The sequence below is a fragment of the Peromyscus californicus genome, unplaced genomic scaffold (genome assembly GCF_007827085.1).
Source record: "Peromyscus californicus insignis strain IS unplaced genomic scaffold, ASM782708v3 Scaffold_8__1_contigs__length_139910024, whole genome shotgun sequence".
NCBI lineage: Eukaryota > Metazoa > Chordata > Mammalia > Rodentia > Cricetidae > Peromyscus > Peromyscus californicus.
Window position 1 is genome coordinate 57,449,740 of NW_026294606.1, and position 70,866 is coordinate 57,520,605.

The following is a 70,866-nucleotide window of genomic DNA, read 5'->3' on the forward strand; positions in this document are numbered from 1 at the left end:
TTCTGCACCAAGCTCCTGCCTTGAGCTCTGGCTTTAGTTTCCCTCAAAGAGGGAAAGATGTGGGGCTGGAGAGATGGCTCAGTGGTTAAAGAGCACTGACTGCTCTTCCAGAGGACCTGGGTTCAAGTCCCAGCACCCACATGGCAGCTCACAACTGTCTGTAACTCAAGATCTGACAACCTTACACAGTCATACATGCAGCAAAACACCAATGCAAATAAAAATAAATAAATTAGAAAAAAAAAAGAGGGAGAGATGTAAAGTGTAAAGTGAAATAAATCCTTTCCTTTCCATGTTGTTCTGGTCATGGTATTTCTCACAGCAACAGGAAAGCAAAGTCCACACCCTGCAAGCCTGATGAACTGAGTCAGATCCCTGCATCCTGCTACTGAAGGAGAAAGCGAGGTTCCTCAAAGTTGTTCTCTGACTTCCATTCGTGTGTGCCTGGAGGCACACTTCCTACACACAATAATAATAAACAAAATAAGTATTTAAGAAAAGAGTGGTTATAACTGAGCAGTGGAATTACTGATGATTCTGGCTTCCTCCTTTAGCATTTTCTGTGTTTTAAAGTCTTGAGTCTTAAGGTCTGTGGGAGTAAGACATTTTTCTGGCCTGCCACCTGCTGGTGAACGGCAACAGTCCAGGGTAAATTAAATGCAGCATCTGCTCCCTTCCTTCTGCTCCTGGCCTCTCTCTGTGCAAGTTTCCCTCATTTCTTAAGCCAGAGTTCTATACCTTTCCCATGTCAAGGTCCATTCTCATTTTGTTTTGTAACAATTATCTCATGGAATTCTGTAGCTGGAGTTTTCCTGCCTGGCCCACAGTCAGGATAAATCTCTCTCACCTGCCAGTCCCACAGCCGCTCAAACCTGACCAAGTAAACACAGAGACTTATATTGCTTACAAACTGTATGGCCTTGGCAGGCTTCTTGCTAACTGTTCTTACAGCTTAAATTAATCCATTTCCGTAAATCTATACCTTGCTACATGGCTCGTGGTTTACCAGCATCTTCACATGCTCTTTGTCATCATGGCGGCTGGCAGTGTCTCTCTGACTCAGCCTTCCACTTCCCAGCTTTGTTCTCCTCCTTGTCCCGCCTACACTTCCTGCCTAGCCAATGGCCAATCAGTGTTTTATTTATTGACTAATTAGCAACACATTTGCCATACAGAACATCCCACAGCAGAATTCCTTTTGTACGGGATCATATATTAGATCACATATTAGATCTAGCTGTTTTGAAGTGATTGCAGTTTTTATCCATTTCTCTCCCTGATAACTCTGTCCTGGTTGAGCTTAATTAAGATTTACCTAACATGAAGAGTTTGCTCTCCGGACCAACAGACAGACCTTGTGGAAGCAGGTCTTATGGGAAGGGTCAGAAGCCCTAGTCAGCGAGGCAAAGTGGCTCTGACCTGTAATCCCAGCATTCAAGAGGGTGAAGCAGGAGGATCACAAATTTGAGGCCAGCCTGGGCTACACAGCATAGCCTCAGCTCTGTAATAAAACCTTGTGTCATCAGTGTATTAGTTACTTTTCTTGTTGCAACAAAATGCCTGGTGGAGTCAACTTAAGGAGGGAAAGGTTATTTAGGCTTTCAGTCCGAGGGTATTGACCGTGACAGGAAAAGCATGGCAGTAGGAACTGGAGGCAATTAGTCACACTTCATCCTCCGTCAGGAAGAGAGAGATGGATGGATGCTGCTGCTCAGTCCATTTCTCCCTTTCTCCTTTTCATTCAGTCCAAGACTTCCACCTAAGGAATGATGCCACCCACCGTTACTGTGGGTCTGTGAGTTCGAGGCTAACCTGGTCTACATAGTGAGTTCCAGGACAGTGAGGGATACATAGTGAGCCCTGTCTTTAACAAAAAAAGAATTACTTAACCTGGCAATCCCTGATAACTTCACAGAGGGTAGACTGCACAGAGGAGCAGCAATAAAGCTGGAGTTTGGGGCAGCAAGATGGTGCCCGTGACTTGAGGCTCCAAATGTTGACTCTTCAAGTGAGTGTGTGTGAGAAAGGCTGCTTGAGACAGAGTAATAACTATCCATAAGTTTGAAAGTCAGAGAACAAAATAAGCCAACAGAGGCGAGGTGTTTAGCACAGCAGCGAGCATACATTAGGCACCCAATAAGCACAAATTACTACTATCATGTATTCACTAACGAACTATAGTAAACTTACTCTGCACCAGAACTGCTCTGGGCCCCAGTCCTGACCCAAGCTGGTCAAGTATCAATGGAGGACAGAGACAATTTAAAAAGTTACTCAGCCGGGCGGTGGTGGTGCACACCTTTAATCCCAGCACTCGGGAGGCAGAGGCAGGCGGATCTCTGTGAGTTTGAGGCCAGCCTGGTCTACAAAGTAAGTTCCAGGAAAGGCGCAAAACTACACAGAGAAACCCTATCTTGAAAAACAAAAACAAAAACAAACAAACAAAAAAGTTACTCAAACTATATGATGTATTTGCTAGCAGTAAATACTAAGAAGAAACCACAAGGCAGGGGTTTTTTTCTAGTTCTATTTTGTTGCTATGATTAAATACCCTGACAAAAAGCAACTCTGAGGAGAAAGATTTATATCAGCTTACAAATTCCAGTTACAGTCAGTCCATAACTGTACAGTAGTCAAGGTAGGAACTTCAGCTATTCCCTCACATCCAGAATTAAAAGGAGAGAGACATGAACACATCATGCCCACTTGCCTGCTTGTTTATGCTCAGCTCAATTCTCCCCTCTCACACAGTTCAGGACGCCCTCCCCCACCCCAAGGGAATGGTGCTGCCCACAGTGGGCTGGGTTTTCCATATCAATTAATTTTAAGACAATCCCTCATAGACATATCCACTGCAAACCCAATGAAAGCAATCAATCACTAAGACTTCCTTTAAAGGTGACTCTAGGTTGTGTTAACACCTAAGTTGACAATTAAGCTAACCATCACAAAGAAGGAAGTATCAAATGCTGAAGAAAGAAATAAAATTTTAGGTAGGGAAGCCTGAGAAAGTAACTCTCAGGGAGAGACCCAAAGGAAATAAAGAAAGTAACTATAATTAGGAGGGAATAATTATTATCATTTGCATTGCTATTAGCCATTTAGTATAGTATAATATACTATAATATATATTATATATAATATACTATAATATAGTATTATAGTGAAAGTGCATTGTTGTTGCATATTATTACTACTTTCTTTGCTACAATTAATGTTGTGATAATCACTGTCATCTCTGGCTCTTGAGTAATTTTAGCAGTGGCCTACAGTAGTCAGGGTTTATGGAATATAGGACTAGGAAGGGCAGAAGCAACGTGACACACGGGAGTTAATTATGTGTTCAGAGTAGCAAACAAAAGAGAGATACCAGGCATTACAGCTCATGTTCAAATCTCTGCACTCAGAGCTTAAAAAAATTACAAATCTGAGGAGGCTAGCTTCAGGTACAGAGAGGCTTTTGTTGGGGAGGAAGGAGAGGGGAGAGAGCAAATGAATGAGAATGAATAGAATGCTTTGTGGGTGTGCTAAGGTTGACCTTTTGCCCCCAACATACATACATACATAGAATATTACACACCAGGATCATCTTCAGACCCAAAAGGTATTGAAACAAAGAGATCTTTGACACAAGACAGCATGGTAATCCCACCTCAGATAAGCATAGGTGTACAGTGTATGATGGAGAGATTACAAGAGAAGATTGTGTTTCTACAGGAACATTTATTTGGTGGTTTGAACAGGGATTTGTGAACTTTGTAGGAGAATAATTAAGAGGAACTTGAAGTCTTTGCTATTTGTTAAGGCAAGCACAATACTGGAGTGAGGCAGGTGTGTAATAGTACCTGCTGGATTACACTAAACTAATGAGGATTAAATCTTGCTCATAACTGAACTTGTCTATTAAAACAAACAAAAACCCTTGAAGGTTAAAATCTTTTAGCTGGGGCCAGAGAGATGGCTCAGCTCAGTGGTTAAGAGTGTTTGGGTGGGAGCTCTACCTCAACCCCTGGCACCCTGGCATCCATACACCCAAAGAGTCTGGAATGTTCTGGTGGAAGATCTACCTCAACTCCCCTCCCCTATCTCTTTCCCCAAACCCGCCCCTTCAAAGCCCACCAAACACAACTCCTCCCCCAGAGAGGTTCAAGACCACTCCCACAGGGTATATAAGCTGCATACCAGAAAACAGACAAGTGGTTCTCTGGTCTCTCATTCCTGTCTCCTCGCTGGGGGGCTGAGAATCACCCAGAACGCTTTACCCATTAAACCAGGGCTTTTTCTAATTCAGTCTGATTTGGTTTGATTTGGATTGCTGTGTCTGTGGAGAGGCTTATTGGGGTTCAAAAACCTTATCAAAGAGAGTACTGGCTGTTCTTCCAGAGGACCTGAGGTTTGATTCCCAGCACCCACACAGAGGCTCACAACTATCTGTAACTCCAGCCCCAGCGATCTGACAGCCTCTTTGGCTGCGAAAGGCATCTGGCATGCATGTGGCAAAAAGACATACATGCAGGCCAAATATCCACAAGCATTAAAACAAAACAAAACAAAAACAACCTTAGCTCAACTAGCAGTAATGAGAATACCAAAAGGTGTCCATCAATTCCCTGTAAATGTTGTTATAAGTGGATAAAGCATGCATACCATCACAAATGGCCAAACAATGAAACCAAATGGCCACATAAAAGCTAGGAAGGAAAAGAATAAAATGGCCAATTATGTTTTACAGCTTGAGTAAACAGCAATTTACATTTTTAGTTTTATTACATTTTCATATATTTAAAGAAGGCTATGTTACATTCATTCACATTACATATTTCAAACCTAGGGGTACCCAGGACATGATGTTTAATCTCACTCCACCTGAAGGGCAGAAGAAACAAAATGGTGATGTAGCTCAGTGGCACAGTACTTGCTTGGCATGTGCAAGGCTCTGATTTCAATCCCCAGTACAGTCTAAAAAAGAAAAAAGAAAAAAAAAAAAAAAGAAAAGGCTGTGTTCAAGATCGTACAACATGCCAGGAATCCAGAGTCCTGGTCATCTAGCAAGTCTTCCAGCAGAGGAACATGAAGAAGGGACAGCAGAAGGAGACGAAAACACTGGCTGAGAAGCAACTCACTCATTTGTCAGTAACTGAAAAAGCAGGATGTGAATTATCATGGACTTTATTGCCTCCTTCTTCAAACATCCTTATGATTTCACGGTGTGGTCAAAGTCCTGAAGGATATCTATACTCTTTGTGAGTTGCTGGGCCAGTGTGCCTGTTAGGTCTTCAGAATCCTTCAGTCCTGACTGCAGGAGGAACTTGGTGCAAGCCACATGCTGACCTGCACAGGCCAGATGCAGGGCTAAAGGGAGACAAAAACGGTCTATGCTGAGAACATGCACTGCATTCAGAAAAAAACAATGAATTATGCAGAGCTTACTTTTATTTAGTTAGAGTGTGAATATGTGTGCATGTGCATCTGTCACAGTGCACGTGGAGAGGGAGGTCAGGGGACAATGTGCAGGAGTTGGCTCTCTTTTACTACGTGGGCCCTGGGGGATAAAACACAGATTACCAGGCTTACCTTCAAGTGCTCTCACCCACTGAGCCACCTTGCCAGGTACCCACTTACACAGATTTTACCCTTCCATAACCTACCCATGACGGCCTACACTGGATCACAATTCAAACCTGACTGGGTTGAAAACATTTCTAAAGAAAACAAACCTGCTAGGTGTGGTGGCACCCACATTTTTTTTTTTCAGAGCTGAGGACCGAACCCAGGGCCTTGTGCTTGCTAGGCAAGCGCTCTACCACTGAGCTAAATCCCCAACCCTGGCACACACATTTAATCCTAGCAAATGGGAGGCAGATCTTTGTGAGTTCCTAGACAACCAGAGCTCATAGAGAGACCCTGTCTCAAAAAAAAAAAAAAAAAAAAAACCAAAAAAACAAAAAAAAACCCAAATCAGAAAGGATATAAGAAGCTTTTCTACTTAACAGGGAACAGGAGGAGACTGATTCTCCCTAAACTCACTCTCATGTGCTATTTAAATATGGTTTTAATGGCATGCAAAAATTCCTCAGTGTTTTGCTGAATTACCATGAATTAGGATGTAGTGATAAAAATCTGCTGACCAATCTTTCTACTCGACATGTAGAAATTAGCACTAAAAGGTCGGGTGTGCTGTGAATCCAAGTGTGTCCTGCTGCCTGGTCTTGAGGACCAAGTTCAGAGCCCTGACTAGACTAGCAGCAGCTATCCCCTATGACCTGCAAGTGACAATGGGTCATTTGTGAGTCTTTCAAGCCTCAAGATGCCACTGAACCCTATGAGATGACCTTTGGCTCCAAGAATACTAACTGGTTTATTCTAAAGTCAAGTTCAGCTCTGGACAGCACTGGGGATGCAGCTCAATGGTAGATCTACCCGGGCCTTGGGCTTGGTCTCCAGTACACGAAGAAAAAGACAAGCACTCTGAGACTATAGCTCTGGACCCTAAATTTATATAGTAGTCCTTATGGATAGATAGAAATGCTTTCGCCTCACAGATATTGTTATAATAGGGGCTGGAGAGATGCCCCAGCAGTCAAGAACACTTGCTGCTCTTCCAGAGGACCAGAGTTCAGTTCCTAGCACCTACATCAAACAGCTTATAACCACCTGTAACTTCAGTTCTAGTAGATCGGATGCCTTCTTTTGGCCTCTAGGTACTTGCACATAAGTGGCACACATTCATAGAAATACACACACATACACATAAAAATAAATAAGTAAAGCTGGGGGGAAACCCCACACAAACCAACCAACCAGAGTAACAGGGTAGTGCTTAGTATCCATCATCATAATCATGATGTCGACCAGTTGTGGTGGTGTACACCTTTAATTCCAACATTCAGCAGGCAGAGGCAAGTGGATCTCTCTGAGTTTGAGGCCAGCCAGGTCTACATATAAGGGGCTGAAGAGAGGGCTCAGCAGTTAAGAGCACTGGCTACTCTTCCAGAGGACCCAGGTCCGATTCCCAGCATCCACATCATGGCACACAACCTTCTGTAAATCCAGTTCAAGGGGATCCAACACCCTCTTCTGGCTAGGCACCAGGCAAAAGCTATTTTAGGAAGAGACTGTTTGGTTGTCATGGCTAGGGATTGAATGTAGGGCATGTACACAATAGGTAAGACCTCACCACTGAGGTGCTAAACCTACATCAATGCTTTCAACTAAAAAGTACTCGAGTCATTTGCATTCTGTACCTGAGCGATTTCTTTCATCTTTAGAGTTGATGTCGGCACCCAGGGATAACAGAGTTTGAACTGTGCTCGTCTGTCCTTCCTGAGTGTTGAAATAGAAGCATTACCGCTGTGATGAGGACAAAAGCAAACCTTTAAAAACCATCTCTAGTGCTCATCAGAAACTCTTCCTGAGGCAGCCAACTGCAAATATGGAATCTTCCTGGCTTAAGGAAGAGTTATATCATCCATGATTCTCACACGAATCGTTAAATATTTGTAACATTCAGTTATCAGGATGGATAATGTGATTAGGTTTCCATCAAGGTCAGCGGTACAAAGCCTTGTGGTTTATATAGAACTCACAATTCCAAAATTTCACAAGCATATGAACTCTTGGTTAAAATCTTTAAGGCAGAGGGGAATTGAGGCTCTCAGAAGAGACCACTACTATAGCTAGCATCATTCACGCAGTAATTTATACACACATGTCTAGCCAGTCAGCTCATTACAAACTAGTGAGGCTAAAAAAAAAAAAAAAAAAATCAAGATTTCAGATTCAGCCTTTCTACGGAGGAAATGTTCATGGACTGAGCCCTCAGTCCATTCATGTACCTATCCCTTGTATTCAGGGGAAGTGCAGTGGGGATTTTTGGTCAGAAAACATGTACTCATGCTTCTAGGAAACCAAATAAAGGCACTTGGCTTCTAAACAATGTATAATAAGCAAGGCTCCTAAAATAGCCTTTTCTTTAGTGAAATATTTATGCACATCTTTAATGTTTTGTACATTGGAGAGACCAATAGATGCAATTTCTTTGTGCTAGTTAAAGAGATTTTAAATTCTCAATTCAATATAAAAAAGAGCTACAAATTTCATAGAATGAATCTTTGCTCATTTGTTAATTTTTAGCTAGTTACTTTATTTGTGGTGTGTGTGTGTGTGTGTGTGTGTGTGTGTGTGTGTGTGTGTGTGTATGAACACACGTACGAAGGTGCCTGTTAAGGCCAGAAGAGGATGTCAGATCCCCTGGAGCTGGAGTTACAGGCAGTTGTGAGCTGCCTGATGTAGGTTCTGGAACTCTGCAAGAGCAGCAAGCACACGTAACACTGAGCTCTCTCTCTCCAGCCCGCTATTTTTTTATTTTTAATAGAAAATATTTAACTTTGCTATACCAAAGTGGAGTTCCACAGTTTGCTTTCAAACACTTAAGAGACAACTGACAAGGCCTTCATTACCCTCCAACATCGTCACGGTTTTCAATAACATTCCTGAAAATAAGAGTACAGAAAGCCCCACGGTTTTCAATAACATTCCTGAAAATAAGAGTACAGAAAGCCCAAGTAGTACATAGAAGTAAGAGTTCTCCTCTCTCCATTTTTGCCTTGACACCAAAAATGTCATGTTTCCATTTAAAGAGACTGAAAGATTTAGAATCATAAACATCTCAGGAATAGAAGGTACAGAGAGAGCCAAAGATGCCAAGACTACAAGAGCTGTCCATCCCCAGAGCAGCAAGCCTCAGGAAGAAATGCTGTCATAAGAAGCAACTGACCTTGGCTGCATAATGAAGTGCTGTTAGCTGGGTTGACTTTGCTCTCACATCTACATCAATGCCAAGACTGGACACCAGGAATCGTATGGCTTCATCCTGCCCAGTGACTGCTGCCCGGTGTAGAGCCTGGGCCCCCAGGCTATCTTCAGCTGAAGAGCAAGCCTAGTAGGCAGGAAAGAGGAGCAGTGTAAAAAGCAGAGGAATCTGGTCCATAGTCCTGCAGATGTTCTGGTGTAGCTTAACTGTCTGTGCAGTTCTTCTGGGCAGAGTACATGATTTCTTCCCGATTTTCAAAGCATTTGAACTAAAACGTGGTCAAGTCAATGCTCTGGCTATGGTGCCTTAAGCTCTGTCAGGACAATTTGTTGCTACTACTTTCAAAGTGACAATGTTTAGTGAATCCCTAATTTTCTAACTGCTCTATGTATGTTGGATTATTGGATCCTCCCTGGATCAAGTCCAAGGTTCTGAGCATGCTACTTTACTTTGAGCTCCAACCCTAGCATCATTAAATCCTTGTAAGGAACCTTCCGAAGAAATTACATTTTGTCACAATTTTAGAGATAAGAATGCTAATGCATGTATGTTTACAGAGGTCAAAGGTGGAGAAACTCAGGATCCAGGATTTGAAACCAGCAAATGAATAATGATGTATCATTATCCCCATATCTAAAATTTCTAAGAAAGAAGTAAGGGAAAAAGCAAAATCACTTTATTTATACCTTGTGTTTTTCAAGGAGCAGCTTGGCTATGTTAACATGGCCACACTGAATTGCATCCATGAAGGGCGTGACACCACAGTTATCTCTACAGTCTGGTTCATAGTGACACCTAGAGTCAAATCCAAACATGACAGAACTGTGAATATTCACCATTTCAAACCCAAGACAGGTAGATGACTCAATGATCTGCAGGGAGGCTGTATGCCTTACAGATGACCTGTGACAGTCTGGAGCTGTCTTTCTTTTATCGTTTTAGCATCTGAACCGAGTTCCATGTCTTCAGGACCTTCCTCTTTTAACTTTCTCATCACATCAGCTGGAGCTTTCATTTCTTCAGTTTCTCAGCTTGGAAGCTTTGTAGTCACCCTTACTATCTTTTTCCTCTCTTTCCCAAACAATTACCTAAATATAATTCTGCAGCCAGGCTACTTAAAACATCCATATCCTCCTCTCCATCTCCACTTTCACCCCTATGCACATGTAGGGTGACTGACAAGAGCCTCCGAATGCTCTTCTTATCATGACCCTTCCCTCCCCTTCCCCTGCCCCGATTCTCCAGAGCAACCACAGCCATCTTGCTTCTCCTGCCTCAGTCTCTGGAGGGCTGGAATTACAGATGTGTGCCACAGCATATAAGTTTTTAATTCTAGGGTTCCATGGAATTATTTATACACACTGTCTTCTTCATTACCCTATGAAGGCCACTATCGAAGAGCTTTGTTTATTTCATTACCCAGACCTAACACACAGAGGCTACTGAAAAGTATTTCTTCAGTGAAGAGTATTTACAAATTTGCAGAAAAGCAAATATGTCCCATCTGTGGTTCTAAGTGCTTGACAAATGTTTTTAGGATCCAGGGTTCAATGCTCTTTGCTTTGACCCATTATCTTTTCCACTTCTCACTTCTCATCACCATTCGTATGTTGCAAAGCCTTACATTGGTTTCTGGTCCACCTTGTCTCTGCCTTCTTGAACTCTGCTTTGATCTCTCACACATATACCCCACTTGTTCCAAGGTGAAATTCTTTTTTTTTTTTTTAATTTAAAGATTTATTTCTTTTTAAAGACCAAAGACCAATCAACAACAGTCTTTAATTAATTAATTAATGTATTTATTTATTTAATGTGCATTGGTGTCTTGCTTGCATATATGTCTGTGTGAGGGCGTCAGATCTTGGAGTTACAGACAGTTTTAACTGCCATGTGGGTGCTGGGAATTGAACCCAGGTCCTCTGGAAGAGCAGTCAGTGCTCTTAACCACTGAGCCATCTCTCCAGCCCCAAGATTTATTTCTTATGTATAGTGTTCTGTCTGCATGTATGCCTGCAGGCCAGAAGAGGGCACCAGATCTCATTACAGATGGTTATGAGCCACCATGTGGTTGCTGGGAATCAGGACCCCTGGAAGAGTAGTCAGTGATCTTAACCTCTGAGCCATCTCTCCAGCCCCAATAATTTTGATTGTTAACTTTTTTTTTTTTTTTTTTTTTGGTTTTTCGAGACAGGGTTTCTCTGTGTAGCTTTGCGCCTTTCCTGAATCTCGCTCTGTAGACCAGGCTGGCCTCGAACTCACAAAGATCTGCCTGCCTCTGCCTCCTGAATGCTGGGATTAAAGGCGTGCGCCACCACTGCCCAGCTCCAAGGTGAAATTCTTATGCCTCCCCTAACCCTGCTCCTCTTTCAGGGTTCAATGTCTTAGCGAGTGGCACAGATACCACACTGTGAAAGGCATCCTTGATGTTCCCTTGCTCCTCCTTTATTTTAAGGCCTTGAATATGCTAGGCAAGCATTCTACCTCTGAGCTACATTCCCAGGCCCTCTCAGACCCTTTTCATCAAATTATGCGCCTATTCCTATTGATTCGACTTTTTTTTTTTTTTTTTTTTGGTTTTTCGAGACAGGGTTTCTCTGTGTAGCTTTGCGCCTTTCCTGGAACTCACTTGGTAGTCCAGGCTGGCCTCGAACTCACAGAGATTCGCCTGGCTCTGCCTCCCGAGTGCTGGGATTAAAGGCGTGCGCCACCACCGCCCGGCTGATTCGACTTTTTAAAGATACCCTTCAATCCGCCTCTTCCTTCTTGCCTTAGTCACTGTTCTATTGCCGTAAAGACAACTCTTTTTTTTTTTTTTTTCCGTTTTTCGAGACAGGGTTTCTCTGTGTAGCTTTGCGCCTTTCCTGGGACTTGCTTGGTAGCCCAGGCTGGCCTCGAACTCACAGAGATCCACCTGGCTCTGCCTCCCGAGTGCTGGGATTAAAGGCGTGCGCCACCACCGCCCGGCAAGACAACTCTTTATGAAAGAAATCATTCAATTGAGGGCCTGCTTACAGTTTCAGATGTTTAGTTTACCATCATCATGGTAGGAGCATGGTGGCATGCTCAGGCAGGGACTGGAACGGTAGCTGAGAGTTACATCCTGATCCCTAGGTAGAGAGAGCCTAGGCCTGGCATCGGCTTTTGACTCCTCAAAGCCCACCCCCAGGGACACACTCCCTCCAACAAGGCCACACCCCCTAATACTTCTACTCTGCACTCCCTGGTGACTAATATTTAAATATAAGGGGCATTCTTATTTAAACCACCACACTTTCTAGACTCATCTCTTCAGCCCAACTACCATCATTTCTCTCCTGTTTCACTTCCTCAACCTAAGGGACAATTTCACAGAAACCTCTTCCCATCCCAGGTTCATTTATATTTTGCAACTAGGTGGTGTTTGAAAACTGCTGATTTCTTATGACCCCTGGCTTCAAAACCCTTCACCAAGGGGCCCATAGGGAAAGTTCAACAGTGAAGAGTATTTGTTGCTCTTCCGGAGGACCTGGGTTTGATTCCCTCTGACACCATCTTCTGGCTGCCACAGGCACCAGGCATGCATATGGTGTAGAGACATGCATGCAAGCAAAACATTCAGATACATAAAGTGAACACAATGGTCTATAGCATCCATATTCTATACTGTTTAGACTTCAACATATCCCTAACTATTACCAGTCTCTCAAATGTGCTATCCTTTCTCTTGGTGCAAAAAATCCCCTTGGCCTTCACGCACAACTGTTATTTTCCCTTCAGGTGAACAGCTTTGGCTGTGCTGGTGCCGAAACATTATTTCTTCAGTCTTTACTAATTTACACTGGGTCTTCCTATCACACACTCCTATGGGGACTCTGAATTCCTTGCAATGCTCATTGGTACACGGCCCTGTTCTGTTGTGGACACTGAGCTCTCTACATAAAAGGAAAACTAACTTCTTGTTATAACTAAGAAATATTTTCACCAATTTACCATGCTACTCTTACCTATCAAGAAGCTCTTGTACTGCTTCGAAACAGCCATGCATCGCTGCGGGGAGAAAAGAATGGAGACAATTAGAACTTTTTAGTGTATACTTGAAACTTTCTTGGCTGGTGTGGTGGTTTGAATGGCCCCCAAAGGGAGTGGCACTATTAGGAGGTGTGACCTTGTTGAAGAAAGTGCATCAGTCACTGTGGGGGTGGGTTTTGAGTTCCTCTATACTCAAGAAGCAACTCCCAGTGTCATAGACCATTTCCTGTTGCCTTCTGATCAAGATGTAGCCAGCACCACGTCTGCCTGCAAACCGCCTTGTCTTGCCATGATGATAATGGACTAAACCTCTGAAACTGTAAGCCGCCACTTCAATTAAATGTTTTTCCTTTATAAGAATTGCCGTGATAATGGTGTGTCTTCAGAGCAATAGAAACTCTAACTAAGACAGCTGGGGAGGTAACTCATTGGCCAAACCCTGGCCTAGGATGCGCAAAATCCTTGGTTTTATCCCAGTACAATGAATAAATAATTAAAAACAAGCCGTTGGTGGTGGCGCACGCCTCTGATCCCAGCACTTGGGAGTCAGGGGCAGGCAGATCTCTTCGAGTTCGAGGCCAGCCTGGTCTACAGAATGAGTTCCAAGACAAGACAGCCAGAGCTGTTACACAGAGAAACCCTGTCTCAAAAACCCAAAATAAATAAATTAAATTAAAAACAAAAACAAAAAAACAAGCAAAATTCTTTCTCCTGGCTTTAAAAAAATTTTGCTCTATATTTATTTATTCAATTTTCCGTGTATAACTGTTTTGCTTGCATGTTTGCATGTGTACCGCACGTATGAATTATGCCAATGTTTGTATGTGTACCGCACGTATGAATTATGCCCACAGATGTCAAAAGAGGGTGACGGATCCCTTGAAAATTGGGATCAAGAGTTAGAGACTGTTGTGAGCCACCATGTGGGTGCTGGGAACTGAACCCAGGTCCTTTGGAAGAACAGTAAGTGTTCTTAACTGTTGAGCCATCTCTTCAGTCACATCTGCCCTGGTCTTCTCACAGAAGGAAAACCTACAATAGGTAATGTTACTGTCCTATCCAAACAAACAAGGAAAAAAAATCCGACCAAATAACTGATAAAGAATGATGTTTTGAGCACTTTCATGGCAAACTTGCAATTTTAAACTTATCTCCCCACTTTAGTGCTGGAAGTTTCAAAGGCTGGTGTAGTCTCTTGCCAGAAAACTGCAAAAACATTTTGAAGGTAACCTATTTAATAGTAATCTATAAAAATTATCCAGAAATTTACTCCTTCTACTTAAGATACCTATTCTCAACAGAAAAGGTTCTGACTATCTGGCCTCCATTTATTTTGGGTGAGTGACAGATTAGTGACTGTTTCTCCAAGGGAATATTTTGGGGGAGTGCATATGATGGGAGCTAGCCAAGCATTTTATGAACTAGGTGGACTTTTCCTACTTACTCAAAAAGTTTCAGAAAGGATCCCTTGGTCCACAAGTGCCAGCTATGGCTGGAGAACAAGCAGGTGCTTGTTCCCAGACAGTAGGGACTGCATCATATCTCAGATATTGATCTTTAGAGATAGTACCAGCTCAGTATCCTAATTCAATGAACTGCCTCTTAGACTAAGAATTATCTTCCAAATTTCTCTCTCTGGATCCTGTTGCCTCAACCTCCTGAGGGCTAGAACCAGAGGCATGTGCCACGCTGCCTGGCTTATTTTCCAACTTTATTTTAGACTTTTGAGCCCATTATCTACACATTCCACACTAATTTTGCTTTTTGCCAAGACTACAGCATGGTATCATCACCATTGTGAAAAGCTAAGAAGGACATTTGCTCAAACACAAATCAAGTTCTTTAACCAGGGTCACAGACTTTGGCAGGGACAGAGCTAGCTTACCATCTAACTGACCAGGAAGGGAAATTACGACAGATACACTCGAAAGGTGGACTAACACAGTGACACAGAGCCGAGGGCTCCATCACTTCACAAACTTATAGTCTGCCAAGAAATCCCAAGATGCTCTGATGCTTGCCCTCTGGTTTCCCAAATCCTCCATTCCCCTGGCAGATGACTTGAACTACAAAGTGTAGGCAGCACTGGGGTGAAACCAACTACAGACAGGAGGCGACTGCAGGGTATACCTGCAGTGTGTAAAGGAGTTCTTCTAATTTTGCTCTCTGTTTTCCAAGCATCCGGGCAGACAGTGAGCAAGTACCGGAGGACCACAGGGTCGCCTTCTCGACTGGCAATGTGGAAACTGTTCCAGCCATCCTTGTTCTTCAGGAGCGGATTGGCACCGTGTTCCACAAGGACCCGGATCACTTCAAGGTTCTTCCTTGTACAAGCCATCATCAGAGGAGTCCTAAGGTCAACCAGGATGGAAAGGAGCTGAGGCATTTGGAAGAATCCAGGCCTTCAGGGAATGTATGTCTTTGGTATAGTCGGAAAACCTAGAGGAGTCTGGGGGGTGGGGTGGGGAGGCAGGAAAACAGCTTAGACTGTCAGCCTCTGACTTCTCTGAGGTCTGTGGAGAAATAACAAGGAGACACTGATTCTGAATGCGCATCCACAGGACTAGGTTATCTGAGAGGCAAAAACTGTTTATGAGCCAAGCAGAGGACTGATATAAACCACAGATAACCCTCAAGATATAGTGGAACTACTTTACAATAGCGAAGGAGATGCACTTTTAATTATATGGTGCTTTCCTGTCCTTGAGGAGCTGAGATCAAACTCAGGGGCTCATGCACGCCAGGAGGCTGCACCACCTCTGATGTATTTCCCAGCCCTTATGTTTTGACAGATTTGAAATAACTTGGAAGGCAGGAACTTCATTAAGTTAGAAGCCCAAAAAAGTTAACAGGCTCTCAGACATAGTACAAAAAAGATGCCAATCTAGCAGCAAATGAAAGTGGTTTGTGTGGTGGAAGAGTATCACCAACATTCTTGCTGGTGGCCGTGCAACGCTTGATGTGACAAAACTGCATAGAGCTCAACATGCAATGCATGTGCCACTGAAACATATCCACTGCAGCCTTGTCAATTAAAATAATACAACCGTGAACAAGTACTTTAGCAAGATGTCTCCGGAAGAACACATCCTGGGCACATGAGTAATACAATTCATCCGTTAACCATTTGATTATATTTCTATACTCTCTCAACGCGAAGTAATTGTTCTAACTAAAGAGCCAAACCCAGGAAGAAAGGAAGGTTGGGGTGAGAATTAGAAACCCAGGAAAGTTATACGTTTAACGGACACACTGAAAAATACACGGAAATTTGCGATTCCTCGGAGAGTGGCGATGTAGCTTTTCTGGACTCCGGGCACCTACCAGTCGGCCTTCTTCAAGGAGTCCACGGCTGCACCTCGGTCCAAGAGGTAGCACACGCAGTCCCGGTGGCCCATAGAGGCAGCTTCGTGCAGAGGCCGTTTGTAGTCTCGGTTGGCAGCCTCGATGTCCATACTCCAAGCCTCCACTAGATAAGCTAGGATGTCCAGGCGCCCGTGGCGGGCCGCACAGTGGAGAAGGGTGTCCCCGGCTGGCCCCTGGCAACCTCCGGCCACCTCCAGCTCCTCTTTCAGAGCGCGCAGCCGGCCCTCCTGCACCAGCCTGCAGAGGCGCCGGGGATCCCCAGGCGGAGCCATCATCCGGGACCAGGCGTGACAAAAGTAGGAGGAAGACGGAGCTCCAGTCCTCCTAAACAGACTAGTGCAAAGATAGGTTGGGCGAAGGTGAGAGATGGTGAGGGCTTCCGCTTCCTCCACGTGACCGTTCTCCTGGACGCCCCGCCCCTCAGCGGGATTCTGTTTGCTAGCGACTTTTTTCTGCCTCCAGCCCTGGTTTCAAAGTCACAATTCCCAATGTGAAATGGTGTCTCCTCAGGCGACCGGACCGACAACAAAGCACGCTCATAGGTCATTCCTGGTAACCGCGCTCCAAACATGCGAAGTCGTCAGGGTGGGGCCTTGGGTTCTCGGAGCCCGTGCAGTTTAGGGTAAAGGTATGCACCTGACATCCTGGAGCTGTCCTCTGCACCCGAGTCATCTGCCGACGAAAGACCTAACAGAATGCATTGCGCCGCTGTACCGCAAAGCCCTGAAGTGGAATAGAGGGGCTTAGCAGCCTGACCTCGCCCCGTACGGCTCTCCACCGTACAGCCTATGGAGGTGTCTGCCGGGCTGCAGAGCCGGGGTCTTGGGCTGCTCCGGTGGTAGCTGCAAGAGGCAGCGAGGCCGGCTCTGCACAGCCGAGCGCACGCTGCCTACCACCCTGGAGCCTACCGGGCTCACGTGTGCTGTGGGGATGTCTGCCGGGCTGCACAGCAGCATCCTTGGGCTGCCCAGGCTCCCAACAGCAGGGTTTCTGGGACCTCTCGGAGGTGGGACAGTGTCCCCGTGCTCCGCCCGCTCCTCACCCAATCCGCAGCCGACCCCAGCCCCCTCCCCGCCCGCTGCTGCCGCCTCAGCCCCCACGGGAACCCAGAGAGCTCGAAGGAACTCTGGGAAAGTTTCCTTCGCCTCCCCCGCGCCAGCGGAAGCACCGATGGGGCGTGGCCCAGTTCCTTGAGCCACGCCCTCTCCCGCCTCGCGTACGGATTGGCTCTAGGAGCCGTCTGTCCGCGTGCCCCTCCAGTTCCGAGTTTTGACTGGTTCAGGGGTCCGTCCGTCGTCTCCGGCGGAGGGTGCATCTTGGCAGCCAAGGGGCGGAGCTCGCGGAGGAAGTCTGCAGTCGTCTCTGCTCGCAGTCTGGGCCGAAGGAGGGGCTTGCTGGTCGGGGAAAGGCTGGACGTCCAGGGGCACCGGCCGGATGGTGTCGGCGGCGGGGTCCTGGGCCGGGCCACCATAGTGCGTGAGACCGTGGACTTGGCGTGGGGTGCGAGCAAACTTCACCTTGTGGGGCCCCGCGCAGGGGTCTCGGCCTCGGGGGTGGGGCCCGAGCTGAGGGTGGATGGAGGAGCTGGCCGCGCCCGCAATGGTCAGGTGTGGGCCTGCTGCTGGAGGCCGGGAGCTCTTTGCAGACCGGTGCCCCCACGTCGCTCCCGGAGGCTCCAGAAGGGGCAGCACTCGAGAAGTAGCCTCTGCTGCTGGCAAGCCTGACTTGTCTACACTGTAATGTTTTTGACCTTGGGCGAGTCATTGTATTCTGCTCCCGACGTTTGTGTTTGCCTTGGTAGCCTTCCAACCCCTCACCTGAACAGGTGATGATTCAGGGAACATAAGGCCTGGGGGCTTTTGGAGGGGCTCATTGAGATCCGAGCAAGCTTTGTTGGACTCTTTTCGAGGAACTGGACATTTAACCTAATGATGTTTTTGTTTGTTTGGGGAGTAAAATGGAAGTCGCTACTGTCATGCTTAAAAATAATTTCTCTGCGTTTGGCACTGGACTCTTGGTTCACAAAGTGCCTGCCATTGTTTATTCCATAAGCGGCCCATAGGCAGCATTCTGGTTTTAGAAGCGAGGACATTGAAGCCTAATGAAGTTAGTGATTTATACCACGTATTGGAAAGTTGAGGCATCTGGTAGTTTCAAACTTTTTGCCACTTTGCATGATATATGGTTTTAGTTCTCAACATTTGGGAGACTTAAGTAGGAGGACCTTGAGTTTGAGGCTAGTCTGGGCTACCTACTCCTTCCTTACAAATGATGGGGTTTTGCCTTATATCTCTAGTTTCCCATCCTTTAAACAAAACTGAGACCCGTGGTTCACAAAAGGATGAAATATTTGAAATCCAGGCTAATTGGCTAGTGTTCCAAATAAGATTCTGCCTCTCCTTTGCTTTATGAATTTAGTTTGTGGTGTGTTTTCCTTTGGGGAACTAGTTATTGCTTTGTGAATCTGCCCCACCGCCCTTGTGACCTTCTGGAGAGGAGTGGGTATTTGTACTCTAATTTATGAATAGGGCTGTTGCTGCTCTCTCAGTCTGGTCGAGTTGTCCATTTCTTTAGTTTGTGGCCTGGCCTTTACTGTTTCAATTCCCTTGTACCTGTCATTGGAATTGGAATTTTCTACCTGACTTTTGCTGTATTTCATGGATCTGTGGCACTTGGGTGTCGTAATCGAAGAACCCATCCTTTAACATATCTCCTGACTTGTGAATACATAAAACTATTTGAATTCTAATTTCAAATGTGTTACTGTCTTTTTTCTTCTTCTATTTTTCTATCCCTTCCAGGCTGACTTTAGTTTAGAGACAAACGGAGATTCTGTCTTTGCTGTTCTGGCTGTGAAATAACTTCTGGAAATTTATCACCAAAGCCAGCTCTTATATTGTCAATGGTCAGTCATATGCTTTTTGAAGACTGCTCTTAACAATTCGTAGACCTTTTCTGGAGCTTAACTGGGTATTCCCTTTAAAAACAAAATAATCGCTGGGCAGTGGTGGTGTATGCCTTTAATCCCAGCACTAGGGAGGCAGAGCCAGGCGGATCTCTGTGAGTTCAAGGGCAGCCTGGTCTACACAGTGAGTTCCAGGACAGGCTCCAAAGCTACACAGAGAAACCCTGTCTCTAAAAACAAAACAAAACAAAAACAAAAACAAAATAATCTGGGCATAGTGGCACACACTTGTCATCCCAGCACTTAGCTGGACTCTGTTCTAAGACCCTACCTCAGCAAAGCAAAGCAAACCAACCAACAGCCAAAACAAAACAAAACACAAGAAGAAACCCTGAAAAATTATTTTTTATTTTTATTTATTATTTTTTTTTGTTGTTTGAGATAGGGTTTCTCTGTGTAACAGCTCTGGCTGTCCTGGAACTTGCTCTGTAACAGATGAGGCTGGCCTCGAACCCACAGAGATCCTCCTGCCTCTGCCTCCGCCTCCAGAGTGCTGGGATTAAAGGCGTGTGCCACCATGCCCGGTGAACAATTATTTTTAGAACTGAAACTTTAGGCCTTTCTCTCCTTCTGGGAAAAGCGATTTCAACAGCCCTTTCTCCTTTGCTTTTTAACATAGCCGACCATTGCCATTTCTCTTACCGTTCGTACCACAAGAAACGTCAGTTATCCTTGATTCATCTCTTAGTCTTAGCACTGTGTTGCTACTCAACTGTCCTCTACCCAGCTCCTGCTCTCAGGCCCTCTCCAGTTCCTGCCTAGCTTGGTACCATGCCTCTCTGATCTGTTTTGCTGACAATCTCCATGTCTATCTAAACTTGATTGTGTAATGACCTTGCTTTTAAAAACTGCATGATACTCTGAATTGCCTATGCAGTAAAGGCCACTTTCTTTAGCAGTATATAAGAGGACTTTTGTAGTCTCTGCCTCCAAGTCCCTTTTCCAGCCTTGTTGTCTCTCATTCCCTATCAGCTGGCTGTTCTGAAGAAATGAGACTTTTCTGTCACAATGTGCTTTGCTGTGCCTTTGGTTTTTTTGCCTCATGTTGTCTTCTTATGCCTGACTGAATCCCATTCATCATTTATGACTGAATTCTTCCTGACGCTTCTTCCACTGATCCTAATTCTATTTACTACCATAGGCCCTTATGCATGTATTTATGTAGTACTTGGATTGCTGTATGTTTAGCAATTTGTGTTTGTTTTGTTAGCTGCCTTATGGTCAGGCTTACTTATTTTTGTATGCTCTCCAATGTCAAAAATAGCATTAGCAACAAGGATACCATAAGGAACGCTATCATGAAGTTCATAGCAAATCTGGGATGTGGTAGCTATAGGAAGAGGTTGAGGAATGAATGAATAATAGAAAAAGGTTTTCAAATATATCAAGATATATTGTGGACAGTGAATAGTGATCTTTCTGTTTGTTTTCTGTCATTCCTTCTGAGGGACATAGAATGAACAGTCCAGCCCATCCTTTCTTGCTGTAACAAATGGATGCTATTCTTAAAGAAGCAGTAGGTACTTCAGGGTATGAGGTGACTACAAAAGATTGAGGCTGCTGAGCTGGGAAGATGGCTCAATTGGTAAAGTGCTTGCCAGTCAAGCACGAGGACCTGTTTTGGATCCTTAACACCACATACAAAGCTGTGCAGGACACTGCATGCCCTGTAATCTGAGCCCTGGGGAGACAAGACAGGTACCGTGGGCTTGCTAGCCAGCCAGTCTAGCTGAATCAGGTGAGCTCTGGTTCCCAGTTAGAGACCTGTCTCTTAAAAACAGGACAGATTCTGAGGAATGACACCTGAGGTTGACTTGGCCTCCTGATACAGTATACCAGCATCATTTCCCCTCACACTCCCCACAATAAAAGATTGGGCCAGCTGACGTGGACCTTTGGGTTTAGAGAAGCAGGATGTGGTGGCCAGTAGGTCCTGGCTTTACCAGAACACTGAATGCCATTGAGGGAAATGAGAACTGAGTATGATCTCTTCCTGGGTTTGTTGTTTTGTTTTTGTTTCTGTTTTTTTCCCTCTGCTTTGTTTTTGATTGGTTGTTTTAGAGTTAAATGGGGACAAAATATTTGGAAGGTTTTCATTTTGAGTCTGTACTATTGACTGTGTAGTGACATTTCTCTTACAGTTAATGTTTTCAGCATATTTGTTATCAACTCTCTTTGGTTGTGACATATAACAGTGTTATTATTGTTTTTTAATGGTATAAGATTTCAACTTGGTATAAGTTTCATTTTTAGTAAAGTCTTACTGTGTAGTCCAGGCTAGCCTCCAATTCTTGAGTGCTGGGATTAGTTATGTATCTTTATGTTCCACTAACTTGACATTTTTCCAACCTCCTGTAAACTTTCCTGGGCTTAGAAGGGGAGAATGTTAAGAGTGGAGAACACATCAGACCAGGGAATCAGAAAACCTGGGTTCTTGTGCTGGTGTTATTAGTTAAAAAAAAATAAAATAAATAAAAAAAAAATATATATATATATATATATATATATATATATATATATATATATATATATATATATATATATATAGCTGGGCGGTGGTGGCGCACGCCTTTAATCCCAGCACTTGGGAGGCAGAGCCAGGCGAATCTCTGTAAGTTCGAGGCCAGCCTGGGCTACCAAGTGAGTTCCAGGGAGGCGCAAAGCTACACAGAGAAACCCTGTCTCGAAAAACCAAAAAAAAAAAAAAAAAAAAAAAATTGAGGGATTGGAGATTTAGCGTTTGGTCCTCAGCTCTGAAAAAAAAAACTGAAGTGTGTGTGTGTACACATCAGAGTGTGCAGGTGCCTGCAGAGGCCAGAAGAGGGCATTGATCACCCTGGAGCTGGAGTTACAAGCCATTGTGAGCTGCCCAACATGGATGCTAGAAACTGAATTCTGGTCATCTCCAAGAGCAGCAAGGGCTCTTTACCACTGAGCCATCTCTCTAGCCCCTGGTGCTTAGTTGTGGCTTGAAGCAGGTCTTTTGAGCCCCAATTTAATTGAATAATCATGGGATTATTTTGCAGATGAAATGAGAACATAGGGAAGGAATTGCAAATACCATAAAGCTTTAAAGAGCTGTAAGAACGTTGAAGCCACCACAGCCCCAACTGTAGAGGGCAGTCCTATAGCTGTGCAGTTTTTCATTTAATTAACAGTTATTTGTGAGGTTATATATGGAGGATGCTGGATATAAATATATTCTTCATTCCTCTTTCCCACTAGATCTTACAGAAAACATTTAGCCTCAGAGTGGAAATATTAAACTCATTATGCAAATAATTGCTAATAATATAATAGAATGAAGATATATTAAAACAATAATCTATATAAGATATACTTTAATAAATATTTATGAAAGCATTATAAGTGTTTCAAATGTACAGAGTGGTTGTATTTCTACTAAGTACTTCCTGGCTTGAGTAGCTGCTTAGAGTGCTAGAGTTGAGGGATAACAGAGTTAACCATATTTCTTTGGACTCAGTTTTACTGGCTGTCATTGGACTTTTCAAATACCAGAATCATAGTAATAAAGGACTCTTTCCCACTGCACCTGTGCTGTCTTCACAGTCAACACCAGGGATCAGAGCCCATCCGTCAGAGAATTGTGCAGAGCATGAGGCTAGCTACCAGGGTGAGGTAGGGTGGCACTGTTATCTAACTAGCAAAGTTAAATTTGGTGTGCGGAGCAGTATTCTCTCCAATTAGGAACCGTGTACTAGGAAGTTGGCTTGGATTTTTTGGTTTGTTTTTTGATTTTTAATTTTAATAGCAGGTATTTAACAATAATTAGTCTCTCCAGGAATTCTAAGAAGTTAACTGTCTTCATCTTGTTCATTTAGATCTATAATCTCTAAATTCTAGAGGATTTTTTTAGTATAAGTAGTAAAGATAGAGGGGCAAGGGGATTATTTGGTGTCAATTTCAAGTAATCCTGGAACTATTAGAGTAAAGTTTGTTGCAATACCAAATAACTCCAAACATGAAATGACCTAATGGTAAAACTTTATTTTTAAATCACATAACAATCTAAAATGGTTCCAGGTGGTGATAGCTCATGGGTGTATGTCTGTGTATGCATATGTGTGTTTGGTGGAGGAGGTTCTTTTTAAAGCCATAATCTTAAGTACTCAGGCAGCTAGGAGAATTTCTCTCTTCTCTTTCTCTCTCTCTTTCTCTCTCTCTTTCTCTCTCTCTCTCTCTCTCTCTCTCTCTCTCTCTCTCTCTCTCTCTCTCTCGTTTGTTTGTTTTTCAAGACAGTTTCTCTGTGTAACCCTGGCTGTCCTGGTACTCGCTTTGCAGACCAGGCTGACCTCGATCTCAGAGATCTACCTATCTCTGCCTCCCAAGTACTGGAATTAAAGGTGTGTACCACCACCGCCCAGCTTGGCACACACCTGTTTATGTGTCTGGCATTGATAAGGACCCAGGCTTAAAGTGAGACCAGCTGCATCAGAAGCAAGATGAGCAGAGGGTTTGTGCTAAAGAAGAGAAGTAATAAATTGCCTGGGCCACAAAATCCTTAACTTTCACATTTTGTGACTTGTTTTATAAATTGATTTTCAAGAAAAAGTAAAAAATGAGGCCAGGTAAATGAAAGCCCAATTGCCAATTATCATCAAGAACTTTTTGTTCAACATATAAGTAAATGTCTGCTGTGCTAAGTACTTAAGAGGGTTAAAAGACATAGTCTCTGTGTCTAATAGCAGAGGTTTGGTAATGAATATAGTTCAGGGCAGGCTGACAAGAATCTAGTCTCCACCAGAGGACCTGCTTAAGGAAAGAAGTTGGGCCAGAGTAGGGTGAGATGCCTTAGACCATTTGTTCTGGTTATTTTACTGTTGCTGTGATAAACACCATGACCAAAAGGAAAGGGTTTATTTCATGTTATACTTGAGAGTTCATCATCAGGGGAAGCCAGGGCAGGATCTCAAGGCAGGAACTGGAGCAGAGACCAGAGGGATGCCGGCTTATTGACTTGCTCAGGGACAGCTATCTTTCTTATACTGAAGATGGGAGTACCCACAGCAGGCTGTGGGCCATCCCACGTCAATCAGCAGTCAAGAAAATGACCCACAGACATGCCCACTAGTCTGAGAGAGGCAGTTCTTCAACTGAGGATCCCTCTTCCCAGATGACTCTTGGTTGTGTCAAGTTGACAGTAAAAACAAACCAGGACAACCATGGTCAAAGTGCAGAACTCTGAGGATTTAGGGAAAGGCCAGACTCCAAGTAATGACCCCCATCTTGGAGTCAGATTAACAAAGATCAGGAAGCTGAGGTGCTAGTGGTCCACAGACCCAGAGCTAAAAGCAGTCTACCAGAGAGAGAAGGGGGCTAGGGAGGGACACTTTTGAGAGGAGACAGAACAAAGTACCAAAAGAAAGCCACGCCATAGAAAGGAATATGAGAATGGGTATATTTGAGCCTGAACAAAATGTGTTTGCCAAGATTTTTTTTTTTTTAATATTCTCATTTTCCACTGTTCTAACACCTGAGGGATTTGCCACATTTCTATTAGTCAGTGTGATAGTGATTTGGAAAGAGGGGTACAGATGCATATAGGTAATGAGGGGCCTGATTTGAATATCTCTGGGGCTTCCTGTGCTTTGAAAAGCTTCAGAAACAATTCTAATATATCTGGTAGGCGGAGGAATCCTGGTGGTCTTCATCATGAAACATTCTAATGTCACTTTTTATGGACTCACAAGCAGCTTGTAACAATAAATGTCCTTTCAAAGAGGTGGTACGTGCATTTGCTGTGTAAGGAAGGAGGAATAGCATTGTCTGGCATGGTGACTTGGAAAATTTTATGCATTTGGATGTTTTTATTTTAATACTATATTTGAATTGTTTCTTCAAAGTCATACTAATGAAAGTAGAATTTTAGTGTATTTAAGTTACCCAGAACACTAATGCTTCTGAAATAAGGTTTATATGCTTTTAAGGAGACACTCAGATTGGTGTGGTAGTCGTGTAATTCTGGCATTTTTGTTGCTAGGTTTTGACGTAGAGAGGTGAGTGTTGGCAGTTCTTACACATGCGTTATCTCATTTTGTAAATTCAAAGTAGCATGTTGTTAGAGTCTATGTTCATAGGCTGTAGTAACACATACACCTTGTCAAGGGGAGCGTCACCCCTCCTCTCAGAGGCTTGGAGGAGGGTTAAATGATTTCACTGCAGAGGATGTAGACTCGGGACTTTTGGTTCTCTGTCAGTGCGTTACAACACTTACCGCAGACACTTGGGATACAGCTTAGCTTTCTGACCACTCGCTGTAGTTAGAGGTTATTTTACATAGATACAGGAATCCTTGCAAGTCACGACATTTCCCACCACACCAAGTGTAACAGAGGCAACTTCCTACATACAGAAGCATTCAGAAGCCGGATCGCCTCTAAGTGTGCCCCACCTTCACTATTTAACCATAGCGCCTTCCAATGATGGCTTCATGCCAGAACACAGAGAATGTGCCAAAACACGTGGGAGGCATAACACTGTCCTAACATTCTCATTAGCTCCTTCGTTCTTGTGCCTTTGTTATGGTTCTGCAAACATTTAATCTTCTCAACAAGCATTTTAGATTCAAGTATATTTCATGAAATAAATACAAATCAAAAATAAACCTCTGTTCTTTCCCCATAACAGATCCTTTTGAGATTGAACATTTTTGATGTTTCTTGTGTGTCCTGTGTAGTAGCTTTGAGGCGGTCTCTTGGGGAGGCTGAGGGCCTTGCCAAGTTCTCCATAAAAGTCATAGTGATGTAGGGTTAGACTCCTGTACTATGGCCACCCTGCTTTGCTTCTCTGTCACCCATGCAGTGTTTACTGGGCATGCACTGTCGGTCCTTTTAGTTTCTATAACAAAAGGCCATAAACTGGATAGTTTCTAAATAACGGAAATCCATTTTTTACGTTCTGGAAAGTCCAAGATGACAACACTTCCCTGCCTGGTGTCTGGTCAAGGATTGCTTCCTGGTTCGTAGACAGTTGTCTTTCCACTGTGGCCTCATGTGGCCGAAGTGGCGAGGAGCACTCTGGCTTTCTTGTCTGCTTTTGTTTGCATGGTTTATTCAAGTTAGATAAGCTTTGCTAAGTAGAAGTAGGTAGGCAACTTTGTGTATGGTTTTGACATTTCTCTTTGTTTTCTCATTAATCAATGGTACATCCCAGATAAAAGTTAAATGCCTACGTCAGAACTACCCAGTGTTTCCTTCATCAGAGCCATATGTGCGCCCTGTGGTGGGGCCTGACACGGTAGTTCTCTGTCTTCTGAAGTGAGGTAGTCATAGGGTCTCCAGCATACAACTATTAGTGTGATGGAAATACTTTTTTAGATGTCTTACAATATTCATGGAGTTTAATTTTTAAAAACTTATATTAAAACTTCAAAGAATTAACTGCAATTGGGAAGGGTGATTTCCCAGCTGTCTGGGTACTGAGCAGGAGTAGTCATAGAAAGTGTCATCTGTAGTTATTCTCAGTAATATATATTTTGAAACCCAGGGCCTTAGTATGTGTATCTCCTGAATGCGCACGCGTGCGTGCGTGTGTGTGTGTGTGTGTGTGTGTGTGTGTGTGTGTGTGTGTGTGTGTGTGTCTATCTCCTAGCGCACACATGAATTCACAGAAACCAGAGGTTGATGTCAGATGTCTGACTTATCACTCACTCTCTACCTTACTTTGTGATACAGGGTCTTTCACTGAACCTAGAGTTCTCTCTTTTGGCTAGACAGGCTGGCCAGTGAGCTGTGGGGATCCTCCTGTCTTGCTACCCCCCCTTCCCCGTTAGGACCACAGCCCTAAGCTACTATGCCCATTTTTTGCTTGTTTGTTTGTTTTAAACATGGGTTCTGGGGATATGAACTCAGGTCCTCATACTTGTGTTTTTTAAAAGTTGCAATTTAAAAGAAGTAGTTTAATTCATTCCTTTGATAGAAAGTAAACTATTAAATTTTTAATTTTGGCAGACAGGAGGATATTTGAGTTCCAGGCCATCCAAGGCAATGTGGTAAGCCTCTATCTCCAAACAAAAAGCAAGTAAACAAACAAACAAACAAACAAACAAACCCAAGTTTTTATTTTTAAAATAAAGTTATAGCCAACTCTTAATTTTCTGTGGTTATTGTAGAATCATGGCTTAAATGAAGGCTGGGAAAATTGCTTCATCTGTTATCAATTAATGGAGATTTTTTTTTTGTATCACATCCCCTAACCTCTTAAGACCTCTTCCCTGTTTCCTCTCTTGGGCCCTTTCTAGCTTCCTGACCTCTACAGACTCCAAATTGGAGACACAGATCTAAAAGTTCAGAGCAAAGCTTCACATGGGAGAGCCAATGTGCAGTGTTTGTCTTTATAGGCTGGGGCAACTTCTTTTGAGTATTTCATAATCAAGGAAGGCTTTTATAAAGTATGTTAAAATTTTTAAATAAAGTCATTTTAGTATCATAAAATGCCATTTTGAGTGCTGCTTTACATTCTCCTATTTAAAGCATTAAACAGGCTTGAGGATGGGTGTGGTCGAGGAGGTGGTAGCCATAAACATTCTTTTTTTTTTTTTTTCTGGTTTCTCGAGACAGGGTTTCTCTGTGTAGCTTTGCGCCTTTCCTGGAACTCACTTGGTAGTCCAGGCTGGCCTCGAACTCACAGAGATCGCCTGGCTCTGCCTCCCGAGTGCTGGGATTAAAGGCATACACCACCACCGCCCGGCCCCATAAACATTCTTGGCCCCATAAACATTCTTAAATTCTAAGAAACTTATGCTTAGACATGGAACTAATAGAGAAGAGAAAGGCCAGTTGTGGTGATCTTCAAAATCAGTCCTCAGTGTATTCCTATAACTTGAGTATAATTCACTGGCTACCGTCTGTGTTTGGGAGTAACTAACAAGTGTCCCATTTCCTCTGCTTGTTCCAAAACAGTGAGACGATTCAAGCAGAAGCGTCTTACAGCAGTGGACTGCCAGCATTTGGCCCGGAGACATTTGGCCTCGACTCAACCCTTCAGTCAGAGATGGACAAGCAGAGACCCGAACCATGGCCTCTATCCTAGACCCAGAACAAAAGGAGGCAATAAGGGTATGTCTTCAAAAAGGTATCTTCTGTCTCTAAATCTGTAGTTGGTGTGACTTTTGAATGTCTTCCAGTTTCATACCAGTGTTCATAAATGTCGCTGCTTGATTTTCCAGACCCACTAGAACAGGCTGACATTTGTGTTCATTTTTTGTATGTTTTCCATGGAAATTCTGCCTTTCTGTAATGTAAGACCCTGTCAGCGTACCTAATTGTAAAGTAATAAAAGACACGGACCACTGTCACTGTTCCTCCAGTCATCCAGTCTGCAAGCATCTTGCCTCCTTGACCAACCTGTCAGGAAGTCCCCAGGATCAGTATTTTCCTTTAGAGTGTTCCTGCCTTACAGGGCGTGCTTTTTCTTTGGGTCGTTGTATGTAGAACTGGGTATTGAACCCAGGGTGCCATGTGCTCTACCGGGAGCTACAGCCCTGCTCTTTCTACCTTTTGTCCTGAGATGAGCTCTCACTAAGCTTTCATCCTCCTGCCTCAGCCTCCAGAGTAGCTGGGTCACAGGCCTGTGCTTCCTCCAGTGCTTGGCCAGTTGTACCCCTGCTTCCTGGTACCTGGTCTGTCCAGTAAGCATAATACCTTAGACATGATGGTCTTCTGTCATGTCACAGCGATTCCTAAGAACCTGTCAAAGTGTTTCCCTGTTTCTGTGATGGATTCACACTCATCACCTGACAGGTTTGTGTTTTGTTTTATTTTGTTTTTTGCTTTTTGAATTTAAAAACTTTAGTTTTTTTGATTTATATGCAATGTTTATCCTTATTAATGGAGTACAGTGTGGTAATTTGATACAGTGTGCAATGTGTAATGATCAAATGTGGGTCACTAATCTCTTTAATTTTGATACCATTAATACATGAAAGTCAACTTCTAGCAATTTGATTTTTCTTGTCACCTCTGTTTATATTGGACAAATTCTTACTTTTGTTAATACCTATTTTAAAATCTTTAGATTGGTTTTCCAAATTTCAGAATCCAATCTAGTTTAAATAATCCATATTTCCCAATTTGGGGACTGCTGTAACCAATTTTGTGAGGCAGTTTCAGACTTAATTCTTAAGTTCTGAAGTTTAGTTTGCCTTGTGTGGATAAGCCAACCTCTCAGCCTATCTTGTTAGTTCCTTAGGCCTCTACTGCTGAGTGGGTAGCAGTGTTTTCACTAGTGGTATGACTGACTTTGGCAATTCAGAAGTATCTGGATTTAGCGAGCCCTTACTGATGTGAAACTCTAGTCTTTTATATTGCTCTGGAAGCAATTATAATTGATGTTCCTTCCCCCAATATGATATTAATTTCAAGTCCGTTAATTCATTTAAAGGCTAATTCTAGTTTCAACCCATTTTCTTTCTTTCCAAAGTAAGAATTTGTGCTTTACCATTTAGAAAGGAACCATATATATTGTTGTACGTTGATACTTTTATTTAGAAAAAGCTGTAGTGGTGTCTGAGATCACTGTTGCTTGGGCTCTCTCTTGAAAGGTAGTGAGGTCAGGGAGTGTCACTTCATAGTCCTCTCAAAAGTAGATGTACTTAGAAAGTGCTGATTGAAGCTGGAGAGATGGCTCAGTGGTTAAGAGCACTGACTGCTCTTCCAGAGGTTCTGAGTTCAATTCCCAGCAACCTCATGGTGACTCACAACCACCTGTAATGAGATCTGGTGCTATCTTCTGGCCTTCAAGGACACGTGCAGGCAGAACACTGTGTACATAATAAATAAATAAATCTTAGAAAAGAAAAGAAAATGCTGACTGAGTACATGTGAAGAAGATACTGGGTATCATGCTAATAAAATGAGAAAATTCCAGCTCTTTGTTTTAAAAGTGGCAGATTCACAGTAGGAAATAAAAAGAAATTAAACATATTTGAATGGCCAGGTGAAGAATAGACACTTGTGGACCTGATAACCCACATTTCTTTCTGCAAACTTCGAATTGCTGTTGTGGGAGCAAGCCAGGAAGCTGCACTGTGCCTGGGACGTGAACGTGAGCAGCCACTTCTCTGTCTGCCCACTCAGGTGTCCAGTGTGCAGCATCTGACTTTATACATATATATGCTTGCATGGTAGAGTGTTGGTCAGTACACAACCGTTGTCTCTTGCTAAATATGTGTCTGATTATTTTTATATTAGCTGTTTATATGACCACCTGACCCATAAGCATACCAGTGTCTCTCTTTTCCATTAACATAGATAATTAGTCTTATTTGGGTCTACTGTGGTTCAGCAGCCACTGATTTTTTTTTTCTTCCCTGTTCTGTTTGGGTTCTCTCTACAGGTCAAGGATGTCAGAGATTTATTACTGAGTTCTTCCTAGCTGGCCACCGGCGTTGTACCAATGACATGGCCAAAAGCAATTCTGTTGGCCGGGACAGCTGTCAGGACTCTGAGGGTGATATGATTTTTCCTGCAGAAAGCAGTTGTACTTTGCCTCAGGATGATAATGGAGAAGTGAGGCTGGGCTCATCAGGATCTGCTCTTCCTACCAGGAAACGGTCTCGTTCCTTTGAGGAAGAGAGTAATAGAGCTGCAGAGGCCAGCCAGTGGGATGGGGTTACTAAGAAGACTCCACGCCATCGTTTGTTCTCATCGTGTACAAGACTTAGGGAGGTCAAGCAAGAAGCAGAGGATGGTTTGTCACAGTGCTCCACAGTGTCTACAGAACCTGGCCAAGATATCGAGGACATTGGTCCTGATCCCTTTCCTGACTCGTATTATGGGCTTCTTGGAACTGTGCCTTGCCAAGAAGTACCCAGCCACATTTGTAGGCTGCCTAGTGAAGTCCTGAGGCACATCTTCGCCTTCCTCCCAGTGGAGGACCTGTACTGGAACCTCAGCTTGGTGTGTCACCTTTGGAGGGAAATAATCAGTGACCCACTGGTAAGTTAAGTGCTCAGTCCTCCAACAGCATACAGACTAGCTTCACTTAGTGCAGATTTCGGAGGAGAGGACCTTTCCAAAGTGGTGGTTTCCATTTGCTTCATGAATAAAGTGCAGACTCCCCAGGAGTCTGAGGCCGTCCAGGCTTGTCCTGTCAAACCTTCCAGAACCCTTACTTACTTCTGCTCACAGTTGTGTTTTTTGTCTGAAGCACATGATTTGCTGTGCCCTGATTATAGACTGCATATTTGGCCCACCATGTGTAATCCCCCATCCCACGTAGAGTAAGGTCACCTTGTTGGTACCTGACTGTCGCCATCTTACTTGTTCTTCAGGACTTACAGTTATACACACTGTGCCTTCCCATCCTGTCCGCTGCAGCTCATCACTTCCTTTTTGCTGTTAGAGCAGTTTATACCTCTGGTAGTGTAGTTATGTTACTGTATTTGGTTTTAGTAACCCATTCTTTCCCATGCCTTTTTTCTCTTCCCTGTTTGAATCACTTAGTATTTCTGTTTCCTGTGCACAGACCCGGCAGAGGGACTGCCTGTTTTTCTGCCTTCTCTACTTTTTGTTACAATCATGCTGGAAAAGTACTTTTGTCCAGATTCTTCTCCGTCTGTCAGGGAGGTGGGTAGCTGCTCCCTGTAGAATTGTCATTATTCTTTTCTTTTGTCTTTTGTTTTTCCTGAATCTTGGTAACCTTTTTTGTTTTTATTTTCTCAGCATGGTGCTGTTTATATGTGGTAAGCTTAGTCTTCAGACTATTCCTTTGAACATTCATGACATTCTTGACTTTTCTTTCTCTTTTTCTTGTGGTGACCCAAACACTATCAATAGCATTTATGGTACAATTCAGTATGTTATTTTGTAGCATAGTAACCACTGCCCAGCTGCTAAGTGCAGCCCTCACACTAAACCTCGAGGTTTTAGATCTCAGAGACCCATGAGCTGAATTTTGTACAGCCCAAAACGGAAAGCTGATTTTTTTCTTCTAAGTTACAAAAGATGTTGGGAGAAATTTCATGTCACTTTAACGTTCTATTGTGGGGTCTTACTTAGTTCCTGATTTCTGAGAAATGTTTTTATGATTTTTGATGTGAACCCTATTTGCTTATACTATTTCTGTCAACTAAATGGCAAACTCTTATATCAGCTGAATACTGGAGGTGGGGATAAGTAAGAGTTTTTTGTTTGCAAAGATGATTTCTTGGGACCACATCCAAGCTTGCACTTCTCTCCTAAAATGTTACAGTAATGCCCTCTGATCATGAGCAACAGCAACAGCAACTCAATGTCTTTATTTTCAGTCGTCCGCCATGGCTTGCAGGTTCTCGCAGTGTCTATGTCTGGCTCTCATGTTATGGCAGTGTTGGCCTCACCGAAGGAATTTGGCACTTTTTCCTTCTCTTCAGTCTTTTGGCAGAGTGTGAGGCATGCTGGTGTTGATTGTTCGTTAAATGTTCTGTAGGATTCCCCAGAGAAGCCATCTGGTCCCGGGCTTCTTTGTGATGGAAGTTTTGATTTTTGATTCCATTTCTTTACTCATTATCATTCTGTTTAAAATTTCTGTTTCTGTTATTCAGACTTTAGGATGTGTGTTTCTAGGAATTTATCCCCCTTTTTTTCCCTTGTAGGCTTTTTACTTCTATGACATTAATTTTAATGTTTCTTTTCATTTTTCTTAGTTGATCTAGCTAAGGGTTGTTATGAGTATCATTACTGTTATAGCTGTTTTTAGGCAGTCTTTATGCGTTCCAGACTACCCTCAAACTCTCCACCACCCAGCCCTGGTTACAGATGTGCACTTCTGTGTCCAGTTAGGCTCGGCTCTTTGTAATTTCCTTTCTCTGCTGGTTTTGAGTTTAGTTCCTTTTTTTTGTTGTTCTTTGATGTATGAAGGTAGTTTGCTCTTTTCAGGTCTTTTTCAGTGCTAGGGATTGAAACTATGACTTGCACATTCTAGGCAAATGTTCTACCAAATGCTCAATCCTTCTCTGTTGTAAAAAGAAGCATTTTAACTGTAAGCTTGCTGACGAGTGCTGTTTTCACAGTGTCTCATAAGTTTTGCTGGGTTGTGTCTTTATTTTCACCTGTTTTAGGGCACTTTCTTTGTTTGTGATTTCTCCTTTGACCCATTGGTTATTCCAAGGTTGCACTTGTGAAGCCAGATGCACTGATACATGCCTCTATCCCAGCACTAGGGAGGTGGTGGTAGGAGGACCATGAGTTTAAGACTGGCCTCAGCTATACATAATTAGTACCAGGCCAGCCTCAGCTACATGGTGACACTTCATCTCAAGAACAGGAAGGCCTGATTTAAGTTGTAGGTAGCATTGTTTTCCTGCTGCCTTGACTTTAGTGTCCTCATGTTGTTACTGAAAAGATTTGTGGTATAACTTCAGCCATTTCAATTGATTGACTGGTTTTATGACCCAATATGTGATCCAACATGGAGAATGTTCATGTGGCTTGGGATGAGTATGGATTTTACTGCTGTTGAATGGAGCATCTGTATGGATCTGTTACGTTCAGTAGTCTGTAGAGTGCTGTTCACATCTAGCATCTCCTTAACACATCTCTGCATCTGCTTCTTCCTTCAGTTCTGACAATGTGTGCTTCCTGTCTGTGCACTCTACTATATGGTGTTACTCTGTCTGTTATCACATCTTGGTGAAGATGTCACTGTGTAGCATTATCATTCCGTAACACCTTCCCTTTGTGTCATGTGACAGTTGTTGCCCTAAGGTCAGTATGGCTTTTGGAGCTTGGAAATGCTGCTCATCTGGTGCTTCAGACAAGGAAAAGCTAGCCCAGCTTTGGATTGGGAGCTGTACTTGTACTTGGTCGAAGGTTTTCTTGGTTGTGGCCCAGTCTTTTTAAGAATCATGGCCTGGATGTTATTTCATTTTGTTTTTCAACTCCGTAGTTCATCCCTTGGAAAAAGCTGTACCATCGATACTTGATAAACGAAGAGCAGGCTGTCAGCAAAGTGGATGGCATCCTCTTGAGCCATGGCATAGAAAAGGACTCAGACTTGTGTGTGCTGAACCTCATACGGTGAGTGCCTTTCCTCCTGTTTGGGAGGCAGTTTTCGAAGTCCTTCCTCATATGTCTTTGCTCACGATTGTCTTCCTTCTGGACTCATTTCCTGAGTATTTTACAGATATACAGCCACCACCAAATGCTCCCCAAGTGTAGACCCTGAGAGGGTGCTGTGGAGCCTGAGGGATCACCCTCTACTTTTGGAGGCTGAGGCGTGCATGCGTCAACAACTACCTGACCTCTATGCAGCTGCTGGGGTATGTGAACTAAGAGGCTGTGGGGGTACTCTGGGGGATGGTGACATCATTTCTCAGTACAAGTATGTTGGTGGTTAAGATTAGTTGAAGATTATATATATTTTTAAATTTTTTACTGAATCTCTGAGTAGCATTCATTTTGTTAATGGTCTCTTTGGAGAAATCAAAGGTCCTTTGCAGCTTCTTGCATTTGGAAGGAATTTTACAAAGCATTTAGTCTGTTCTGTTGAGGAGTTCTCTAAAATATTCCTGAATGCTAGTTATCTAGCCTCTGAACACTTGGAGTGATAGGGTTTCTTTATGACAGCCCTTTTAATAACAATATAAGCCAGACAGTGGTGATACATGCCTTTAATCCTAGCAGAGGCAGGTGGATCTCTGAGTTTGAGGCCAGCCTGGTCCATAGAGCAAGTTCCAGGACAGCCAGGGCTACACAGAGAAACCCTGTCTCGAAAAACAAAAGCATCCCAGTATGTGTATTTATATTTTTCTATGTGAATGTGTGCCTAAGGGTAGGTGTGCACATGTGTGCAGGAACTTAAGGGATCCTGTGGAACTGGAGTTAACAGGAATTGTGAGCTGCCATGTAGGTGCTGGGAATTGACCCTGAGTCCTCTGCTAGAACAGCAAGTGCTCTTAACCACTGAGCTATTTCTCTAGCCCCTGAGGGGGCTCTTCCCTTGGTGACACATTGAGTAATTTGAAAGGGGCGGAGAGATTAAAGGTCTTACTACAGAGATACAGTAAAATAAGAAGCTGGACATGTCCATTAGTTTCCTCACTAGTTTCCAGATTGTGGTTGGGTCTGGCTTCTCCTCTTATCCTGTATACTTCTCTTTGAAGGGCATTAACGTCTGGGCCCTGGTGGCTGCCATGGTGCTCCTCTCCAGCTGCGTGAATGACATCCAGCATCTGCTCTTCTGCCTCAGGAGACCCAGCTCCACAGTGACCATGCCAGATGTCACCGAGACCTTATACTGCATAGCTGTGCTCCTTTATGCCATGAGGGAGAAGGGGATTAACATCAGCAATAGGTAACACCCTGGAGGAAGAGAGATGCTATGATAAAGTGACAAGGTCCTAGACTTGTCCTAGCTCCTCCTTTCTCCCTGGGTACAGTATAAGGGGACTGAGCTGTGGAAAAGCAGTCCCAAGTGTTTCATGAATATCATGTGACGGTCAACTAAGATTTCTTCACGTAGTTTCTATGTTCTGGGTGTTGAGCTGTAGGTGAAGGTGAAATTCCTCACTGTATTCACACCTGGCTACATTTTCCTAGGAAAACATTAGCATTTTCTTTCTTCCTTGCTCACTTTCGAGCAGATTATAGATCATGGGAGTCTTAATGACTGTATCTTCTTAATGTGAGAAAGGCCTAGAGTGTTGGTTGCTCACACAGAGTTATCTTGACAGTGATAAAATATTCGAAGATAAGTAACAAGCTGGAAATTGTCCAGGCACAAGAGAGTCTGCTGTGAAGATAGTTAACGTGGAGCTTGTCCAGTGCAAGCGGACAGGCAGTGCGTGAGCACGGGAGGAGGCGCCTTAGGGACTGAGGTGTGCTGTAATGGGAGTGTAGCAGTGAGAGGGCAGTGGGGAGCGTTGCTTTGGATGGCATGAGCAAGTCTGAGGGAGGAACCTCCATTTTGAGTTATGGGTTATGGGAAAGCATTTTAAGAGAAAGAATAGGTAATTTTTTCAATAACTATGATATTCATTAATTACATTAATTGTGTTGATGTATTACAGTCATGATATTATGTCCTGATACTACTGTCCATTTGTGGGGCTTTTCCATCACACAAAACAGAGATTCTGTACTTAGGAAATCATTGCTCTATTTTCCTTTCTTCTCCATCTTGAAATAACGTCTAATCTTTCTGTCTCTATGAATTTGTATATTCTGTATATTTCATGTAATACAAAGGAATAGGTAATTTAAGGGCCCAAAGTTGGAATGAATTTGATAAATACCAGGGAAGTCCAGTGTGGCAGGAGTACATTGAATGTGGGAGAAACTAGTGCAAGATTATGAGAGATGTCTGGGGACCAGGGGAGGGAAGATCTTTAAGATTCCGAGTATGGGTGGTATATACGGAATGGCCTGCCCTCTCATCTGAAGTGGTGGAGACAGGCAGCCATCATGCAGCCAGTTCTAGAGAAGCAGAAACCCTGAGGATTTCTTCTCTAGAAAAAGACTGGCCCCTGGGATTAGTGAGCCCCGAGAGAAACACAGCAGTGACCCTGTCATCCTTGGTAAGACAGTACAGAACACTGTACTCCAGTAGTGTCCTATCATCTATTCCCAAGTTATGTTCAGTCTGTTAACTGGTTTATGTTCTAGCCCACTCTATGGTACTGAGACCTGGGACAAGAAGTTCTCTAAGATTTCACCAAGACAGATGATCAAATGAAGAACAGTGTCCTCCTAAGCAAATGGATACTTAGGATTCTGTGTGTGTATGGACACCATAACAGCACCATAGACCAGGTGGCTTAAGCCACAGACATTTGCTTTCTTGCCCTTTTGGAGGCTGGAGATCCAAGAACAAAGTGGGAAGGTTGGGTTCCTAGTGAGTCATCTTCTCTGTATCCCAACAAGAGAGAGATGGGGGCAGGGAGACAGAGCACTTGATAGTGTCTCTTCTTGTAAAAATAGTAGTACTAGTGGATCACGGCTGGAGCTTTGTTATGGCACTGAATCTTAATTCTCCTTCCTTCCTTTCTTCCAACAGTCACTTTTGGTATTAGGGCTTCTGCTTTTGAGTTTCAGGGGGGCACAGTTCAGCCCGTAGTAGCGTGGTTTATTGATCTGGTTGTATGTCCAGCTCCTGAAATGTTACTAAAGGTACCTCTTTTCATCAAAAAGAGTGAGGCTTTGAGATCAGCTCCCTCACTCTGGAGTGGAGCAGAGCACTTGACTGGGGAATTAGTGTTCCAGGTTGCTGAATGTGGGCTCAGTGTGCACACAACAGGTTTTGAAGCTGCTTTGGGTGGACTGACTTTATGTCTCGTTCCTCTGCTGACTAGTTTTGTCATCTCTGATCCCCTTAGCTTTTCTGACATCTTGTCTTTGGTGTTCTCGTCTTACTAGCCGTGAAGCACCTTTGGTGTTCTCGTCTTACTAGCCGTGAAGCACCTTTCCTTTGGAACTTTTAAAGGGGAATGTTATCCATGCCTCTAAACTAGTGTCACCAGGCAGAAGAGCACCTGAGGTCCAGAAAGATGGCTTTACGTTTGGCAGTAAGGTTGCATTATTTAAGCAGGGTTCACATTGCCGTAAGTGGTGTTTATGCCTGCTTTCCGGTGGATCTTCTGCTCTGTTGATTGCTTGTCTCTTAAGATCACGATAGTACTCTTTTTCCTTCAAGAGCATGTCCTCGTTTCCTCTGTGTGATGCTACACAGAGAAGATAGTGCCTGTTTCTCAGGACTGGGATTCCCGGAAGTGCTTCTGTCAGCTGCAGAGACTGAAGTCTTTTCTTTCCATTTTTTCACTGAAATGTAATAGGAATATTCTTTTTGGAAATGGTAAGGAGTTGAAATACATCCAAGGAAAAATGAGATAGATTATGAGTTAAATTTGGAAATCTCTAAATCTACTTTTTTCCCCCATTAGGATTCACTACAACATTTTCTATTGCCTATATCTTCAGGAGAATTCCTGTACCCAGGCCACCAAAGTTAAAGAGGAGCCATCTGTCTGGCCAGGGTATGTATGCATTATATGTGGGTGTGTGCTTGGTCTTCTATTCTTTTTTGAGACAAAGTCTCAATATGCAGCCCAGGCTGGTCTTGAATTCAAAAAGTCCACACTCCTCTGGCCTCAGCCTTCTGAGCGCTGGGATACAGACATGAACCACAATGCTGGTTTGACTTCCTTTCTTGACTCTTTTTCATGTGTGAGGACAAGAGGTGTTTTGCTTTGATCACTTTATTGAGGCATGATTTACATTGTGTAAATTTCACCCATTTGGAGTTTGGTGGTTTTTAGTAGATTTATTGAGCTATACAGTAGCATCTTAATCTAGTTTCAGAACATTCAGCGCCCTTCAGGGGAGGCATATTGGGGGTCTACTGTTGTGTATCCAGTTTGCTTGTTTGGTTTTTGGACTGGCCGTCCCTTGGGCTTTTTAATTCCTTTCTGTTTTTCTAATTTCTCTTCTGTAATGATTATAGCAAGAAAACATCTATCCAACTAACACATGAACAACAGCTGATTCTGAACCATAAGATGGAGCCTCTCCAAGTGGTAAAAATTATGGCATTTGCAGGTAAGGGAGCTCCTGTCAGATTCCTGGAGTATAGCATCAGGTTCATGATGTGGTTGCTTCTGCTTTCTAATCACTGTATCTATCCCCTTCCCAATACCTGCTGGAGCACTCTGACTTTATTTAATTACTTTAATCAGTCCCCAAAGCAGCCAGCCAGCCAAGAAGTACTGATTTTCTCTTATCATTGTTTAGAATACCTACATTGGATTCCTGCTTAGACAGATAGTTCCTAGGCATTATTTTATGGAGTCTGTCAGTGAGGTAGGGTGAGTCCCTCCTGTACATTCTCAGTCAGCAATTCCTTCTGGAGAGGCAGGCCATATTAATCTGCTTAACAGGGTTCAGTAGCTCCGTAGTCTTGTAGGGTGATGTCTTGAAGGGCCTCTCTTGGTTCAGCCCGCTTTCCTAAATGTACAGTCACTTGTGCCTCTGATCTTAGTGTCCTGAAATACTTGCAGTCTTCTCTGAACTTTTGCTGATGATATTTTTTTCGATCTGCAATCCCTTCCTGCTGCTTTTCTACTCTGATACCCTGCCGGCCACATTTGTTAAACACCTGCAGTGGCCTGCCATGGTGCTGGTTCCAGCAGCATTCTGTGAGGTTGGTTAGACAGCCTTATTTTATGAAGACATTGACATGCAGGATCAGTTGAATCTGTCTCTCCGGGATGCCTTCTTTCCTCCCTTCTTTCTCCTCCCCACCCCATTCCTCTTTCCTTTTCTGTCGTGCTGTGTTGACTCTCGTCACTTCTATCTCTTCCTGATGAAGGCCTTTTTAATGATTTGAATCCCAAATATCTGATTGCTGAACTCTTAATGTAACCAGTTTGCTAATTGATCGAACCTAATTTCCATACGGTAGAAGTAGCCAGCACGGGCATTGTTCTATAAATGTCTGCTTGTTCCATGAGCATCTGCAGAGCAGCCTTGTTAGACTGGGAAGGAGGAGTCATGTTCCCAGAGTCTCACCTTACAAAGGAGACCATTTTTATTTCTAGTTCTCACTCTTTTTCTTTTTCCTGCCCTATGCTATCTTTACATTCTCATTTTGTTACCTGGTTTCACCTCGTGTTGGTGTTTATTTCTAACTAGATTATAATCTTTCTATTATTTCTCATTGCTTGGCACATAGGTGACCATGAAATAAGTATTCAGTCAATATTTGTTAAGTGAAACACAGATTGATTAGCTGAATAATTGGATGAATGTTAGAAAGAAGAGCTGGTGGATCAGAGGACTCCTTGAGTCTTCTGTATGTTCTGGCCTCAGAGACATGGATGACCACTAATGCAACACCAGCTAACTGCTGCTGAGTTCTTGCTTCTGGGGACTTTGTCCTCACACACTCAAACAAATCAGTGAGATCAAGCGGCTTGCCCGTTCACGCTTGGCCAGAGCCAAGATCCCAGCCACCTTAATCTTAGGTGAGGGGGGTCTCCTACTCCTTTCATGGTACTACTTTTATCAATATTGATATTAGTCTTAGGTCAGAGGAAGAATAAGCCTGAGAAAACACCCGAATGAGGATCCTGGTGCATGATTTGTCTAGTCAGAGGGTCACATTCTTTCCTCTTGGCTTCCACAGGCACTGGGAAAACGTCGACCCTGGTCAAGTATGCTGAGAAGTGGTCTCAGAGCAGGTTTCTGTATGTCACATTCAACAAGAGCATCGCAAAGCAGGCAGAGCTTGTCTTCCCCAGCAATGTCATCTGCAAAACCTTCCACTCCATGGCCTACAGTCACGTCGGGCGAAAGTGAGCATCTCAAGTGCTGGCGTCATGTCCCGTGGCCACTGTTGTCATGGGATGGTTGTTACGATCATACTCTAAGAAATTGTCATGCTCTTCTCACTGTGTAGAAGCAAGAGATAGAAAAAGAGCTTTGATATTGTACTTTTGCACTATAAAAATACTTTGTTTACAAATCACTATCTCACTGAGAAGGAATTTGTGTTTCTCTGGAACCCGGGCATTGAAGTTCAATATGTCAAATTCTGAAGAGTTTTAGGCACTCCTGGGGAGGGTGAAACTCTCATACACCTGAGACTTTGGGGGCACAAAAGCTGAACTGTGGGTATCTTATTGGGTGGGGGAGAGATTTTTTTTGGAGCATGAACCACACCCAAACCAGTAGTATCTGCTGTGAGCTGATTCGTACAACTCTGGGTTGTCTTTTATGAGTTCATAAAAGTTTAGGGCAAGCCGTCTCAGTTCAGATGTGGTTTTTGGTTTTTAAAACCTCTCCTATGTATGATACCTGGAATTAGATTGTCAGTGATGAGAACTAGGGATACAGTAAATACCACAATGCCTGTAAAGCCCAATGGTTTTCTGGTTTTTAAAACCTCTCTTGTGTATGATACCTGGAATTACCTTGTCGATGATGAGAACTGGGGATACAGTAAATACCACAATGCCTGTGAAGCCCAATGCCATTCACTTGGGGTATGCATTACAGGTACCAGCTGAAGAAGAAGTTGAATCTCTTCAAGTTAACACCCTTCATGGTTAACTCCGTCCTTGCTGAAGGGAAAGGTGGATTCATAAGGGCCAAGTTAGTGTGTAAGACTTTAGAAAACTTCTTTGCATCAGCTGATGAAGAGCTAACTATCGATCACGTGCCCATTTGGTGCAAGAATAGCCAAGGACAGAGAGTCATGGTTGAACAGAGTGAGAAGCTGGTGAGTCCAGTGTATTCAGAATGAGGGAGGGACCTGGTATGATCTTTGTCTTTCATTTCCCCAGAACCCCTTCTAGAAAGTTGAAAATGGACAGGCAAGACAAAAGCCTGTCATGACAAGTGGGAATCACGTGTCATCTTCTCCTATAAGGAGCAGGCATCTCCCTTAACTCTCGTAGTAGTCCTGCTGGGTTTTTGTTTGTCTCTGATTTTGGCGGGGAAAGGGTCTTTGTGACCCAGGCTAATCTCAAATTCAAGATTTTCCTGCATCAGCTTCCCTAGTGCTAGGATCACAGACAAGTGTCTGTTTTATCACCCACCTGAGTTTTCCCACATACCAGGTAAGGACAGACACAGAAGGACTTGCCCACAGTTTGTAAGAGCTCAGTTCTTCCTCCATGATTGGGAATCTCCTTTTTTTTTTCTTTCTTTCTTTCTTTTTTTTTTATGGCTCAACACACATTTTGCTTGTGTAAAATCTGTTCCCTAATAGACTTTTGTTGTTGTTGTTTTTTGAGACAGGGTTTCTCTGTGCAGCTATGGAGCCTGTCCTGGAACTTGCTCTGTGGTCAGGCTGGCCTTGAACTCATAGAGATCCACCTGCCTCTGCCTCCCAAGTGTTGGAATTAAAGGCTTTTGCCACCACTGCCCAGCTAGATTTTTTTTTTTTAAATGTATTGTCAGTAGTGAGTCTACAAAAACAGTTGGATCTTTGTGATTCATCAGCTGTCGAGGTCTTTGATCTTTGCTCTGCTGGAGCCCCAGCCTCACACCCTCTGAGCACTTGAGATCTCAGTGTTAAAACTCTGTGGAGTCCTGGAAGGGGTGGTCCCCTCTTTTCTGGGATGGCGTCTTTGCTCCCACTGTACTATGTGGAAGCAGAAGTGTGATTTCAGGGTACTGTCTCTTCCAGGGTCTTAAACTTTGGGTTCCCATGTCACTTGCTTTTTAGAATGGTGTCCATGAAGCAAGCCGACTTTGGGACAACATGCGGAAGCTGGGGGAATGCAAAGAAGAGGCATACCAAATGACACATGATGGTAGGCAGCCTTCCTAGCATGGGTGTCTATTAGATGGAGCGGCTCTGCTTATGAGTTGTGACTCTTGGTGCCTACTCTCTTTTAGGCTATTTGAAGCTCTGGCAGCTGAGCAAGCCTTTGCTTGCCTCTTTTGACGCCATCTTTGTGGATGAGGCCCAGGACTGTACCCCAGGTGATAAACTATTTAGGACATCAGTAGTCTCAAATACATAGAAACAACATCATGATTATGTAAGAGGACTCATACATGGAATAAGTTGGCTGTTCTTATTAGTAATGAAGAGGAGCAAATGATTCTTAGTCTGTCAGAAATCAGACCTAAGATTTCCATAGTTGTCTGTTGCCCACACCTGAAGTAGATTTATCTTCCTCCATATGTTTTACTAAAGTTGTTCTTAAGATGCTGAGTGACTACCTCATCAGAATATAGGGACCTAGCCTCATGCTGAGTGAGAAATGGTAGTCGAGTTAGAGTGAAATTTTGTGTTACATGACTAGTAGAGAATAGACAATATTAAAAATTTGGCCTTCTAGGTAATTTGGAGGTGTTATAATGTTAGAATAGAAAATTACATTTGTCTGTATATTTTCTTACAATCAATTCACCCAGGACTAAAAATAATCTGTATTCCTAGTACCAGACAGTATGCCCAAGATAAAATTGTGCCCTTTTATAGAATGCCTGCCCTGTAGGAAAAGCAAGCTTTGTTGTTTGTCGTGGGCTGGTTTCATTTTGGTTTGTTTCCTTTCTTCAATAGGGTTCTCTTTGTGTCGCCCTTGTTAGCGCTGATTGTTGCCCTTCGGGTTCCTCACCTCTCCTCTTATTGGTTGCAGCTATCATGAATATAGTTCTGTCTCAGCCATGTGGGAAGATCTTTGTAGGGGACCCCCACCAGCAGATCTATACCTTCCGAGGTGCAGTGAATGCTCTGTTCACAGTCCCCCACACCCATGTCTTTTATCTCACACAGGTAAGAGCTTGTGCTGCTTCTCAGGCCCTAGAGCATATAAGGAAGCATTCTGTTTTCCCTCTTAGTTTTTAATGTGCCAGCACTGTGGAAGGTGTATTTTATTTTCCACAGATAACAAGCCAGATGTATTATTTTAGCTAAAGTCCATGGTTCATTCATCTATCTTTAGTTTTTGCACTTTAGGACTGTGCATTATGGACAGTCATGCCTGCTTCTAGTTTTCTTTAAAGTGACATTTTATTAGACTTAACCTTGCTTTTGATGACACTGATAGTTTTTAGAAGTACTGGTCAAGTAGTTTTAGAGTGTGTGTGTGTGTGTGTGTGTGTGTGTGTGTGTGTGTGTGTGCGTGTGTGCGCATGCGTGCTGAAACTTCTCAGGTGCTTTTTCTCATGGTTAGACAGGGTTATGGCTTGGGGAGAATCACAGAGGTGAAGTGCCATCCATCTCATAGTTTCAAGGGTTTATATTATCAATTTGGCATGTGACTATTGATGCTAGCTTGGATGTACTCAGGATGTACTCCACTGCAAAGGCCCACACAGAGGAGTGAGCGTTGGAGCATCTGTATAAATTATCTGGAGTTATGTAAAAGAGATTCGTATTTTTCTCTTCCATTACATGATAGCATAAGGTTGCTTGGTTTTTTTTAGTCATGTATCAATGTTTATTTTACAAGTAATTTGATCTTGATTTACTCTGAATAGTTTTATAGCAACAAAGTCCTGTTGAAAGTCATGTTTTCCTCATATTGGTTGCAACTATGTGACATGATTCATGATGTAGATAGAGACATAGTTCATGAAATAGACAACATGATTACTGTTCACCAAAGCATGCCTTGTTTTATTATATTATGGATGCATGGGGAAAGGCAATGAATAACAGAAGTTTGGGAAGATTGGAGTCTTTCTAGCAGATGTAGTCAAGAAAATAGGGTCCAGGTAAAAAGGTGATAGGAGCAGCATGGGCCAAGGCAGAGAAATACGGAGTTTGTTCATGTTGGCTTTGGTTTTTTCAGAGAAGAACTCACTATATATGTAGCTGAGGCTGGTCTTGGCCTTACAATCCTTCAGCCTCAACCTCTTGAGTGCTAGGGATTATGGTTATACACCACCACACCTGACTTAAAATGTTTTGTTTTTGTTGTTGTGGTGGTGGTGGTGGTGGTATTGGGGATTGAAACCAAGGCCTGTGCTTGCCAAGCAAGCACTCTGTGAGTGTTCTATATCCCAATCCTGAAAATGCTTGTGTAACAGAGGCTGTATGTTGATGTTGAAAGAAGTCTTAGAGGCAAGGGCAAAATCTCTGCCCTCTCTTCACCTTTGCATAATATCAACTCCAGAAGATATGACTTGAGAAGGGACGAGGGGAGTTTTGCTTAAAAGTTTACAGTTGGTGTTAAGGGATAAGTGTAGAGATGGCTGTCCAGATAGTGGAGGATGTTGGGAGTGGAGCATTTTTTTCTCTATATGTGTTATGCATCCCTTTTCATAGCAAGAGAGCAGCTCAATTAAAGTGTTTGGGAAAGATTAATCTGGCAGAGGAAGACAGAATTGTTTGAGTGTGAGATCAGAAGTAAAGGGGCCAAATAGGCGAGACAAGAAGTTTGAGGGCTGAGCAAAGCTGAAGACGTGTGAGAAAAGGAAGTGTTGATTGTATGTAGTGGACACTCCAGGTGGTAGATAGATCATTCCAGAGTTCCAGGGCGGAAAATGGTATTATTGGGGCTGGAAAGATGGCTCAGAGGTCCAGAATGCTTAGTGCTCTTGCAGAGAACCCCAGTTCAGTTCCTAGCACCCATGTTAGGTCACAACCACCTCTACCACTAGCTCTAGAAGGATCTTTTGCCTTTGGCTTCTGTGGACAACATTGTGTTAACATACACATACCCCTACACAGATACACAAACATATACCTAATTAAAAATAATAAAAGTAAATCTTTAAAAGGAGAAAATGCTGTTGTTAATAGAAACAGTAATTTTTTCAATCATCAGGCTCCTTTTTGTGTCCATATGATTTTACTTTAGTGAAGTTCCATGTCCCCTTCCTATGTAGGGTGAGTTAGGCCTTGCCAGTGACAGAAGTGAGCTCACATACCTCCGAGCAGGTGGGTAACTGCATTTGTTGTATTGTTTTTCCAACAGAGTTTTAGATTTGGTGTGGAAATTGCTTATGTGGGAGCTACCATTTTGGATGTCTGCAAGAGAGTCAGAAAAAAGACATTGGTTGGAGGGAACCATCAGAGTAAGGCTTTCTGTGGCTTTCTTTTTTTAACCAAAGTTAATTGTGTTCTACATGTTGATTTGTATGGAGTTTGCGCTTTCGTCTCCAGGTGGCATCAGGGGTGACGTAAAGGGACAAGTGGCTCTGCTGTCCAGGACCAATGCCAATGTGTTTGATGAGGCTGTCCGGGTGACAGAAGGAGACTCCCCTTCAAGGATACATTTGATCGGGGTAAGAATACATTGTTGACTACTTCGCACATAGAAACAGTGCAGAGACCAGACCCAGGAAAGTGCTAGTGGCCTTAGGATCTTGTGCAGGAACGCCTTTGGGTTTTGGACTCTTCTCCCTGGGCCTCCCTGTGACTGGACACTGATTGTGCTATGAGACAGTCAGTGAGTGAACACTCTGGACACTTGGATTGTGCTATGAGACAGTCAGTGAGTGAGCACTCTAGACACTTGGATTGTGCTATGAGACAGTCAGTGAGTGAGCACTCTGGACACTTGGATTGTGCTATGAGACAGTCAGTGAGTGAGCACTCTGAACACTTGGATTGTGCTATGAGACAGTCAGTGAGTGAGCACTCTCCTTACATGTGACTGTGGAGTCAGGCTCCTGGGTCCTGACGGCTGCATGCTAACCATCAGTGGAACCACAGGTAAGCTATGGCACTGGGTAGAACCAGCACCCTGAAAGAAGGTAGAATCGAACACCCATGTGGCTGGGGGCAAGTCAGCACTTGTGTGCTGCATTCTCCACCCAAAGCACAGCAGTGCCTTGCCTTTGCCTGTTTCATGGCAGTGAAAATTCAATGACATGTTGTGGCATATTTAACCTTGAAGTTACATGAATAAAGGATATTTATGGAAAAATATTTTTGAGGGCCTACTATGTGTTGGGTACTCAGTAAAATATTAAACCATAAAATACCTCTTTCTTTTGTTTTAAAATAAGTATTATATAGAAATTTTGGCACCGAAAGGGAAAAATCACATATAATTCCAGTATTTCCTAAAAGTCTCATTTTTGCTAATTATTTTTGTTGTTCTTAAAAATGTGTATTTTTACATAATTGCTGTTAATGGTATACATAAAAGTACACTTTTTTCCACTCAACATATCATAATTTATTTGATTGTTGTATTGATGTCTCTAATATTTCATCTAGAAGTTATAACCATTTTCATTATTGAAAGAAGATAGTAATTTTGGAATATCATCCATGTCGGATATGAAGTGTACTGTTCTCCCTCTTCTATGTTCACTTCTACCCGTGACATGTGTTATGGTGCTAAACCACACACTTGGTATAAACTGCAGGGTACACTGTCGGTGTTGTAGACGTGACTTGTTAGAGGTGGAGTCCTTGTCATGGCTGTCTCCTGAGCTAGGCCTGGTTCCCTATGAGTGCTGGAGTCACAGACAGTACCCATCAGGCACTTCTAAGGTAGAATAGGGCCAAACCCATGGCACAGTCAGGGCCTTTCCTCCAAGAGCTGGTTTTAGATTACAGAATATCTGGATCAGCAGAGACCCTCTGGTTGTTCTCACAAGAAACAGTCGTGAGCATCTTGCTTGCCAGCTGTGTTTGGTTATCCTTTGTGTCCATGTTCTAGCCATTGTATTCATGGAAGGCACACTGAACTTGCCTTTTTATTGATGACAAAGCAGTGTGCAGTTGGGGATTTCCTTTCTAAAGCATAGGTAGAGTTTCAGGCAATAGCTCAGTGCTTTCTGTTTTCTGTGTGTGTGTGTGTGTGTGTGCGTGTGTGTGTGTGTGTGTGTGTGTGTGTGCGTGTGTGTGTGTGTGTGTGTGTGTGCGTGTGTGTGTGTGTGTGTGTGTGTGTGTGTGTGTGTGTGTGTGTGCGCGCGCGCGTGCACGCGTGCTCTTTGGCAATATTTGTGATTTGTTTCTAAGAAACCATCTCATTTCAAGATCCCATCTCTGGATTTGTTTTGTTTTATAAAACAAAACAAAAATTCCACTGAAATTTTTTTCAGGGGATTAAATCATTTGGATTGGACAGAATCATTGACATTTGGACCCTTCTTCAGCCAGAGGAAGAACGGAGGAAACGTGAGTACCAGCCTGGCTTTGGAGCACGGAGAGCAGCCCTCAGCCAGGGTTGGGAAGTGGGCTGGTCCTGAGTAAGGGTTCCTGTTCTTCCTCTGAGGAGCTGGGTTTGCTCTTCTCCTTGAGGGAGATGCCTGGGGCCTATTTTTAGAACTATTGGCAGGTTTTTCCAGATCCTTCTCAGTCTCATTAATTGGCAATGTTGGTCCTGTAAGCCACCTTCTCCTGCATTCTTCTGCCTGCCTGAGCAGCTACACACCATTCCTTCTCTGGGCCTCAGATGAAATCCTGTGTTTCTTTCTTTCTTTTTGTTTTTAGGGTTTTTTTTGGGGGGCAGGGTTTGAGACGGGGTTTCTCTGTGTAGTTTTGGTGCCTGTCCTGGATCTTGCTCTGTAGACCAGGCTGGCCTTGAACTCACAGACATCTGCCTACCTCTGCCTCCCGAGTGCTGGGATTAAAGGCATGTGCCACCGCCGCCTGGCTGTTTCTGTGGTACTTTTCCTCCTTGGATTATGCTGTTTCAGATCTCTGTGAAGTAGATGAGGTTTTGAGCATATGGCTTGTGATGCTCAGTTGGAGATTGTGAGGCCACACTGTACTTAATTGCCCACGACACACAGTGAGTTAGTGATCCAGTCAGGACTGAAACCTGGGTCTCCCAACTCTGAGACCATCCATTAAATACCTACAGCTGCTGCCCTATGTTGGCCAACCTCTCTCATTTTCACCTGGCTATGTGTCTTCCTCAGGAAACCTCATCATTAAAGACAGGTTCATCAGAAGATGGGTGCACAAAGAAGGCTTTAGTGGCTTCAAGAGGTATGTGACTGCCGCTGAGGACAAGGAGCTGGAAGCGAAGATCGCAGTAGTTGAGAAATACAATATCAGGATTCCAGAACTAGTAGAAAGGATAGAGAGATGCCACATAGAAGATTTGGACTTTGCAGGTAAGGAAAGCAGCTGTTGCCTTCCCTTCAAGAGGAGGAGCAGATGGTCTCTTGAAGTATCTCTGCATCTGTGGCTACCAGTGGCTGTGCTCTAAGTTAAGGGAGAGGGGACAAGTCTCTGGTGTTGATCCCTAGCACCATGTTAAATAGTAAAGAAACACAGGAGCAGACCAGTTATTTCCCCACAGGATCTCTTTATTTCTGTTGCACTTGAAAGCCCCTGGAATAGGATTGTCTAGACCTAGCTCCGCCATGTGTAACTTTGGGCCCCTGTACCTGTATGTCTAAAGTGAGTGTGGGACCTAGTCAAGTCTCTTTGGCCTCTTGGATAGGATACTTTGAGGTATTCCTGGGACTAATTTTTATACTTTCTCAGGCCCTTCTTTTCTACCTGTGCCCTTTTCCTATGCAGGGGCACACCTGCAAGGATGCTTTGCCTTTTGTTTCTTGTCCTGTGGGACCCCCATCTAACTTGCTACATTTCTGTTCTAGAGTACATTTTGGGCACTGTGCACAAAGCCAAAGGCTTAGAGTTTGACACTGTGCATGTTTTGGATGATTTCGTGAAAGTGCCTTGTGCCAGGCATAATCTTGCCCAGCTTCCTCACTTCAGAGTTGGTAAGGAACACTGGGTTGGGACACAGGAGCTCTTGGGATGCTCCTGTTTTATAGTCGGAGTTGACTGCTTTGGTTTGGATGGGATAGGATGGCCTCCTAGTCTACAACAAAAAGTGAAACCTACTCCTAAATTTCTGATTTTTAATACTGTGGTTTTAGAGAAGTCAGGCTTCCACACGGTCTTTCTCTCAGGTGGCTGAAAGGATATTGAGTCATGATGTCCCTGTGAACACAAGTGCCCATCAGCTTTGGGCCTTGCATCATCAGACACCAGGTGTTCCAGCCTCACGCAGACTTCCAAACATCAGTTCACTTACTCACCAAGAAAACACATTTTGTGTGTTGGTTATTATTTGCAGTGCTAGAGGTTGAACAGAGAGTCCTGCATGTTCAGGCGCTGTATCCAGTCCCCAGAGTGTCTGTTTACCATTGCTGCTTCACCAGTGGACTCTCCAGGCTCATTGTTAAAGTCTGTAAAGCAGTGCTTTTGTTTTGACTTTAAATCTCAGAATAAAACCATTTTGAACCGGGCGGTGGTGGCGCACGCCTTTAATCCCAGCACTCTGGGAGGCAGAGGCAGGCGGATCTTTGTGAGTTTGAGGCCAGCCTGGTCTACAGAGCGAGATCCAGGAAAGGCGCAAAGCTACACCGAGAAACCCTGTCTCGAAAAACCAAAAAAAAAAAAAAAAAAAAAAAAAAACATTTTGAGTTTCCCAACCAGGAAAGCTCCTTTAATATTTACATACTTTTTTTAGACACCTGCTCTATTAAGATAGGACTTATACATTGCATAGCCCATTCCTTTAGGTTGTACATACAGCTCATTGGCTTCTAGTCTGTTCATAGATTGGCTGATCTAGTTTGCTAGGTATTGAGACTAGGAGATGATAGATGTGAGGTGGGCTTAGAAATGTGTCTTCCCTGTGATGATGTGAGATAGTTCCAGATTAGAATGAACTAATTCAGATAGACACTGTAGGAAACTGGGAGGAGCATAGACCTTGGTTCAGCTCTGCCCCTCAATTAGTGGTGGGCTCATTTGTGAATGACATACTCTCTGTAAACCGCAGTCTTACCATCTGCCTCCCAAACAGAAAGTGGATCAAAACACATTGGTATCCTCTGGGTCCATTGCACACATTAGCATCCCCTGGGTTCATTGTACACGTTCGTACCCACTGGGTCCATTGCACACATTAGCATCCCCTGGGTCCATTGAACACATTAGTATCCACTGAGTTCATTGCACACATTAGCATCCACTGGGTCCATTGCACACATTAGCATCCACTGGGTCCATTGCATACATTAGCATCCCCTGGGTCCATTGAACACATTAGTACCCACTGGGTCCATTGCATACATTAGCATCCACTGGGTCCATTGTATACATTAGCATCCACTGGGTCCATTGCATACATTAGCATCCCCTGGGTCCATTGAACACATTAGTACCCACTGGGTCCATTGCATACATTAGCATCCACTGGGTCCATTGCATACATTAGCATCCACTGGGTCCATTGTACACATTAGCATCCACTGGGTCCATTGTACACATTAGCATCCACTGGGTCCATTGTACACATTAGTATCCCCTGGGTTCACTGCACACATTAGCATCCCCTGGGTTCATTGCACACATTAGCATCCACTGGGTCCATTGCACACATTAGCATCCACTGGGTCCATTGCACACATCCACTGGGTCCATTGCACACATTAGCATCCACTGGGTCCATTGCACACATTAGCATCCCCTGGGTCCATTGCACACATTAGCATCCCCTAGGTCCATTGCACACATTAGCATCCCCTGGGTCCATTGCACACATTAGCATCCCCTGGGTCCATTGCACACATTAGCATCCACTGGGCCCATTGCACACATTAGCATCCACTGGGTCCATTGTACACATTAGCATCCCCTGGGTCCATTGCACACATTAGTATCCCCTGGGTCCATTGCACACATTAGCATCCCCTGGGTCCATTGCACACATTAGCATCCACTGGGTCCATTGCACACATTAGCATCCACTGGGTCCATTGCACACATTAGCATCCACTGGGTCCATTGCACACATTAGCATCCACTGGGTCCATTGTACACATTAGTATCCACTGGGCCCATTGCACACATTAGTATCCACTGGGTCCATTGCACACATTAGCATCCACTGGGTCCATTGCACACATTAGCATCCACTGGGTCCATTGCATACATTAGCATCCACTGGGTCCATTGCACATGTTAGTATCCACTGGGTTTATTGCAGATGTTGAGAAGTTAGTTAACATAGTCCTGAGATTTACTTACTGTATAGCAAGACTAAAAAGAAACAAGTTTTTTGTGTAATTAGTTATTGAAGATTTTGTTTTAAATTGGCATTTGTAGGAAAATTTTGTGTATATAGCTAGCAAATGTTGAGAGGGTTGTAAGGTATTAGTGAGGATTTTATGATACCTCATTTAGATGATAAAATGAGTTTTTGCAGGCAGGCTTTTGAATTGTTTGTCCTCCTTTTTTAGAGTCATTTTCTGAGGATGAATGGAATTTGCTGTATGTTGCTGTCACTCGTGCCAAGAAGCGGCTCATAATGACCAAATCACTGGAGAACATCCTGACTCTGGCTGGGGTAAGAGAACTTTCCTAGTGTTTGAGTCACATGTGGTTAAGGGATCAACCTTAGGCCTTGAGAGGCCTTAAGATGAGGGTGCTGGGTGGGCTTGTAAGTGTGTCGAGACGAGGTCACTAGAGAAGGTAGTATTCTAACCAGTGAAGCAAGAGAGTGAGTTCGTGCCAGACTGCATAGGTCTGTTAAAAAGTCAGTGGTTTTCATATATTTCTTAATTCTGCATTTACTCAACCAGTTCACATTTCCTGGGGAAAAAAATGACAAGTTCGTGTTTTGTAACTACACTTCTCCCTTCTACAACACCCCCCCACCCCACCCCCCACTCCTTTTGAAATGGCAGCTGCTTCTAGCAGTAGACTTTTCCAGAAGAATCTACCCTTCTGGGGGACATGAGTCTCTAGGTATCTGGGCCAGTTCCCCTGTGGAGATGCACGGAAGTGAGCTCACTCATATTCAGTCTTCATGCAGTTCTCAACCTTTATTCACAAATAACTTGCTCTCCATTTGTGCCCCATTGCTGTCTCTGTCCTGGTTTTCACAAGCGTAAGTATAAAACAGTTTAGTCTTACCGACCTTGAATTTGCATTAAAAGTCACTAATGTTCATCTTTCTCTGAACCAGAGATGCTTAAGCCAGAAGTCTAAACTGTAAATGTAAAAGCCAATGGGAGTGTTTTCTTCTTTAGTGTCTTAGTCAGGTTTTCTATTGCTGTGTTGAAACACCGTGACCAAAACCAATTTGGAGTGGAATGGGTTTATTTCTGCTTATGCTTCCACGTCACAGTCCATCACTGAGGGAAGTCAAGACAGGAACATGGAGGCAGGAGCTCATGCAGAGGCCATGGAGGAGTGCTGCTTTCTGGATTCCTCCACATGGCTTCTTGAGCCTGCTTATAGCACCTAGAACTATGCCCAGGAGTGGCATCACCCGTAGTGAACTATGCCTTCACACATTATCAATGAAGAAAATGCACCAAAAGCCCACCTAGTTGGAGTCATGTTCTCAATTGAGGTTCTGTCTTTTAAAACAACTCTAGATTGTATCAAATTAACAAACCTAGCCCAGACACTTATCTATCCCACAGTGTAGATTGTACAGAAAGGCCATTTATCTCTTGGCATCTTTTCTCAAGGAGACAATTGGTGCTCTAGAATTTAAACATTGCTACTTAAAGCATTGAGCCTCCACAGCGGTTAGAAGAGACAGTTACCAGATTCTAGTTGGGGGCATTCAATGTCCCAAAGTTCTTAAGTAGTGGGAGGAAAGACCCTTGGTACTCATTGTTGAATAGTGACTGTGTCTCTCCTATGCGCCCATCACCTTGTAGGTACTAGAATTACATTGGTGCATAGGAGGAATCCCTGTCTCCATAAGCTACATCTAGATGAAGAGGTAGACAAAAAAATACATGAAAAGAATCCTTTTCATGTGCTTGTGGAAAGATGTCAGAGCTTAAAAAAGAGAGCCTTTGCAAGTAAATCTTTTATATGACATCACAACAAAATTTTATGCTGGATGTAGTGATGTATGTCTGCAGTTCCTGTACTCAGAAAACTGAAGTATCAGGATGCTTGGCAACAGGCTGGGGAACATAGTGAGACCTTGTTTTAAATAGCACCAAAACAGGTATGCAAAAAAGCCTTTGGCATAGGACCATTTAGCTTGTATTTTATTTAGACTTCTAATCCCCATTAGCATTTTCCTTTAAGCCTCTGAGATAGTCTGCCTGTAGAGTTTGAAATCAGCTACAACATATTTTCTAAAGCTGGCCTTGACCTGTCTCTCACTGTATATGACTCTCATCACAACTTAGAACCCACACTTTTTTTCTTAGTTCATATCACCTGGGTCACCCAAGTACTTTTTCTATGAAGTATCAGATAGTAAATATTTTATGCTTTGCTGGTCACATGTTCTCTGAGGAGTAACTTAGGCCTCCTGTGTGTCACAAGAGCAGCCCTGGGTAGGCCACTTCATGTATGAATGTGTCTATGTTCTAGTGACCTTGATTTACAGATCAGGCCTGGGTCTGGATTTGACTCACTTATGCTTTGCTGACTTCAGTTTAGATCTCTAAACCAGTACCCCCACGAGGAAAGCAGGGTAGCAATCTCTTCTGCAGGTAGTTCCTATTATACAGTTCTTTAAATAAACTTTGGCTATACGTACTTTTTAAAAAGGATTTATTTTTATTTGTGTGTAGTAGTGCATGTGCATGTGTGTGGGACTGCAGGTGCCTATGCACGTGCAGAGGTCAGAAGAGGCATCGGATCCTTCAGTGTTGGAGTTACAGGGCTGGAAAGAAGGCTTAGTGGCTAAAAAAGCTTGGGTCTGGCAGGAATGAATAGCTGAGAAGGGAACCAAAAATACGTATTAGTAATGTTGCCTTTGGTTCTTGGACGTGTGCAGACTTGAAACTTTTGTTATGGGTCAGAAGGACATGCTGGATTTGTGCTGCTGCTCTGGGAAGGAGCTTGGAGGTGATGGTGAAAGGGACTTAACAAGAACCTGTAACTTCAAAGAGGATTTTCTAGTGTCAGTTGCTAGTACTCAGTTGGAACTTGAGTGTTTGTGTCAGTTTTGTTGTTGCTTTAAGGAAATGGTTGACATAAACTGATAGAGGAAGGTAGTTACGTTTTGGCTCACAGTTTTAGGGGTTCACAGTGAGGAAGGTGTGGTGCGGCAGAGCAGCTCACATCAAAGAGCAATACAGGGAAAGATCAGGGCAAGGACAAGCCCCAGATAGGACCTGTTTGCTCCAGCTGGTCCCCACCTTCTGCTTTTCACCACCCCCAATAATGCCATTGTATGGATCCATCTATTTGATCAGAACCCTCAGAATCTGATCGTGTCTAGAATTACCTTCACAGACACACCAAAAGGCACACGTCACCCATTCCTAGGAGATTCTCTATCCAGTCAACCTGACAGTCAAGCCCATCATAGTGCTTATGCGTCTTCTATTTTCTGTAACAGGTAGGCAAGTCCTACAAGGGAGAAAACCAAATGAGTCAAAATAGGGGTCATAGATAGCGAAAAATTCAGTAAGTAGCTAGTTTTTAGCCAGAAGATGTGAATTCATACTTTAGGAGTCAGAAAATATGTGTAGTCTGCTAATGTGTCCATATTGTGGAGAACTTCTCAGGAGCCGCACAACCTGAGCTGAACGGCCCTGACCCAGTGGCACAATAGTTGAAGTCTTTAATGTTCTGTTTGGGTGCTTGCTGGCTGTGTGCCAGGCCCTAACACCAGAGTGTGCTGTAGTGTGTCCTCTTTATAAGACAGTGTGAAATAGATGCAGATAAAAAAGCTGCAAGAAGCTGAGCATAGTGGTGCATGCCTTTAATCCCAGCACTCACAAGACAGAGGCAGGTGTATCTCTGTGAATTCAAGGCCAGCCTGGTCTACAGAGAGAGGTCCAGGACAAGCCAGGGCTACACAGAGAAACCCTGTCTTGAAAAACTAAAAAATCTAAACAACAACAACAAGAACAAAAGTCTGTAAGAACCTTCCCTGCTAGACAGGCAGCAGCTGAGGAGTCAGCAGCGCGGGAGTGTGTTGCGTCGGTTTGGACTTTGGTACCAGGCCTTGCACTCGGTAGGAAAGCGTGTCACTGAGCTCTGTCCACCAGGGCACTGGGCCAGCTGCTTCTTGCAGTTCTGAGTTTCAGCTCCCCTGGTCTGTAATTTATGTAGTAATTCTCTGCATCAAGCATGATAAGTGTGCCTGCAGTTTTAGTCCTTGGAAGGGAGAGGCAGGAGGATTGAGAGTTCAGTCCCACCCTGGACTCCATAGTGAGACTCTGTCAAAATGATGTTGCTGATAACAACAGCAACAATTGTTTAATGTTGCAATTGGGGATAGGGACTACTAATCCAGAAATAGTCCTGAAACGTCATTGTAAATGGTACCTTTTCATGTTTACCAGTCTGTTTTTTAAAAATCTAGCAATTTTACCAAAAAGCCAATTCTACTGTCTTGAGTGTTCTTTCTTGGCAATAGCCCTGGAGTTGGGAACATTAGGAAATGAGGAAACAAGACAGTGGCTCTCTGCTTCTGGATACGTCCAAGGGGTGCTGCAGGTCCTAGGCTGTTGGAGTTTTCAAGTAGAAGGCACCAGTATTGCCATTCACCTCTGTCTTTCTCCTTCACAGGAGTATTTCTTGCAAGCAGAGCTGACAAGTAACGTCTTGAAAACAGGAGTGGTCCACTGCTGTGTGGGGCAGTGCAACAATACCATCCCTGTGGACACCATCCTTACCATGAAGAAACTGCCTATCACTTATGTGCGTTGACTGTCTGTAGGGTTAAGTCACTCATACCCATTTTATTGCTCGTGGGCTTTGTGCCCATCTAGGTTCTGGGTGAGGAAGGTAATACAGAAATCTGTATAATGCTTTTCTAAGAGCTTTGATATGGAAGCATGGCAGATGTGAGGTCTGTCTTTTTTGTCAGAGATGGAACTAATCAGGTTGAATGACCTGGGTATGCTAAGCCTTTCAGTTTGAGAGGTGCAGTTGTGGCCAGACACTTCAGAGGGGAGCTCTTTACCTGGAGGGCCTGTTGAGTTTTTCATGGTTCTTTTCACTTTCTTAGTTCTTTGGTGCTAGAGATCGAACCCATGGCGTTGAACATGCTAACCATGCATTCCAGCACCCAGCAGTAGCTCCTGGCCCTAGTTCTTTATCTCTTGACTGGATAATTGTGGTTAATCCTCAAAGGACTTTGATAGAGTTGAATCTAGATGACAGTGCTGTGTAGGGATTATCTCTGTGGGTTGACAGGAGTGAGATCATCACAGCCGTAGTCCGTCAGAATGTTGGCAGCTAGCCAGTAATTCAGTACTTTGTGGTGGAAAATTCTTGTCCTTGGATTGTCCCTTACCTCTTTTTCCTATCTATCCCTGTAGAGCAACAGGAAGGAAAACAAGGGTGGCTACCTCTGCCACTCGTGTGCAGAGCAGCGGATCGGGCCTTTGGCATTCCTGACTGCCTCCCCAGAGCAGGTGCGCGCCATGGAACGCACTGTGGAAGACATCGTGCTGCCCAGGCATGAGGCCCTGCTCTTCCTTGTCTTCTGAGGCTGTGACTCTGCGTGCTGAAGGAGCCATTCTGGGCTGCATTCCTGCTCATGGGAGACTCTGAGTCAATCACAGCATTTTTAGGAAGAAGATACCAACTAGACTTAGAGCTGCCATTTCTCTGTTCCTTACAGATAGCCAGTTCCCACTTGCCTGTCCTCCATATGCATCAGGTCAGGGAGTGGGGAGAGTCCTTTTGATAAAAAAATCATTTTATGTATTTAAACTTTTATTACAAGGTTTCAATTAAATAGGCATTGCCCATTGGCATGCCGCTGTGAAGTCCAGCTTCAGTGCTGTCATTTCTAAGCTTTCTCCTGCTGTCTGTTTCTGTTATCTCTCTCAGCATCTTGTCACTGTTTATGTGGTTTTTATGCTGAGGAGTGACACCTGAGGAAGCCATAGCAGGTCTTTGTCATTTAGGGTTCGTGGTATAAACAGGAAAGTGGCATCATGTTCAGAAGACATGCACAAAATGATAGTAACTAGACTCACCTGGTTTCCCGCTGGCACAGCTGGAAATCAGAAACACTCGCAGGAAAGTAAGGTCAGCAGTCACTGTGGAGAGGACAGGGAGTCACTAAGGGAGAGATGGCTGTGGAGTAGCTCATACGACAATGGGTAAGTTCTTATAGAAACCACCAGCAAAAGTACCCATATCATGTCGATGTACATTGTTCTTAGTATTTGAGATTTTTGCTGGTTAGCAGCTTTCTGATGCTGATGGCTGGTAGTTAAAAGCATGTGGTATCACCCAAAGAATTTACCATGTTAGCCTCAAGTCAGGCCAAGCAGTGTCCAAGGTCTTCTAACATCAGATCTTAGTGGGGTCATTCCAGTTCTAGTTTGGATAGTATTTTAAAGAGGCCATATAAGTTAAAGGCTAGAGTTATAATATCAGCAAAATATGATGACTGATGGGCTGCCCATGTTAACGTAATGGGGCTAGGTATTAGGGCATGGGTAGTTTTCAGATGACCACTGTTGGCATCACTTAGGGGTTTTTAAGCTATTCCAGATCTTCAGAGTCAGATGTTTGAGCTCGTGGTCTAGCAGTTGGTATTTAGCAAGTCCTACAAGTGACCACAAGACACTAGATTTTTGAGAACTTCTTTTTTTTTTTTTTTTTTTTTGGTTTTTCGAGACAGGGTTTCTCTGTGTAGCTTTGCGCCTTTTCCTGGAACTCACTTGGTAGCCCAGGCTGGCCTTGAACTCACAGAGATCCGCCTGGCTCTGCCTCCCGAGTGCTGGGATTAAAGGCGTGTGCCACCACTGCCCGGCCGAGAACTTTTGATATTAAGAAGGTAGAGCCTGTTCTTAATGCTTACACTCAATATGACCCGTGTTTTCTGGCTGGTTCTCCAAGTAGCTGAGGGCAGCCTTCATTGATAAAGGGAAAAGGGGAGACACGGAAAAGCAGTGCTGAGGATTGTGGGGCTCACAGAGGTATCTAAGAACCACCCAGGCAGCTTTTGCATGAAGAGTTAGCTCTATGTTCTGACCAAGAACCATGGGCTAGAAATACACGTTTTGGGATTGCAGTGTGCCTGGTAGGTGAGCCAGATACACTGAAGGGCTTTGGTGAATTCATCCTACAGAAGTGTGAAGAATAAGAAGAGCAGAAGTCCAAGAAACAGGGTGGAGGATGAAAGACTTGGAGTAAAGAAAGCAAAGGGGGCTTACAAAGGAGGGTGATAGCAGATTCCAGGGAATGAACTCAAGAGAGAAGGAAGTTGGAGAAAAAGTGGCCATCAGCATCCAGTGCTTAAAGAGACCATGTGAAATAAAAGTGAAGAGAGGTCCCCTGGCTGGGCACTCAAAGTCAGTGGTGATGTTAGCTGGCCAGTTCAGTGAGCTTGGTGGTGCACATCTACCTGTGATCCCAGCATCCGGGGGGCTGAAGTCACATGATCACAAGTTCCCAGTCAACCCGGACTACATGGGAAGACTCTTTCATGCCAGAAGCTAAACAGCAGTAGGCCACCGTGTGAGTGAGGAACTTCTGGAGGTTTGATGGATTAAATGTATTTGCTTTGTTTTCTCCCAAAAGCCATACTAAAGCAATGATTGAAAGATTCTCCCCATCAGACTGTAATAGTAAAGAAAATAGATAACCACACTGGGGTCGGGGGTGGGTGGGTGGGGGTGGTGTGGGGGAGAAGTTGGACAGCATCCATCTTTGAAGTGGGACACTGGCAGTTTCCTTCTCTACAGAGTCCACCTACCTTCAGTGGGAACGGGGACGACAAAGTTTCTAGAGAAGTAGACCAGCCAGGTTACCAAGTGAACAAACCTGGAGGCCACCCAGGTGCCGATGGTTATGCTGGGCTTCAATGCCTGCTCAACTGGAGTAGTGAGCCAAGAGCCAAAAGGCATCTCCCTGGTGAACTCTGAGTGCCAAACCAAGGGGTCAGCTTGGAGGGTCTGTGCAGGGAAAAGAGAAGGTCTGTGTACCCTTAATACAGTGAGAATAAAGGATGGGAGTGCTGGGAGATCACAGGGTGTGTGTGTGTGTGTGTGTGTGTGTGTGTGTGTGTGTGTGAGGGGGGGTGGCGGGTGACACAGGTGGAAGAAAAAATGGAAAGTGAAAAGGCCAGGGGTGGTGGCGCACACCTTTAATCCCAGCACTCGGGAGGCAGAGCCAGGAGGATGCCTGTGAGTTCAAGGCCAGCCTGGGCTATAGAGCGAGATCCAGGACAGGCACCAAAACTGTGTTTTGTTTTGTTTTGTTTTTAAAAAAGATGTGTGGTGGCACATATCTTTAGCCAGGAGGAGGCAGGTGCTCTTTGAAGCTTGGACTACATACAGAGTTCTGGGCCAGCTAGGCCTACATAGGGAGACCCTGTTGCAAATAAGTAAATTCGAGCCGAGAGTGTAGCCCAGTTGTTAGAGTGCTTGCCTTGACTCTGAAGCCTGGGCTTTCATCCCCAACACCAGGAACGGTGGCACGCACTTGTAATCCTAGCACTCGGGAAGTGAGACAAAGAATCCGAAGTTCAAGGACGTCCTCCACTACAGTAGTGAATTCAAGGCCTGCCTGAGATACATGAAACCCTGTCAAAATGAAAATAACTCAAAATCGAGGATATCAGTGGTTCTCAGCCTTCCTAACACTGGCCCTTTAGTACAGTTGCTCATGTTGTGGTGACCTCCCAACCATAAAATTGTTTTTGTTGCTACTGCATAACTGTAATTTTGTTACTGTTGTAAATCATAATGTAGATAACTGCTGTGCAGGATATCTGCTATGTGACCCCCGTGAAAGGGCCGTGTCATGACCCACAGGTTGAGAACCACTGTTCTGGAGTCAAATAGCCCACCATATGCCCAGCCAAACCTGTGAGTACATTGTGTCGGGAAGCCTTGAGTACGCTATGTAAAGAAGTGAATGTAATTTTCAGAGCAACAGAGACTGATCCAGAAGTTCCTGGAAGGGAAAAAATTTATCTGAGCCGAAAATCTAAATGTCTTCAGATACTATGACAGAAGAACCGTGGCATTCCAAAGTGAGCAAAAGACTTACTAGAGTAAGGGTGTTTATGTTAACACCCTCATAGTATTAGAGGATATAATTGACAAAAGTGAGGGAACAAGCTGGGGTGGGGAGGATATTCCCTAGAAAACTACTGGACAAAAGGAGAGGATATCAAGATATGGCATGTGAGAAGGAATAGGTCATAGGGATCAGTGTGAGAGGCAGCCTCTTGAGGAGAGTGGGCTTTATAGAATTCCAGACATTCCTGAACAGAGTAAGGGGACATTGCTGGAGTCTGGGGACACAGTCTTAAAAAAGGCAAGTGCTTCACAAAGGTCCCAGAGTATGAGAATAGGGCCACTGTATTAGTTACTTTTTGCAGCAGTAATAAAACACTATGACCCAAAGTGACTTACAGAAGGAAGTTGATTGGCTTACAGTTCCAGAGAGAGGAAGGTATGGCAACCGGCAGCTATAGCAGAAAGCTGAGTGGGCACATTTCCATCCACACCGAGTAGCAGAGTGAGCTGGAAGTGGAGGAAGGCTATATACTCTCAAAAGTCCAGGGACTGGCTTCCTCCAGCAAGTCTCCATCTCCTAAAAAAGTTCCATAACTTCCCCAAACAGTGCCACCAACTCAGAACCAGGTGTCCAAATACCCGAGCCTGATGGGGGACATTGCTCATTCAAACCTCTACAGCCACCAAAGGTGGAAAATGCTATATTGCATTTAGGGCTACTGTGGCTGTGGTGAAACACCACGATCATAAGCAACCTGGGAAGGGAAGGGTTTATTTCACTCACAGTTCTATGTAACAGTTCATCATCAAAAGCAGTGAGGGCAGGAACTCAAGCAGGGCAAGAACTCGAAGGCAAGAGCTGATGCAGAGGCCATGGATTTGGGCTGCTTCCTGCTCCTCTTGGCTTGCTCAGCCTGCTTTTTCAGAGAAGCTAGGACCACCAAACCAGGGATGGCGCCACCCACAATGAGCTGGGCCCTCCCCCATCAATCATGAATTAAGAAAATGTGCTATAGCTGGGTCTTAAGGAGGCCTCTTCTCAGTTGAAGTTCCCTCCTTTCAGATGACTCTAGCTTGTGTCAAGTTGACGTAACCCTAGCCAGCACAGTGCTGTGACACCAAAGAAAGGCAGCGAATCAAGGACTGCATAAAGATCAATTTCTTGGTGACTTACAAACAGAAGCAATTCTCGAGTGCCGGAAGACAAATGGTTATCTGCTCAAGCAGGAGAAAGTGGTTTATATGCTAAGATGGACTAAGGTGCTATGACCCTTCTCGTCAGCTATTATGTTCAAACATCAGCTGGGGAGCCGCCGGGCACCAGTGACTTAGAGAAACACTCATGCTTTAAGGACTTGGTGTCCAGTGGGGTTTAGGAAGCGTGCTAGGAGTCACCTGGTCAGCAAAATGGCTGTGACAGCCAAAGTGGCTGTAGTTACGTCAGGTTGGAGCTCTAGTCAGTCCCTAATACTTGGGAAGATAACAGCATGCAGAAGAGAAGTCACCATGGTTTACACAGCTCGGCTATGTATGAAAGTGGTTTTGTGGGCTTCTTTTTCTGCTTGTGTGACAGGCTCCCATGATAGTCTGAGCTTGAACTCAGCTGAGGATGACCTTGAACTCCTGATCTTCTTGCCTCCATCTCCAGAGTACTGAGATTGTAGGCTGTACCACCATGCTCCCCAGTGTTTCTGGAACCTTAATAGTGTCGTCATGTGTTTTGGAGGTGGAGAATGTATGAACTTGGGAGACAGCGAACTGAATTGGCTTTCATAAAAGGTCAGTTACGGTGTCTAAAACTACAAGATGGAAGTCGAAGCCAGTGTGAGCTTATGTAGATGCCAGGAGAAACATGCCAAAAACCGGCAAAAAAATTTTTAAATGTTCTCTTTTCAGAAACCGGGCATGGTGATATGTAGTTATACTCTCAAGACTTGGCAAGTGGAAGCAGGAGGATCAGGAGTTCAAGGCTAGCCTCCGCTGAGTTTGAGGACAGCCTGTACTACATGAAACCCTGTCACAGAAAACGAAAACAACAAACTTAGATTTGTTTTGGGCATAGGTAACCAGGCAGGTGGGGTGGTTTGTTGTTGTAAGGTGCTTTAGCTACTCCTGACCATGTAACTTTATGTTAAGATCTGAGTGGACAGCAAGAAACAGGGCCTTTGCATCTCAGGGTGCAAGGCAGAGAAGAAGAAAAGGCAGGCAGGGGATGGTAGGACCTTGGGAAGAAGTTGTTGCTTTTCAAATTCAAGGATTTACCGGGTTTACATATTGTGTGAAAATGGACAGACTGGTACAGGGAGAGAGTGATTGATGTAGAGTGGGAGGGACCAGGATACAAGATGGAAGAGAAGCAGGGCTAGAAGCACACTGTAAAGGGGTTGAAAATGTTTGTTTGCCTTGCCATATTTATTTGTTTTTCTACATCTAAAAATTGCTTTATTGATACAACCCAAACTATGAAGGTAAAGAAGTTTAAATACCTGTATCATAACAAATAGGCTGCAGTTCAACCTCCAGGGTCCAGAGAGTGCCAGGAGGAGACTGGAACAGATAGAAGCTCATGGTGGAGAGAACTTCTTCATAGCTGGAGAAGGGTCCAGCTCCTCTCTCCTGAGGACTGTGGGAAGGACTCTTCATTTGAGGTGGTGTATACTCTGTGCTCTTGAGGCAGGTCAGAATGCTCAAAATCGAGAGAACCAGAAGAATAGCTTTCCTGGTTCTGACGTGGATTCCTTCTTCCCAAATGAATCTCTTGAAAGAGTTTTGGGTGAAGATCTTTTGCCTGCATGGAGCAGAATCTCTGCTGGGAAGCTAGTTTAGGAGGGCAGAGCAGCAGAAGATAGGACACTTCTGCTGGTAAACTCCCTTGGGAGCCGGAGCAGAAGTAACTTTTCGCCAGAGCGGGAGCAGATTGCTACATTTCTGCAGCGGTTTTCCCTGCACCTTCAATGCGCTGAAATTCATGGGTAAGTAAATACAACAGACAGCTATTGAAGTACAGATAGGCAGCAACTTTAGCTATCTAGGAAATGAAAAATAAAACTACATAAAGCTTCCGTCTTACCCCAGTGAGAATGACTGCCATTGAGAGAGTTACAAATACTGCTGAGGGTACAGGCGGTGGAGAGACAAAGCCCTTTTGTGCCTGTCTTCATTGTCATTTTATTGTGACAAAATACCTGATCCACGTGACAAAGAAGAGTTTGTTTTGGCAAACAATCTGAGGGTACAGTCCATCTTGGAAGGGAGGTCAGAGTGTCGGGGGCTTGAAGCAGCTGGTTGGGCTGCACCTACAGCCAGGAAGAAGAGTTCAATGAATACTTGATTGTGCTGGCTTTCCTTCATCCTTTTGTGCAGTCCAGGATCCAAGAGTAGGGATCCTAATCTAGATAACCCTTCAGAGGCATGTCCAGAGGCTAGCCTGATCTAGATAATCCCTCACAGGCATGTCCAGAGGCTAGCCTGATCTAGATAATCCCTCATTCATTGACATGCTCAGAGGCTAGCCTGATCTAGATAATCCATCACAGGCATACCCAGAAGATAACCCAATCTAGATAATCCCCATAGGCTTTGACAGATCCTCACCTGATCTAGATTATCCTTTACAAATGTGCCTGATGGCTGGGAGGTGGTGGCACATGCCTTTAATCCCAGCACTTGGGAGGCAGAGGCAGGTGGATCTCTGTGAGTTCAAGACCAGCCTGGTCTACAGAGTGAATTCCAGGACAGGCTCCAAAGCTACATGAGAAACCCTGTCTCAAAACAAAAACAAAAACAAAAAACTATCAAACAAACAACAACAACAACAAAAATGTGCCTGATGACTTGTCTCCTAGGTGATTGCAAATCCTGTCAAATTCACATTAACTGTCACAGTCTAGATGGTGGGAATGTAAACTAGTACAGTCACTGTGGAAATCAGTGTGGAGGGTCCTCAGAATCTCTGCCTATATAATCTTCAAGACTTCTTAGAACAATGAAAACACCAGAGCAATTGAGTACCCATGGAGGGTTTTTGTTTTTTTGTTTTTTCGAGACAGGGTTTCTCTGTGTAGTTTTGGAGCCTATCCTGGAACTCACTCTGTAGCCCAGGCTGGCCTCGAACTCACGGAGATCCACCTGGCTCTGCCTCCCCAGTGCTGGGATTAAAGGTGTGTGCCACCACCGCCCGGCCCCATGGAGGTTTTTGAAAGGGGCCTGGAAGATTGCATACTTGTTTATAATTGGTGACTTTGCCTCCTTTGCCCAGTGAAGTGGATGAATTACCCAGAAGCACCCACGTTCCTTGTAAGGCCATCTCCCAAAGGGAGCAGCTGGTCGTGTGGAGCCAGAGACTTGGGGCTGAGATCCCAAAGTTCCGCTGATTGTGTACAGTTCTTGCAAAACCTTTGCCCTTTAAAACTTTTGTATCAGTTTTATTTAACAGTTATTGAGCAACCCTGCTAGTAGCCTGCTAAAATGAAGCTTAAGCCACACAGACTACTTCTGCTTTATCATTTCCTGATTGTATGTATGTGTGGCCCACACTGGCTTCCTTTGTAGCCCAGACTGGCCTGGAGCTCTTGATTCTCCTCAGTCCCCCCAGAGCTGGGAGTACAGGTATGGACCACTCCTGTCACTTTTTTTTTTTTTTTTTTGGTAATTTTATTTAATATTGTTTTAATCAAGTACTGCAGCTGTTTAAAACAGGAAAATTTTAAATACATCTTAATAGTGCAGTGGAGGGTTACTTTTGTCAGGTAGCCTCTATGAATAAAAGCCAGATTGTGTGAATTTGAATTCACTGGTTTGGCTCCAGACTGAGTAGTAGTAGAAGCCCAAGCCCTTGCCTCAGTGTTGAGAAGCACTGGCAGTTTCCCCCTTACAGGAACAGCAGGAGCTCTAAGACACAGTCTTACCACACTGACCCTGAATGTGCTGATCTGGAGACTCTCAGAAAATGGTAGCAAATGTTCTGACCACGCAACAGAGACCCTGAAACCTAGGTGACATGTGAGTGACCTGAGTTTACAAATGCCTCTTCTGTGGGGGGACACAACACATTTCCTTGTTACCATTCCAGGTATATTCGATGATATATCTGCTCCACACTCACCAGATTCTTACCAAGGTTTTAATTTACCAGATGTTTATATAATTTCAACGTACACTTTCTCTTACCTGCATTTGTTATGGTTTTGTAATCCACGAGATGGAAGACAGAAGGGGTAAGATGCAAATGATGTCTGAGCTATTGTGCCACACAAATGGGCTCTTCACTCCCGGAATGTACTTCTGTGGAAGGGAACATATGCTAGGTTTCCAATGTTGAAGACAGATATTCAAATATAGTCAAGAACCCAGATGGAATTTGTACTAACTAGTGGATAATTAATTCACTTGTATGTGCCTGAAGTCCAAGACGCAACCTGCTGGTCAGGCCCTAGTTAGCTGCATCTACTCAGCCTGCCCACCATGCTTACCAGGCCACATCCCAATCCTTTGCTCTTTCTTTCTTGAATGTGATGATTACTTTCCTGTTTGACTTTACCTCTGTTACCACTACTCCTTTTAGAATATTCCCTGTCGACAGGCTGTGTGTCCTGGTCGCTGGGAGAGTGACCTTAAGGGACTCTGATACTTTGATCTCAAGAGCTGTAACATTCATTAGATGCTGTTAAAGGTTGGGGATCCTGGCACCCTAGGTTGAGAAATCAAACACTTGTTGCTGAAGGACTGAGGGTCACAGAATCCACAGCCTAGTTAAGAGCTGTGACTCCAGACCAGCAGTTCTCAACCTTCCTAGTGCTGTGGCCTTTTCATATGGTTCCTCATGTTGTGGTGACTCCCAACCATAAAATTATAAAGTTGCTACTTTATAACTGTAATTTTGCTACAGTTATAAATCATAATGCCAATATCTGATATGCAGATATCGCATATGTGACCCCAAAGGGATGGTTGTGACCCACAGGTTGAGAACCACTGCTCTAGATGGTGCCACCTGCTGCTTTTGCTGCTGTCTGATGCCACCACCCACTGTTGCTGAAAGACAAGGATGAAGTAGCTCCCACGTGCAGGGGCCACTGCTGGTTAATGCCCAGAACAATAAGCTTCCACCCTGAGTACTAAAGCCACGAGACTCTGGCTTCTAACTTCCGGAGCTCCAAGCTGTGAGCTTGTATGCATGGACCATTTCCAAGGCTTTGGACACTCAAGAGCCCAGGACTCCCAGTGCTGGAAAAGTTTCTCCTCATCTACCCGTGATCTCTAGCTTGTCTTAGTTACTTTTCTATTGCTGTGAAGCAGTAGGCCATAACCAAGGCAATTTCTAGAAGAAAGTGTTTATGGGAGATTACAGTTTCAGAGAGTGAGTCCATGATCATAATGGTGAGGAGTATGGCAGCAGGCAGGTGGGCATGGTCCTGGAACAGTATCTGAGAGCTCACATCTGATCCATAGACATGAGGCAGAAAGAGAACTGGGAATGAGGTGGTGTCTTACTCAATGTTCTGTGGCTATGAAGAGACACCATGACCATGGCAACTCTTATAAAAGAAAAACATTTAATTTAGGTCTTGCTTACAGGTTCAGAGGTTTAGTCTGTTGTCTTCATGTGGGAAGCATGGTGGCCACACAGGCAGACATGGTGCTGGAGAAGGAACTGAGAGTTCTACATCCAGATCATCAGGCACCAGGAAGAAAGAGGGACACTGGGCCTGGTTTGAGCATTTGAAACCTCAAAGCCTACCCCCCAGTGACACATCTCCAACAAGGCCACACCTCCTAATCCTTCCCAAACAGTTCCATCAACCAGGGACCAAGCATTCAAATACAGGAGCCTTTGGGGGCCATTCTCATTCAAGCCACCATGTTCCACTTCATGGTCTCCATAGGCTTGTAGCCTTGTCATAATGCAAAATGCCTTGAGTCCAACTTTAAGAGTTTCCACAGCCTTTTACATTCTTAACAGTTTCAAAGTCCAGAGTCCCTTCTGAGATACAAGGTAATCTTTTAATTGTAACCCCTTGTAAAATCAAAAAGCAAATTACTTACTTCCAACATGCAATGGCACAGAATATACACTACCATTCCAAAAGGGAGGGAAGGGAACATAGTGAGGAAATACTGGACAAAAGCAAGACCAAAACCTATCAGGGCACACTCTAAATCCTGCAGCTCCATGTCTGATGTTAAAGGGCGTAGGTGACTCCATCTTTCCAGCTTTGCTGCCTGCCACACACTTCTCTCTCCTAGGCTGATTACACTCCCTGTCTGTTGCTCTCCTTAGTAGGTTTGCCTGATTACACTCCCTGTCTGTTGCTCTCCTTAGTAGGTTTGCCATAGCTCTGGCACTTCCAACACCTTGGGGGGTCTCCTAAACAATTTAGGCTTTACTGCCACAGTTCCCTGAAATGGCCTCTCTGGACTTTCATGCCTGGCCTCAGGAGCTTTCCTTAACCTTGGAAGAAGATTCTAGAACCCCTTTCCTCTTGTGTCCTCCATGCCTCTAAAGACAGCACAACCAAGGCTGCCAGGTTCTGCTGCCTGCTTGGGATAGAACCTGTCCCCACCCTTGAATTACATTTGCATAAACTTTGGTTTGTTTGTTTGTTTGTTTGCTCTTTAGGAACAGGTAATCCCTTAGGCCTCTTCTTTTCACAAATTGCAGGATTAGCTGAATGGACTCTCACCCTAAATACATGCCCTTAATCTCATTTTTCCTTATGTCTTCCACCACATGCCACAGCTCCAACACTGAATGTCCTGTGCTCTTTTTTCTCCTCAAACTGTGCATTTTGTGTTTTGATCCCTGCTTGCTCCTTTTCATTGTAGAAAGAAGAGAGATTACTAATAACCAAGTGACAGAGTCAATATTGGGCTGTCTTAAAATCTCCTCTGACAATGAAATTAGTCCAAAACTCAATTCAGCCTCAGGCAGATTAATAGGACAAGGGCAAAAAGCAACCATATTCTTCCCCCAAATATCACAAGAATGATTTCTAGCCTAGTTGCTAATATTGTTTCTCTCTGAAACCTCTTGAGCTGTTGGACCTCCACATTTGATACTGTTTTCAGCATTACTGCCTTCCAAGATCCTAAAATAATGGCCTATTAAGCCTTACTTATAGTGTTCAACTTCTTTCCTAGTCCAAAGTCCTGAAGTCTTCCACATTTCTCAGCAAAACAAAACAAACAAAAACAATAACAAAAAACATTGTCAGGTGTCACAGCAATACCTTGCTCTCGGCACTACCTTCAAATATATAATCCTTTGGGGGTTATTGTCATTTAACCACACATATCTGATAGAGTGAAACGTCCCCAGCCAGTTCATTGGTAGCAAGGCCATTGCTGGACACATTCTGCTGTTATTTCATTCATTCCATATTCAATAACCCAGAATGCTAGGTGAGGTGCTCCGTCTGATAGGGCCTAGTCCAGGTGCCCTAGGCCAGGGAGCAGCTGGCCTTTGTATTAGTGGGCAATGAGGTACTCAACAATGGGGAGGTTCCCCAGTGTCAGGTTAAAAGGAAATTCCAATTCTCCAAACTCCAAAAGGCAGTTCAAATATCAAGAAATGAGCTCAACCTGGACTGTAGGAGAAGGATTTCTGGCTGTTAGATAAAAGTCATCATTCCTCAGGAATCTGTGAGATTGGTTCCCATATGTCAAAAGAAGTCAGTTCCCTTATCTCTGATGAAAAGGACATATGGCTCCCCCGTTAACATACGCCTATGGTGCCTATCTCAATATCAAGTTGGTCCATGCTAGCCTCCAGGCTCCCTCAGCCCCTACTCACAAGCACTTGTTATATACGTCAAAGCCTCCCTCCAGCTCACAGGCTCCCATCCTCACAGATACCCATTTTTCTTATAACTCTCAAAATTCTTCCCCCTCTTGCTTCTCTGTGCTTTTCTGAGAGACAGCCTTGGCAGTTTGGAATAAACTTTTGTCTTTTTCACCCTCGGAACGGCCATTTTGCTTTCTTTACTGGGTCTCTCAAATACACCCAGAATTGGTGAGGAGGGGCTATTACATTTTGACTGTAAACACAAGTAGAATGTGAGGATTCATAGTCAGGCACTTAGGGAAGGAAAGAGTAAAGTGGATTCTGTGACAGCTAGCATTGTGTTTTAAGTTTAATTACTGTGCTTAAGAGGCCTATAAAACAAAATTGCCTCTAACCTGTATGTCCAACTTGTCCAAGGATAGATAACTTCTTGGAATGCTGGGAGCTATTCTTGTAATTGCCTGTCCTTGTTTGTGCAAGATACTGGTCAGTACTGCTGCTTCTGCTTCTGGAAACAAAATTTGCTTGTTCGAGATAGCCAAGACACCTGCAAGACATCTGTTTGCTAAACTGAGTCCTTGATGCATGTAAACAGAACATAACTTTTTTTTCTTTCCCTTTGTTATTTATTTATCTATTTATATTTTAATCAATCAATCAATTAATTTTTTTTTGAGACAGAGTTTCCCTATGTTGCCCTGGCTGTCCTAGAACTCACTCTGTAGATCAGACTGGCCTCAAACTCAGAGATCTACCTGCCTCTGCCTCCCAAATGCTGGGACAAAAGGCGTGTGCCACCATTACCTGCCTGTCTTTTTCTTTTTAAACCCCTGACTAATGGGGCTCTAAGCTACATTTGGGAATCCCAAGTCCCGGGTGTAGCCCTGGCACCAGTATCTGAATATAGACTCTTCTTTATAAAATATATTTGTAGTCAGACTGGCGAATCTCTGAATGACTCCAGACCCATAACAGAGTCTTCCATGAGACAGCGCAGTATGAGTTAGAATATGTAGAACAGTATCCACACACTGAATTCTAACACAGGCCAGGGAGTGTGAGAGGCTGGTTTGGACTGAGCCTTGCCTGCCTCAAAGGAGCACAGACCTAAGGAATAGCAAACACGTGGACTCAAGAATCTGCACTACTTTCTTTGAGGTTTGCAGGCCAGAACAGGGCAATCTTAAGTAATAGTAAAAGATCCTAAATGCAAAAGCAGAGTGAGCAATTAGAACCTTGGGGATCATGATGAGGAGGCGGCTCAGCAGTAGAAGCACTGGCTGCACTTGCAGAGGGTCTAAGTTCAATCCCCAGCGCACACAGGGCAGCTCACAAGGAGCAGCAATTCCAGTTCAGGGATCTTGATGCCGTCTTCTGACCTCTGTCACCAGGCACACATGTGGTGCACAGATATGCATACAGACACAATACTCATTCACATAAAATAAATCTAAAAGCGTGTGTCTTTTGTTTCCTGTTCTCACTACTCTCTCGCATCTAAAAGGGAGCTAGAAAAGATGCAAAAGAGTTTAATTCCCACATCAAGTCAGAATAGAAATGGTGAAGAGCCATCAATGTGTTTTCTTTCTTTTTTTTTATGGCTAATATGGTGGAGGGCAAGTAATGT

The 70,866-nt window shown here is 43.9% G+C and overlaps 2 protein-coding genes across 5 annotated transcripts; one reads left to right on the plus strand and one right to left on the minus strand.

Moving 5' to 3' along the window:
- Positions 1–3,703: 3,703 nt before the first annotated feature.
- Positions 3,704–17,158, minus strand: Ankrd16 (ankyrin repeat domain 16). 2 transcript variants are annotated; one of them, XM_052726773.1, is made up of 7 exons: positions 16,145–17,158; positions 14,951–15,171; positions 12,796–12,838; positions 9,499–9,607; positions 8,777–8,938; positions 7,245–7,323; positions 3,704–5,352 (listed from the first exon to the last, which is right to left on the minus strand). In XM_052726773.1, the coding sequence occupies exons 1-7, from the start codon at positions 16,459–16,461 to the stop codon at positions 5,195–5,197; spliced, it is 1,089 nt and encodes a 362-aa protein (XP_052582733.1). In that variant the 5' UTR covers positions 16,462–17,158; the 3' UTR covers positions 3,704–5,194. The 2 variants fall into 2 exon arrangements, with proteins under 2 accessions (XP_052582733.1, XP_052582734.1); XM_052726774.1 differs by lacking the exon at positions 7,245–7,323.
- A 373-nt stretch (positions 17,159–17,531) lies between these two features.
- Positions 17,532–57,249, plus strand: Fbh1 (F-box DNA helicase 1). Of its 3 annotated transcripts, none has more exons than XM_052726768.1 (21): positions 17,532–17,686; positions 28,073–28,228; positions 30,507–31,108; positions 34,038–34,168; positions 34,275–34,410; positions 35,254–35,444; positions 38,029–38,121; positions 38,589–38,683; positions 40,269–40,437; positions 41,141–41,363; positions 42,315–42,402; positions 42,488–42,574; positions 43,237–43,373; positions 45,523–45,622; positions 45,711–45,832; positions 47,606–47,681; positions 48,428–48,625; positions 49,118–49,243; positions 51,776–51,882; positions 56,037–56,168; positions 56,792–57,249. In XM_052726768.1, the coding sequence occupies exons 3-21, from the start codon at positions 30,572–30,574 to the stop codon at positions 56,960–56,962; spliced, it is 2,919 nt and encodes a 972-aa protein (XP_052582728.1). In that variant the 5' UTR covers positions 17,532–17,686; positions 28,073–28,228; positions 30,507–30,571; the 3' UTR covers positions 56,963–57,249. The 3 variants fall into 3 exon arrangements, with proteins under 3 accessions (XP_052582728.1, XP_052582729.1, XP_052582730.1); XM_052726769.1 differs by having other exon boundaries at positions 17,550–17,658; XM_052726770.1 differs by lacking the exon at positions 17,532–17,686 and adding an exon at positions 19,073–19,091 and having other exon boundaries at positions 28,073–28,244.
- Positions 57,250–70,866: the final 13,617 nt, after the last annotated feature.

Excerpts from the sequence above, each read along its gene's own strand:
- Ankrd16 (XM_052726773.1), bottom strand. The coding sequence starts at position 16,461 with ATGATGGCTCCGCCTGGGGATCCCCGGCGCCTCTGCAGGCTGGTGCAG. Across the intron at positions 15,172-16,144 it reads TCCTTGAAGAAGGCCGACTG|GACTCCTCTGATGATGGCTT; the intron begins GTAGGTGCCCGG and ends GGTTGACCTTAG. Across the intron at positions 5,353-7,244 it reads AGATGAAAGAAATCGCTCAG|CCCTGCATCTGGCCTGTGCA; the intron begins GTACAGAATGCA and ends GTCTCCCTTTAG.
- Fbh1 (XM_052726769.1), top strand. Across the intron at positions 47,682-48,427 it reads AGAGGAAGAACGGAGGAAAC|GAAACCTCATCATTAAAGAC; the intron begins GTGAGTACCAGC and ends TGTCTTCCTCAG. Across the intron at positions 48,626-49,117 it reads AGAAGATTTGGACTTTGCAG|AGTACATTTTGGGCACTGTG; the intron begins GTAAGGAAAGCA and ends TTTCTGTTCTAG.